The sequence below is a fragment of the Ascaphus truei genome, chromosome 13 (genome assembly GCF_040206685.1).
Source record: "Ascaphus truei isolate aAscTru1 chromosome 13, aAscTru1.hap1, whole genome shotgun sequence".
In the NCBI taxonomy this organism is placed as follows: Eukaryota; Metazoa; Chordata; class Amphibia; order Anura; family Ascaphidae; genus Ascaphus; species Ascaphus truei.
Window position 1 is genome coordinate 37317222 of NC_134495.1, and position 64959 is coordinate 37382180.

At 50.4% G+C, this 64959-nt stretch overlaps 2 gene segments (V, D, J or C); both read right to left on the reverse strand.

Moving 5' to 3' along the window:
- Positions 1–7868: 7868 nt before the first annotated feature.
- LOC142464636 (Ig mu chain C region secreted form-like) lies at positions 7869–13545 on the reverse strand. The segment is given in 4 exon segments: positions 7869–8257; positions 11127–11453; positions 12365–12685; positions 13176–13545. Coding segments are annotated over 4 exon segments (1407 nt in total).
- Positions 13546–29103: 15558 nt separating this feature from the next.
- LOC142464637 (immunoglobulin heavy constant gamma 1-like) lies at positions 29104–59741 on the reverse strand. The segment is given in 10 exon segments: positions 29104–29465; positions 30053–30192; positions 32994–33347; positions 35084–35398; positions 36246–36560; positions 39082–39381; positions 55628–55706; positions 56851–56892; positions 57230–57296; positions 59254–59741. Coding segments are annotated over 10 exon segments (2196 nt in total).
- Positions 59742–64959: the final 5218 nt, after the last annotated feature.

A 64959-nucleotide genomic window follows, 5' to 3' on the forward strand; every position in this document is an offset into this window, starting at 1 on the left:
TCTGAGATCTGACTCCAAAAGACTGTTCATGGTCCCAAGGTTCAGCAAAGTAACTGGCCGCTCCTCTTCTTACCGTGCACCCCAAAACTGGAACAGTCTATCGGAGACTCTCACAGCCACCACCAGTCTAAGTTCTTTCAAAACTAAAGCTCTCACATTTTAATCTGGTCTGTAACTGTTACATACGCCTATAATATATATTATCTTTAACTGTGCATGCAAGGTCTTGTATATAATGTATACCCTGTTCATTTAATGTAACCATGTATTATTTGTCATCTTAACTCTATGCCCAGGACATACTTGAAAACGAGAGGTAACTCTCAATGTATTACTTCCTGGTAACACATTTTATAAATAAATAAATAAATATAGATAGATACACAGATAGATAGATTGATAGATATACAGGTATACACAGATAGATACACACACACACACACACACACACACACACACACACACACACACACACACACACACACACACACACACACACACACACACACACACACACATATATATGTACACACACACACACATATATATACACATAGATAGATAGATACACAGGTAGATATATAGATAGACAGATAGATAGATAGATTGATTGATTGATTGATTGATTGGTATATACACAGAAAGATAGACACACACACACACACACACACACACACACACACACACACACACAGACAGACAGACAGACAGACAGACAGACAGACAGACAGATAGACAGACAGACACACAAATAGATAGATAGACACAGATAGATATATAGATACAGAGATAGATACACAGATAGGTAGGTAGATAATTGATGTAAAGATGAATAGATGCAGATGGATAGATAGCTACAGATTGATAATAGATACACAGATACATATAACCTGTTTTGCATTTATGAACAAAAACTCTTCAAATCCAGAAAATATTAATTTATTACAAGTATTGCACCAATATGTACAGGTTTCAAATTGCAGACATTACTGAGGACCATCTGTGAACCCCTCCCTGCCCTGTGAACCCCTCCCTGCCCTGTGACCCTTCCTGGCCCCTTTGACCTCTCCCTGCACTGTGACCTCTCCCTGCTCTGTGACCCCTCCCTGCACTGTGACCCTTACTGTCCCCTTTGACATTTCCCTGCACTGTGACCATCCTTGCACTGTAACCCCTCCTGGCCCTTTTGACCTCTTCCTGCTCTGTGACCCCTCCCTGCACTGTGACCTCACCCTGCTCTGTGACCCCTCCCTGCACTGTGACTCCTCCTGGCCCTTTTGACCTCTCCCTGAACTGTGACCCTCCTTGTACTGTAACCCCTCCTGGCCCTTTTGACCTCTCCCTACACTGTGACCTCTCCCTGCTCTGTGACCTCTCCCTGCACTGTGACCCCTCCCTGCACTGTGACCTCTCCCTGCACTGTGACCCCTCCCTGCTGTGTGACCTCTCCCTGCACTCTGAATCCATCTGTGCATTGTGACCACTCCCTTCTCTGTGACCCCTCTTTGCACTGTGACCCCTCCTTGCACTGTGACCCCTCCTGGCCCTTTTGACCTCTCCCTGCACTGTGACCACTCCCTGCTCTGTGACTTCTCCCTGCTCTGTGACCCCTCCCTGCACTGTGACCCCTCCTGGCCCTTTTGACCTCTCCCTGCACTGTGACACTCCTTGCACTGTAACCCCTCCTGGCCCTTTTGACCTCTCCCTGCACTGTGATCCCTCCCTGCTATGTGACCCCTCCCTGCTATGTGACCTCTCCTTGCTCTGTGACCCCCTCCCTGCACTGTGACCCCTCCCTGCACTGTGACCTCTCCCTGCACTCTGACCCCTCCCTGCTCTGTGACCTCTCCCTGCTCTGTGACCTCTCCCTGCTCTGTGACCCCTCCCTGCTCTGTGACCCCTCTCTACACTTTGACCCCTCCCTGCTCTGTGATCCTCCCTACTCTTTGACCCCTCCCTGCTCTGTGATCCCCTCTCTTAACTGTGACCTCTCCACTCTGCACCCTCCCTGCTCTGTGACCCCTCTCTACACTTTAACCCCTCCCGGCACTGTGTCCCCTCATTTCACTCTGAATCCATCTGTGCATTGTGACCACCCCTTCTCTGTGACCCCTTGCTGAACTGTGACCTCTCCCTGCTCTGTGACCTCTCCCTGTACTGTAACCCCTCTTTGCTCTGTGACCCCTCCCTGCTCTGTGACCCCTCCCTGCACTGTGACCCCTCCTGGCCCCTTTGACCTCTCCCTGCACTGTAACCCCTCCAGGCCCATTTGACCTCTCCCTGCTCTGTGACCCCTCCCTGCTCTGTGACTCCTCTCTACACTTTGACCCCTCCCTGCTCTGTGATCCTCTCTACTCTTTGACCCCTCCCTGAACTGTGACCCCTTCCGGCACTCTGCTCCCTCCCTGCTCTGTGACCCCTAATGGCACTTTAACCCCTCCCTGCTCTGTGACCCCTAATGGCACTTTAACCCCTCCCGGCACTGTGACGACTCACCTCACTCCAACCCCCTCCATCTACTGTGACCCCTCACTTCACTCTGAATCCATCTGTGTATTGTGACCACCCCTTCTCTGTGACCCCTTGCTGATCTGTGACCTCTCCCTGCTCTGTGTCCTCTCCCTGTACTGTGATCCCTCCAGGCACTGTGACCCCTCCTTGCACTGTGACCCCTCCCTGCAGTGTAACCCTTCCAGGCACTGTGACCCCCTCCCTGCACTGTGACCCCTCCAGGCACTGTGACCCCTCCCTGCAGTGTAACCCTTCCTGGCACGGTGACCCCTCCCGGCACTGTGACCTCTTCCCTGCACTGTGACCCATCCTTGCTCTGTGACCCCTCCCTGCACTGTGACCCCTCCCGGCACTGTGACCCCTCCCGGCACAGTGACCCCTCCCTGCACAGTGACCCCTCCCGGCATTGTGACACCCTCCCGGCACTGTGACCCCTCCTTGCACTGTGACCCCTCCCTGCACTGTGACCCCCTCCCGGCACTGTGACCCCCTCCCGGCACTGTGACCCCCTCCCGGCACTGTGACCCCTCCCTGCACTATGACCCCTCCCTGCTCTGTGACCCCCTCCCGGCACTGTGACCCCCTCCCGGCACTGTGACCCCTCCCTGCACTATGACCCCTCCCTGCACTGTGACCCCATCCCGGCACTGTGACCCCCTCCCGGCACTGTGACCCCCTCCCGGCACTGTGACCCCTCCCTGCACTGTGACCCCTCCCTGCTCTGTGACCCCTCCCTGCACTGTGACCCCCTCCCGGCACTGTGACCCCCTCCCGGCACTGTGACCCCTCCCTGCACTATGACCCCCTCCCGGTACTGTGACCCCCTCCCGGCACTGTGACCCCTCCCTGCTCTGTGACCCCTCTCTGCTCTGCGACCCCTCCCTGCTCTGTGACCCCTCTCTGCTCTGCGATATGTTCCCATTCATCGGTGCACTGAACAGGAGCTTGTTTCTCATGGTCCTCAGGCAGGGTCCTCGGTCAGGACATTGTCACGCGGGAGAGGAGGGAGAGGATCCTCATTTCACCTGTGCAGAGAACAAAGAGAATATGCAGAGATCAGGGGTCACCGGGGCCAGAGCCGTAGCAACGCCCAAGTGATCCCATTGCAGTGTATGGGGTGTATTAGGGGGATTCCATGGTAGTGAATGGAGGGTGTAATAGGGGGGTCCCATTGCAGTGTATGGGGTGTGTAATTAGGAGATCCCATTGCAGTGTATGGAGGGTGTAATAGGGGGATACCATTGTAGTGTATAGGGGGTGTAATATGGGGGTCCCATCGCAGTGTATGGGGTGTAATAGGGAGATCCCATTGTAGTGTTATGGGGTGTAATAGGGGGATCCTATTACAGAGTATGGTGTATAATAGGGGGATCCTATTGCAGTGTATGGAGGGTGTAATAAGGTGTCCCATTGCAGTGTATAGGGTGTGCAATAGGGGGATCCCATTGCAGTGTATGGGGTGTATAATATGGACATCCCATTGCAGTGAATGGGGTGTATAATATGGACATCCCATTGCAGTGTATGGAGTTGTGTTGTAGGGGAATCCCAATGCACTGTATAGGGGATGTAATAAGGGGGTCCCATTGCACTGTATAGGGGATGTAATAAGGGGGTCCCATTGCACTGTATAGGGGATGTAATAAGGGGGTCCCATTGCACTGTATAGGGGATGTAATAAGGGGGTCCCATTGCACTGTATAGGGGATGTAATAAGGGGGTCCCATTGCACTGTATAGGGGATGTAATAAGGGGGTCCCATTGCACTGTATAGGGGATGTAATAAGGGGGTCCCAATGCACTGTATAGGGGATGTAATAAGGGGGTCCCATTGCACTGTATAGGGGATGTAATAAGGGGGTCCCATTGCACTGTATAGGGGATGTAATAAGGGGGTCCCATTGCACTGTATAGGGGATGTAATAAGGGGGTCCCATTGCACTGTATAGGGGATGTAATAAGGGGGTCCCATTGCACTGTATAGGGGATGTAATAAGGGGGTCCCATTGCACTGTATAGGGGATGTAATAAGGAGGTCCCAATGCACTGTATAGGGGATGTAATAAGGGGGTCCCATTGCACTGTATAGGGGGTGCGGGGCCCCACGGACCCTGGCACTGAGCCCGGTGTCACTGCCCTCTTACCTTGAACAAGGTGACAGTGATGCTGTATACCAGGCTCAGTATGAACAGGGACATGAAGGTGGTGGAGATCTCCCATGGGTCAGCCTCTGGTTCCTCGGCATCCCCTCCCACCTCTATGGTCATCACTGGGGTTATGAAAGGGCAGCCTGTGTGAGGAACACGAGATAGCCAAGAGCGGTCAGCTTATCCCAGCCTGGAATATCCTTCTACAAACACCACAACGCCCACTGCCAATGCCCCGTTGCTCTTCGCCACACCACAGGACTCTTAGATTGCAAGCTCTTCAGAACAGATTTCCTTCTCCTAGTGGGTATTTTTATGTCTGGCGCGGTATGTCGTTTAATTATCCTGTTAAACAGAGCGCTTGGCTTTATCTGTATACACAATGGTAATGACACTCTTTGGTGTCATGTGGTAACCCAACCTGTGTAGTGCCATATCCCTTCCAAGTGTATTAATGACAATCTTAGAACGTGTGGAAACACTCGTTAGACTTTAAACCGACAGGGAAGTTAACTGGGATTAACCCAAGACGAGAGGCAGTGATAACGACTTTCTTGTGACCGTGTGCAAGTCACTTTGGGGGTTATTCATTCAACTGCAATAGCGCTGATCAGGGCTCTATCACATGGAAGCTCCCTGTCAAGTCAATGTGCCCCAATGGGCACTATCAGAATTTAATGAATGACCCCTTTATCTCGCTCAGTCACCAAGTTCTGCTGGTCAGGGACTTGTATATTGTAGTGATATAGGGATACATTATTACTATTAATGTTATTAAAGGGGGTCTCCAGCAGGGAACAGGTTTCGGGTCCCGGCTCTGAGATGTTTTTGAAATGACCTAGAAGTGTCTCTGCGTCATTTAACTTTCAGTTCCCCAAAATGCACCCAAAAAAAAGCTATCTTCCGAGACCAAGAAGTGAGCCACCCACTTCCCCACACGCCGCGTGTGCACCTGCCAAAACAGCAGTGCAAATCACATACGTGTGCGTTCCCCGTGTGTCATCCCACTGGGACCACATCACTTTGCTGGTCTCGGGTCTCTTTTTCTTGCCCCGGTTCCACTTTCTCGGACCCTCTCACTAAGGACAGATGTTCTATTACTTTACATGTGATAAATGTTGACTAAAAGTGGGGATAATGATGACGATATTTAGGAAGCACAGTTCCTGGGAGAGAGGTGCAGAAGTCGGACCCATTTCTACCTGTTCTTCTATCATATACACTGGTGCTCCAGTGAAGGGTCTTATTGGGTCACTTTGGTCTGGGCAAATGATTTGAAATGGATGGGAATCAGATACACTGAGTAGAGCAGCACAAAAGGGGGCAGATGGCCTCCGGTTAACTTGTATGTACTCTTTGGCTCTTGAGAAATAATGTAACATTATTATTAATAGAAATTATACAGTTAAAGATCCCAGTTAATCTGCAGGAATCTCATGTCCCAACCCAACTGTGGTCGAATCTTTGGAAAGCTGATAAATTGTTGGGGCAAGTTACATTTTGACCTCAGCTGGACTACGTCTGGTCTGTTGGGGGCTTCCTGCCTCACGGCCTCCTGTTATTTTCCCAGGATCTCCGTTATCCTAAAATAATGTCACTGGTATACCTTAACTCTTTGGGTGCTGGGGGGGTGGGGGGTGGCGGGGGGTTGTAAATTGGGAGGGGGGGGGGGGTTGTAAATGGATTCAAATATCCTTGGGCACCGAAAGGCATAACCCCCAAAATGACTTTGTCAAAATGAAGGGGACACTTGCAGTTAGGAGGTCATGTGAACCCCACATATCCTTCCCATTCACTGCCCTCCTACTACTTTCCCGTGAGGTTACCACGTGTGCGTCTGTAATGCGGCATAATGATGTGTAAACCAGCTGTCTGTGTTAATGTTAAACCCCGGGAGACCATACATGTTTGGGACACTTGGGGCAGATTTCCACGTTGATCTGCGCTATGTGTGTTCTCTAATTAAACCCCATTGCACATTCTGAGTAGAGCGGTGAGGAAACCCTACAGTCAGCTCAGGAACCGTGCTGTAATTGACGTTGCTGTATAGAAGGTCCAGTCTCAGGACAGTGAATGAAGTAAGAGTACCACTGGACACTCCCCAATGCTCACTTTGCCTTGGCTACCACATTAGATTGTGTGCTCTTTGGGTCAGAGATTCAGCACATGTCTAATCTGCATTGAACCGTGCGATGTTCCCGGCACAGCTCTGCTTGGGGTTAATGGTCATTATCCCAGATGAGATTTGGGGATTTTGGCTTTGTGCCATGGAAATAATTTCTGAAGGATCGATCACCAGAGTTAGATCCCGGCAACAAGTTTAGAGACTACATAGTCACATAGTCACATAGTTACATAGTTACATAGTAGGTGAGGTTGAAAATAGACATGCGTCCATCAAGTACAACCTATGCTAAATCTAGCCGAGAGTTACTTTATCCCATATCCGTACTTACAGTATATTGTCTTCTCTATTAAACCCTCTTTCTACACAGTCTGTACGCTGTTTGCAGGCAGCTTGAACCCCAACACTTGTAACTTGGTTACAACGAAGAATTATAAGGCCACCAGACCGGACATCAAATCTCCAGCTCAACCTTTTTTTTCTCTCCGGGATTTATTGCAGTATTAGTGAATTTACCCAACATATGTCCCCCCTTCCCCACCCCGCAATCCCCACAAATTCACAAGAACAGAACAAGGTATGGGGAGGGGGGCAGAGAGGGTAGATTTCAGGAGAGCAATACAGCAGCAAGCAGGGGAGGACAGAGGGGTCAGTGGGGAGGAGGCGAGAAGGGAGACACAAGGTCTTTAAAGGGTTGGTTTCTGGGCAGCTTTTCATTAAAGCTTCGAGTTCAGGTGACTGCTGAGTTCAGGTGACTGCTGACGGTGAAAATGAGGCTAGAAACTGAGGGTTATACTGTATAGTTGCAATTGTGTCTTTTATTTCCAACCCATATTTTAGAGGTATTTAGGCAGCAACCTCTGGGGTGGAATCTGGCAGCACATTTGCGCTCTCATGGTGGCCTCTAGGGGGGAACAATGTACAATAATATTATTCTTGGCCAGTTTACATGTTGGAGGCACAGGGAACCAGTCGAGAGATCCAATGCTGGAATTGTCCCTGGTCAGAAAGGTGGAGAGGGGGAGGGTGGGTTAGCAGGAAGATAACGAGGACGAGCGGGAGGGGAGCAGTTGTGGGTGACGTTCTCAATAACAAGAGAGGGTGGAGTCACACAGGGCAACAGACACATTGACCACGGTTGGTTTACCAGAGGATTTGTCAATGGTTCTTTGGGTGAAGGACATGGGAAAAGCTTCGTGACCAACAACACAGGTGACCGTTTCCCCGTTGTCCCAGTCGATGGCGTTGATAGTCAGCATGCTGAACATGACAAATGTGTCTCCCTTCTGCCTCTTGGGGTCGCTGTTGACAAAGTGCTGGCTGGAGACCTGAGAGTCGTTCTGGGTCCATCCCATGTAGATGTCCATGGGGTAGAACCCAGAGGCCACACACGTGATGCTGACCTTCTCCTTCAGGGCCAACTCCTCGGGCGAGGGGGGGAAGATGGATACACGAGGTTGGAGCAGCTTGCTCTCTGTGTGAGAGAAAGGGATTCTGTTGCAATAACTGGGCACATGGTTATTATTGTACCCGTGTAATAACATAAACAGCTCTTTTATTAGTTGGCTGGAAATGTTCTCACGCAGAAGACATTCTCCTTATCCAAGTATCCACACAGCTTGGACAGGTATTTAGCAGGAAAATTCTTATCAGTACCACCATGAAGATCAGCAACGCAAAACAGGTCCTACATTTTGTGATAAATTGGCAATACAAGTTCAATTTTAACCTGAACTGGACTGGTTCATGAGTTTGGGCCCCCTTGTATGTTTAGCTAACTGGATCTATTCAGAATCACATTTAATACTAAAATCATGTCATTGGTAAACTGTAACCATTGGAGCATGGTGGGGCATCCTGTGGATTAAATGGCCTTCAGGTGCTGAAGGGCACTTGAGGGGTAGCCCTGCTCTTTAAAGGTAGGACCCTAAAAATGAGCTTGTACCATAAATATATTACAACACCAAGGACATTGATACCAGCCTCTCTTCTCCTGTCAGTGTGTCCTTCTCTCTGTCCCTAACGTGGCCCTGAATCCTTCCCCTGTCCCCGCTGCTGTTACCACGACTCCCTGTAAGGGGAGCTCTCAGCTGGCACTTGGGAGAGAATCAGTGACACGTTGTAGCAGTGAATGAAAGTGCTGGGCTGCGCAGGGAAGTGAGGGTAGCGGCCGCGGTCACCGCTGTTGCTGGTTGGTTTTAACATTCGGTGCAATAGAGGAAACCTGGGCAAGGTGTGTTATCACCGTTACTGTGCTGGTCAATGGGTATTAATAATACGCCACCGACACGTAGGGGAGAAAGTGTTATCTTTAACATGCAGAGCAACGTGTATGTGTAACGCAGAGTGGTGTGTACTGTATGTGTAACACGCAGAGCTGTGTGAATCTGTAACACACAGAGCAGTGTGTATGTGTAACACGCAGAGCAGTGTGTATGTGTAACACGCAGAGCGATGTGTATCTGTAACACGCAGAGCGGTGTGTATGTGTAACACGCAGAGCAATGTGTATGTGTAACACGCAGAGCAGTGTGTATGTGTAACACGCAGAGCGATGTGTATCTGTAACACGCAGAGCAGTGTGTATGTGTAACACGCAGAGCGATGTGTATCTGTAACACGCAGAGCGGTGTGTATGTGTAACACACAGAGCAGTGTGTATGTGTAACACGCAGAGCAATGTGTATGTGTAACATGCAGAGCAATGTGTATGTGTACCATGCAGAGCAGTGTGTATGTGTAACGCAGAGTGGTGTGTATGTGTAACGCAGAGCAGTGTGTATGTGTAACACGCAGAGCGATGTGTATCTGTAACACGCATAGCGGTGTGTATGTGTAACATGCAGAGCAGTGTGTATGTGTAACACGCAGAGCGATGTGTATCTGTAACACGCAGAGCGGTGTGTATGTGTAACACACAGAGCAGTGTGTATGTGTAACACGCAGAGCAATGTGTATGTGTAACATGCAGAGCAATGTGTATGTGTACCATGCAGAGCAGTGTGTATGTGTAACGAAGAGTGGTGTGTACTGTATGTGTAACACGCAGAGCTGTGTGAATCTGTAACACGCAGAGCAGTGTGAATGTGTAACACGCAGAGCAATGTGTATGTGTAACATGCAGAGCAGTGTGAATGTGTAACACGCAGAGCAATGTGTATGTGTAACATGCAGAGCAGTGTGTATCTGTAACACACAGCAGTGTGTATCAGTAAAATACACAGAAGTGTGTATCTATAACATGCAGAGCAATGTGTGTCTGTAACAGACAGCAGTGTGTATCTGTAACACGCAGAGCAGTGTGTATATGTAACACGCAGAGCAGTGTTTGTGTAACACACAGAGCAGTGTGTATCTGTAACACGCAGAGCAGTGTGTATCAGTAAAACACAGAGCAGTGTGTATCAGTAAAACACAGAGCAGTGTTTATCTGTAACACGCAGAGCAATGTGTATCTGTAACACGCAGAGCAGTGTATGTCTGTAACACGCAGAGCAGTGTGTGTCTGTAACACGCAGAGCAGCGTGTATCTGTATCTGTAACATGCAGAGCAGTGTGTATCTGTAACACGCAGAGCAGTGTGTATCTGCAGAGCAGTATGTATCTGTAACACGCAGAGCAGTGTGTATCTGTCACATGTAGAGCAGTGTGTGTCTGTAACATGCAGAGCAGTGTGTATCTGCAGAGCAGTATGTATCTGTAACACGCAGAGCAGTGTGTATCTGTCACACGCAGAGCAGTGTGTGTCTGTAACATGCAGAGAAGTGTGTATCTGTAACACACAGAGTACTGTGTTCAGTTCCTTGAGACCATATCCCCGAAAGGGCATACATAAATAGGAGCTGGTGTGCAAAGAAGGGTTACTTAAATGGAGCATGATCTACAGCATAAAACATATAAGGAATGACTAAAAGACCTTCATATGTACAGCTTGAATGAGAGAAGGGAGACAGGGAGTAGGATTGAAACCAAGGTACAGGAGGGAAGCATATTTCACAGAAAGAGAAGTGCTAGAACAAGAGGTCATGCTCTGAACCTGAGGGTGGAACCCTGAGGAAGTACTTCACGGAAAGGGTGGTGGATTCATGGAACAGCCTCCCAGCAGAGGTGCTAGGGGCTAATACAGTAAGGGAGCGCCAAATGCTTAGATAGACCTAGTGCGATCCTAAATACGAAAGAAAGCCAAGAAGCAAGTAGGGTTTGTGGTCTAACTGCAGATAGGAAAATGGGCAGAAGAAATGGCCCAAGTAGTTCTCTGCCGTCCCATTGTATGTTTCTATGTTTCAGTATGTGTCTGTAACACAAAGTAATAACTACTCTATTCACTCTTCTGAGACACCCACCTGTCTCCTTGGAGATGGTTTTGCTGATGGGAGAGGCGAGCCCGGTATATGTGAATTTGCAGGTGAACTTCACTCCGTTGTTCCAGTCATCGATGCAGACGGTGAGGACACTGGACACGCTGTAGGTACCGTTCTGGTTCAGCACAGGGTCCTCCAAGGAGTCCGATGATGTGTTATTGGCTCCTGGATATGCCCACTTGAATTCATAGCCACTGGTCTTGGGGATGTTGGAGGCCAGACAGGTAATACGGGCAGATTTGTGGACAAAAAGATCCTCGACAGTCGGCTGCACCAAGAAGACGTTGATTCCCAAGCAGTTGCTGCTGTCTGGGGGAAGAAGGGTTAAGAAAGATTGACAACATATGTCTATCTGTTGTCAACATGCAGAGCAGTGTGTGCCTGTAACACGCAGAGCAGTGTGTGTCTGTAACACGCAGAGCAGTGTGTGTCTGTAACACGCAGAGCTGTGTGTGTCTGTAACACGCAGAGTAGTGTGTATCTGTAACACGCAGAGCTATTTGTGTCTGTAACACGCAGAGCTGTGTGTGCCTGTAACACGCAGAGCAGTGTGTGTCTGTAACACGCAGAGCAGTGTGTGTCTGTAACACGCAGAGTAGTGTGTATCTGTAACACGCAGAGCTATTTGTGTCTGTAACACGCAGAGCAGTGTGTGCCTGTAACACGCAGAGCAGTGTGTGTCTGTAACACGCAGAGCAGTATGTGTCTGTAACACGCAGAGCAGTGTGTGTCTGTAACACGCAGAGCAGTGTGTGTCTGTAACTCACAGAGCAGTGTGTGTCTGTAACACGCAGAGCAGTGTGTGTCTGTAACACGCAGAGCAGTGTGTGTCTGTAACACGCAGAGCAGTGTGTGTCTGTAACACGCAGAGTAGTGTGTATCTGTAACACGCAGAGCAGTGTGTGTCTGTAACACGCAGAGCAGTATGTGTCTGTAACACGCAGAGCAGTGTGTGTCTGTAACTCACAGAGCAGTGTGTGTCTGTAACTCACAGAGCAGTGTGTGTCTGTAACACGCAGAGCAGTGTGTGTCTGTAACTCACAGAGCAGTGTGTGTCTGTAACTCACAGAGCAGTGTGTGTCTGTAACACGCAGAGCAGTGTGTATCTGTAACACGCAGAGCAATGTGGGAAGGGAAGAGAGTGCTGGAAGTTACAATCATTTCCTAGATGTAAAGCTGGGAACTGGTCTCTGTTGCTCAGAACAGCAGGTTTCTTTTACCTGAGCATCTTCTGATCCTGCCCTCGGCCACTTTGTTCGCTTTTGTGTCCTTTGCATGGCACTTGTAGTAGGCTCCGCTGTTCCACACTGCCTGGCTCACCCTAACCTTGCTGTTCACGGTGTAGGAGATGTCACTGGATTTCCCCAGTGTGGACACCTCTTGCGGGAGAGGTGTTTCCTTCTCGTCGACATACCACTTCACCTGCGCGTCCTGGGAGGTGAGGTTGGAAATCTGGCAAATCAGCTCCACTTGCTGAGACTTGTCATCCTCAGGGCAGGAAGCCTGCAGCAGCGTCACCCCCAGAGAGTGCAAAGTGCAGGCTGAGGGATGGGAGAGGTCAGACACTTAACTCGAGAGAACTTATGGTTCATCCACTGCTGGATCACACAGTTACATCAAAGGTCAGAGGCACCCATAGCCCACCGAGTCAGTCCTTATCCGACACAAGGTGCTAATAATGTGTCGCCCTTTAGTTGTAACAGGGGATAATGTATTTCTCACAATGTAAGAAATATTTATTCCCAGCAAGTTATACATAGTTATAGGCTCCTCTGAGAATCACTGACATGGAAAGGCAGGGTAGAGAAGAACATGCTGCTATACTTTATATTTTGTGGTGCAGAGTTTAGGGTACTTTTTATGGCACAGCCATAGAAGTTCTTAGCGAATGTTACTAAATAAAAGATTTATGGAGCTCAGAAGTCTCTTATTCAACATCACGTTGAGAAGAAGAGACTTTTGATGTAACAACCTCTGTGAAAAGCTCCTCTTTGGTATAGCGGAAGCTGATCTCCTAACTGGTTAACTTACGATTCTCCTTGGGGATGGTCTTCTGGATTGTGGAGTCTGTGACACTGTGCACCACGGTACATTGATAGGTCTTCATCTCCCAGTCTGAAGAGTTGACGGTAACCTGACTGCTGAGGGTATAACTGCTAAAGTTTTGTCTGGCAGCAGGGAAAGTCTTCATCCCAGACGGCACCTCACCCGTGGTTGTGTTCCACATCACCTTTACCGGCTCAGGGAAATAATTGGCCACCAAGCAGCAAAAGGTTACTTTGGGGCTCCCTACGCTTCCGGATGCGATCAGAGGGTAGACATGTGGGGCCACCTTGTCCTCTGCAAGAGAGGATGGAAAGGGTGAGGCACACACATTCCAGACACAAGAGTCCACTGACATTTCCCCTATAACAAACTGGTTACTTTCCCAATGCTAGAGTGTGAGGTACAGGGACAATCACGATAAGACACTGTACACATTCAAGGCATTAAAGGGTTGTTATAACGTGACTGTAAGCTCTGTGGAGAAGGCTTCTCCTTTACAACTCTATCATACTGCAGAGTATATGTTGGCACCTTATACATAGATGATAACAATAATCCTAGAAACTTGGCTTCATAGGGGTACAACTGCATGTATACACAATAAGCACAATATAAAAGGAAACCTGAAGTGATTTACAGTAGATGTTCTCATATTTTTTCACAGTATTCAAGAGGAGGCCATATTCGGTTTATGACGGTGGAATTATCAGAGATTAATTACTAATCCGTCTGGCTTCTGCTTCTCCTAAAACAGCAGAAACCTCTCCCCTTACAATACCAGGAGAGGAATCAAATGGTAAGACCGAATAGATTTTATAGAGGCCAGAAAGATTAGTGGTAAATCTCAATGCACTGCAGCCTGATACCTTGAGTGTCATAAATGGCATTACAAATAAAAGATGGCGGCCTCCAGCCTTGTAACAGATGGTCACTGGAGATATCTGAGCATTGACAAGTCACCAATGATTCAGAGGATGGTTATTGGGTTATTAGAGAGGACAGCAGGTACAGACACCACACTAAGCCCAGAGGCACAAGGCTCTAATATTGACTTAACAAGGTTTTCATTTGATGATGACCTTATGCTAACGAGATCACTAATGGCCGTTATCTTTGCATATGATTAGCTTTATGGATTGGCTTAACCTCATAATGTCCGTCACTGATTTTGATAACATGACGTTAGAGGCCCAGACTTAATGGAGCGATGTTATTATTATAATTATTTGTGTATCTGGGCCAACATGAGAATAGCCGACAGGATAATGGGCTATGCTGGGGACTGTATAATAATATAGAAAATCAGTATAAAGTACAGCACTTTTAATGACGTAGATGTCCTTTTTGTTAACAGATTTATGATCTGTCATAAGAGCTGAATGTAAATAATAAGCACAAATGTACTGTATCATATTAACTGCGGTCACCTAACTGTCCATCACTATATCCAACTCCATATCCCTCACTACAGCTCCCACAACTTCATATCCGTCACTGCAGCTCCCCCAGCTCCAAATCCCTCACTACAGCTCCCCAGCTCCATATCCCTCACTACAGCTCCATATCCCTCACTACAGCTCCCCAGCTCCATATACCTCCACCTCCATATCCCTCACTACAGCTCCCCCAGCTCCATATCCTTCACTACAGCTCCCCCAGCTCCATATCCCTCACTACACCTCCCCAGCTCCATATCCCTCACTACAGCTCCCCCAGCTCCATATCCCTCACTACAGCTCCCCCAGCTCCATATCCCTCACTACAGCTCCCTCAGCTCCATATCCCTCACTACAGCTCCCCCAGCTCCATATACCTCACTACAGCTCCCCCAGCTCCATATCCCGCACTACAACTCCCCAGCTCCATATCCCTCACTACAGTTCCCCCAGCTCCATATCCCTCACTACAGCTCCCCAGCTCAATATCTCTCATTACAGCTCCCCCAGCTCCATATCCCTCACTACAGCTCCCCCAGCTCCATATACCTCACTACAGCTCCCCCAGCTCCATATCCCTCACTACAGCTCCCCCAGCTCCATATCCCTCACTACACCTCCCCCAGCTCCATATCCCTCACCACAGCTCCCCCAGCTCCATATCCCTCACTACAGCTCCCCAAGCTCCATATCCTTCACTACAGCTCCCCCAGCTCAATATCCCTCACTACAGCGCCCCAGCTCCATATCCCTCACTACAGCGCCCCCAGCTATATATCCTTTATTAAAGCTCCCCCAGATCTGTATCCCTCACTACAGCTCCCCCAGCTATATATCCTTTACTAAAACTCCCCCAGCTCCATATCCCTCACTACAACTCCCCCAGCTTCATATCCCTCACTAAAGCTCCTCCAGCTCCATATACCTCACTACAGCTCCCCCAGCTCCATATACCTCACTACAGCTCCCTCAGCTTCATATCCCTCACTACAGCTCCCCAGCTCCATATCCCTCACTACAGCTCCCCCAGCTTCATATCCCTCACTAAAGCTCCTCCAGCTCCATATACCTCACTACAGCTCCCCCAGCTCCATATACCTCACTACAGCTCCCTCAGCTTCATATCCCTCACTACAGCTCCCACCGCTCCATATCCCTCACTACAGCTCCCCCAGCTCCATAACCCTCACTACAGCTCCCACCACTCCATATCCCTCACTACAGCGCCCCCAGCTCCATATACCTCACTACAGCTCCCCAGCTCCATATCCTCTCTACAGCTCCCCCAGCTTCATATCCCTCACTACAGCTCCCCCAGCTTCATATCCCTCACTACAGCTCCCCCAGCTCCATATCCCTCACTAAATCTCCTCCAGCTCAATATCTCTCACTACAGCTCCCCAGCTCCATATCCCTCACTACAGCTCCCCAACCTCCATATCCCTCACTAAATCTCCCCCAGCTCCATATCCCTCACTACAGCTCCCCCAGCTCCATATCCCTCACTACAGCTCCCCCAGCTCCATATTCCTCACTACACCTCCCCCAGCTCCACATCCCTCACTACAGCTCCCCCAGCTCCATATCTCTCACTACATCTCCCCCAGCTCCATATCCCTCACTACAACTCCCCCAGCTCCATATCCCTCACTACACCTCCCAGCTCCATATCCCTCTCCACAGCGCCCTCCGCTCCATATCCCTCATTACAGCTCTCCCAGCTCCATATCCCTCACTACAGCTCCCCCAGCTTCATATCCCTCACTACAGCTTCCCCAGATCCATATACCTCACTACAGCTCCCCCAGCTCTATACCACTCACTACAGCTCCCCCGGCTCCATATTCCTCACTACAACTCCTCCAGCTCCATATCCCTCACTACAGCTCTCCCAGCTCCATATCCCTCACTACAGCTCCCCCAGCTCCAAATCCTTCACTACAGACCCCCAGATCCATATCCCTAACTACAGCGCCCCCAGCTCCTATCCCTCACTACAGCTCCCCCAGCTCCATATCCCTCACTACAGCTCCCCCAGCTCCAAATCCTTCACTACAGACCCCCAGATCCATATCCCTCACTACAGCGCCCCCAGCTCCATATCCCTCACTACAGCTCCCCCAGCTCCATATCCCTCAGTACAGCTTCCCCAGTTCTGTATCCCTCACTACAACTCCCCCAGCTATATATCCGTTACTAAAACTCCCCCAGCTCCATATCCCTCACTACAACTCCCCAGCTCCATATCCCTCACTACAGTTCCCCCAGCTCCATATCCCATTACTACATATCCCCCAGCACCATATCTCTCACTACAGCTCCCCCAGCTCCATATCCCTCACTACAGTTCAACCAAATCCATACCCCATCACTACAGGTCCTCCAAATTCATATCCCATTACTACAACTCCCCCAGCTCCATATCCTCACCATATCTCTCAAGCTCCATATCCCTCACTACAACTCCTCCATCTCTAAATGCCACCACTACAACTCCCCAGCTCTATATCCCTCACTACAGCTCCCCCTGCTCCAAATCCCTCACTACAGCTTCCCCAGCTCCATATCCCTCACTACAGTTCCCCCAGCTCCATATCCCTCACTACAGCGCCCCCAGCTCCATATCCCTCACTACAGCTCCCCAGCTCAATATCTCTCACTACAGCTCCCCCAACTCCATATCCCTCACTACAGCTCCCCCAGCTCCATATACCTCACTACAGCTCCCCCAGCTCCATATCCCTCACTACAGCTCCCCCAGCTCCATATCCCTCACTACACCTCCCCCAGCTCCATATCCCTCACCACAGCTCCCCCAGCTCCATATCCCTCACTACAGCTCCATATCCCTCACTACAGCTTCCCCAGATCCATATACCTCACTACATCTCCCCCAGCTCCATTTCCCTCACTACAGCTCCCCAAGCTCCATATCCCTCACTACAGCTTCCCCAAATCCATATACCTCACTACAGCTCCCCCAGCACCATATCCCTCACTACAGCTCCCCCAGCTCTATACCACTCACAACGGCTCCCCAGCTCCATATCCCTCACTACAGCTTCCCCAGATCCATATACATCACTACAGCTCCCCCAGCTCCATATCCCTCACTACAGCTTCCCCAGATCCATATACCTCACTACAACTCCCCCAGCTCCATATCCTCACCATATCTCTCCAGCTCCATATCCCTCACTACAACTCCTCCATCTCTAAATGCCACCACTACAACTCCCCAGCTCTATATCCCTCACTACAGCTCCCCCTGCTCCAAATCCCTCACTACAGCTTCCCCAGCTCCATATCCCTCACTACAGTTCCCCCAGCTCCATATCCCTCACTACAGCGCCCCCAGCTCCATATCCCTCACTACAGCTCCCCAGCTCAATATCTCTCACTACAGCTCCCCCAACTCCATATCCCTCACTACAGCTCCCCCAGCTCCATATACCTCACTACAGCTCCCCCAGCTCCATATCCCTCACTACAGCTCCCCCAGCTCCATATCCCTCACTACACCTCCCCCAGCTCCATATCCCTCACCACAGCTCCCCCAGCTCCATATCCCTCACTACAGCTCCATATCCCTCACTACAGCTTCCCCAGATCCATATACCTCACTACATCTCCCCCAGCTCCATTTCCCTCACTACAGCTCCCCAAGCTCCATATCCCTCACTACAGCTTCCCCAAATCCATATACCTCACTACAGCTCCCCCAGCACCATATCCCTCACTACAGCTCCCCCAGCTCTATACCACTCACTACGGCTCCCCAGCTCCATATCCCTCACTACAGCTTCCCCAGATCCATATACATCACTACAGCTCCCCCAGCTCCATATCCCTCACTACAGCTTCCCCAGATCCATATACCTCACTACAGCTCCCCCATCTCCATATCCTTCACTACAGCTCCCCTAGCTCCATATCCCTCACTACAGCTCCCACAGCTTCATATCCCTCACTACAGCTCCCCCAGCTCCATATACCTCACTACAGCTCCCCCAGATTCATATCCCTCACTACAGCTCCCCCAGCTCCATATCCCTCACTACAGCTCCCCCATCTCCATATCCCTCACTACAGCTCCCCAGCTCCATATCTGTCACTACAGCTCCCCCAGCTCCATATCCCTCACTACAGCACCCCCAGCTCCATATCCCTCACTACAGCTCCCCCAGCTCCATATAACTCACTACAGCTCCCCCAGCTCCAAATCCTTCACTACAGCCCCCCCAGCTCCATATCCCTCACTACAGCTCCCCCAGCTCCATATCCCTCACTACAGCTCCCCCAGCTCCATATACCTCACTACAGCTCCCCCAGATTCATATCCCTCACTACAGCTCCCCCAGCTCCATATACCTCACTACAGCTCCCCCATCTCCATATCCCTCACTACAGCTCCCCAGCTCCATATCTGTCACTACAGCTCCCCCAGCTCCATATCCCTCACTACAGCACCCCCAGCTCCATATCCCTCACTACAGCTCCCCCAGCTCCATATAACTCACTACAGCTCCCCCAGCTCCATATCCCTCACTACAGCTCCCCCAGATCCATATACCTCACTACAGCTCCCCCAGCTCCATATCCCTCACTACAGCTCCCCCAGATCCATATACCTCACTACAGCTCCCCCAGCTCCATATCCCTCACTACAGCTCTCCCAGCTCCATATCCCTCACTACAGCTCCCCAGCTCAATATCTCTCACTACAGCTCCCCCAGCTCCATATCCCTCACTACAGCTCCCCCAGCTCCATATACCTCACTACAGCTCCCCCAGCTCCATATCCCTCACTACAGCTCCCCCAGCTCCATATCCCTCACTACACCTTCCCCAGCTCCATATCCCTCACCACAGCTCCCCCAGCTCCATATCCCTCACTACAGCTCCATATCCCTCACTACAGCTTCCCCAGATCCATATACCTCACTACAGCTCCCCCAGCTCCATTTCCCTCACTACAGCTCCCCAAGCTACATATCCCTCACTACAGCTTCCCCAAATCCATATACCTCACTACAGCTCCCCCAGCACCATATCCCTCACTACAGCTCCCCCAGCTCTATACCACTCACTACGGCTCCCCAGCTCCATATCCCTCACTACAGCTTCCCCAGATCCATATACATCACTACAGCTCCCCCAGCTCCATATCCCTCACTACAGCTTCCCCAGATCCATATACCTCACTACAGCTCCCCCATCTCCATATCCTTCACTACAGCTCCCCTAGCTCCATATCCCTCACTACAGCTCCCACAGCTTCATATCCCTCACTACAGCTCCCCCAGCTCCATATACCTCACTACAGCTCCCCCAGATTCATATCCCTCACTACAGCTCCCCCAGCTCCATATACCTCACTACAGCTCCCCCATCTCCATATCCCTCACTACAGCTCCCCAGCTCCATATCTGTCACTACAGCTCCCCCAGCTCCATATCCCTCACTACAGCACCCCCAGCTCCATATCCCTCACTACAGCTCCCCCAGCTCCATATAACTCACTACAGCTCCCCCAGCTCCAAATCCTTCACTACAGCCCCCCCCAGCTCCATATCCCTCACTACAGCTCCCCCAGCTCCATATCCCTCACTACAGCTCCCCAGCTCCATATCCTCACTACAGCTCTCCCAGCTCCATATCCCTCACTACAGCTCCCCCAGCTCCATATCCCTCACTACAGCTTCCCCAGATGCATATACCTCACGACAGCTCCCCCAGCTCTATACCACTCACTACAGCTCCCCCGGCTCCATATCCCTCACTACAAATCCCCCAGCTCCATATCCCTAACTACAGCTCTCATCGCTCCATATCCCTCACTACAGCTCCTCCAGCTCCATATCCCTCACTACAGCTCCCCCAGATCCATATACCTCACTACAGCTCCCCCAGCTCCATATCCCTCACTACAGCTCCCCCAGATCCATATACCTCACTACAGCTCCCCCAGCTCCATATCCCTCACTACAGCTCTCCCAGCTCCATATCCCTCACTACAGCTCCCCCAGCTCCATATCCCTCACTACAGCTCTCCCAGCTCCATATCCCTCCCTACAGCTCCCCAGCTCCATATCCCTCACTACAGCTCCCCCAGATCCATATTCCTCACTACAGCTCCCCCAGCTCCATATCCCTCACTACAGCTCCCCCAGATCCATATACCTCACTACAGCTCCCCCAGCTCCATTTCCCTCACTACAGCTCCCCAAGCTACATATCCCTCACTACAGCTTCCCCAAATCCATATACCTCACTACAGCTCTCATCGCTCCATATCCCTCACTACAGCTCCCCCAGATCCATATACCTCACTACAGCTCCCCCAGCTCCATATCCCTCACTACAGCTCCCCCAGATCCATATACCTCACTACAGCTCCCCCAGCTCCATATCCCTCACTACAGCTCTCCCAGCTCCATATCCCTCACTACAGCTCCCCCAGCTCCATATCCCTCACTACAGCTCTCCCAGCTCCATATCCCTCCCTACAGCTCCCCAGCTCCATATCCCTCACTACAGCTCCCCCAGCTCCATATCCCTCACTACAGCTCCCCCAGATCCATATTCCTCACTACAGCTCCCCCAGCTCCATATCCCTCACTACAGCTCCCCCAGATCCATATTCCTCACTACAGCTCCCCCAGCTCCATATCCTTCACTACAGCTCCCCAGCTCCATATCCCTTACTACAGCCCCCCCAGCTCCATATCCCTCACTACAGCACCCCCAGCTGCATATACCTCACTACAGCTCCCCCAGCTACATATCCCTCACTACAGCTCCCCAGCTCCATATCCCTCACTACAGCTCCCCCAGCTCCATATCCCTCACTACAGCTCCCCCTGCTCCATATCCCTCTCTACAGATCCCTCAGCTCCAAATCTCTCACTACAATTTCCCCAGCTCCACATCCCTCACTACAGCTCCCCCAGCTCCATATCCCTCACTACAGCTCCCCCAGCTACATATACCTCACTTCTTCTCCCCCAGCTCCAAATCCTTCACTACAGCTCCCCCCAGCTCCATATCCCTCACTACAGCTCCCCCAGCTCCATATCCCTCACTACAGCTCCCCCAGCTCCATATCCCTCACTACAGCTCCCCCAGCTCCATATCCCTCACTACAGCACTCCCAGCTCCATATCCCTCACTGCAGATACTGCAGCTCCATATGCCATCTCTACATATTCCCCAGCTCCATTCCTCCCTACAGTAACCCATGCTCCTTATAACATTACTAGAGCCCCCCCCCACTTCTCTATACTCCACTATCACTCCCCAGCTCCATATCCCTCACTACAACAACCCCAGCTCCCTATAACATTACAACTGCTCTCTAGTTCCATATCCCTCACTATAGTGATCCTAGCTCCATATCCCTCTCTACAGCTCCCCCAGCTCCATATCCCTCACTATAGCTCCCCAGCTCCATATCCGTCACTACAGCTCACCAGCTCCATATACCATCACTGCTACTCCGCCTGCTCCATATCCCTCTCTACAGCTCCCCTAGCTCCATATCGATCACAAGAAACAGCTCCCTCAGCTCGATATCCTGCACAACAGCTCCCCAGGTCCAAATCTCTCACTATAGCTCCCCCAGTTCCATATCCCTTGCTACAGCTCCCCCAGGTCCATATTCAATGTTTACAGCTCCCCCAGCTCTATATCCAATATTTACAGCTCCCCCAGTTCCATATCCATCGCTACAGCTCCCCTACCTCCATATTCAATGTTTATAGCTCCCCCAGCTCCATATTCCTCACTACAACTTCCCTACTGTAGCTCCATATCCATCACCAGAGCTCCCCCAGTTCCACATCCCTCACTATAGCTCCCCCAGCTCCATATCCCATTACTAGATCTCACCCAGCTCCATATCCCATCATTGCCATCCTCACAGCTCCATATCTCTCATATCTCTCACTACAGCTCCCAAGCTCCCTACCCCATCACTAAAGCTCCCCCAGCTCCATATCCCTCACTATACTGTACGTCCCCCAGCTCAATATCCACTCCTGAAGAAGCGTAGCAATACAAGAAACGTGTTGGGAGGATGCCGTACATCAGGGGTGTGCAAACTGGGTGTTGCGAGATTATCTGGGGGGGACAAGCAGAGGGGGAGTTCAGATAGGGGGGGGGGGGGGGGTGCAGACCGAAACGTTTGCATACACCTGCCATACATGATGCCAAATGGACTGACCGGACCCGAGGAGCGTTGTGCTGGCGTTCAGTGCGGCAAAATCTCTTTGTGTAAACAGCAGGAACCCTCTTATTCTTACTGAATTTTAAGTGATTGTATTGCTCATTTACTGAGAAATTAGATATGAAATCATATATTCAATATTAAAAAAGTCTCTCTTACCTTCTCCTTGTCTATTGAAAACATTCCTTCTTTCATATCTCTTATCAATTCCTCCCACTGATAGCATACTGTATATATCTCATCAAAAGTATACATACAGGAAAGGTGCGTAAAACCCCCATCTTCCTGAAGCTTCTGAGCTTGAGCCAAACAGGAGGTTTGCATCGTGTCTCATAATGTGAACAGGTAATAAAAATCAACTGAAATTAAAATAAACTGGTGAACACAGCACACACAGTCACATTTTCTACATATTATATACAATATATGCACACACGGAATCTTTCCAACTGATCTCCCTCTAAGAACTCTTTGCTGAGCTCCACCAGTCAAGATGTTTTGGAAGAGCAGTGGAGATACCCTTCATGTTGCTGTCTGTTATCATCCTGTATGTTCTGTACATATAGAAGAAGTATATACTCACCTCAAGGATACACCTTTGACCTGGAAAGCAGCCTTAAGGAGCCTCTATGCATCAAGACAAATGTGGTGCAATTCTGGAGCAAAAACACTGTTTCAAATGGAAAAACTCCCATGGCGATTAAATAGTTTCCTTTGATATATTTTGGGGCAATTGCTCCAGATAGCCACGTATGCCTTGATACATACAGTAGGCCCTTTAGTCTACATTCTATAGGAGAGTCGCCTTCCATTTTAAGCACTCCTTGTGGGTCTTCCTGAGACTATTTCTTGTGGATCCACTTCAGAGGCCATAAAATAGTTCCTTCGGAAAGTTTACTGGTCCTGTTGGATCCGTGAGTCAGGGTGGTGGCCATTCGTTAGCAGATGAATGTGTCTCATTTCATGCAGAACATTTAATTCCCTGGGTGAGGACACCTCACTCTCCCTTCTCCGGAGCGTTGGGCCCGTCGCACCTAATTCTTAATCCTGCCAAGAGACGTCTCAGACTGCCAGTAAAAGTGGGCTGCAAGTCAGACTGTCAGACAGTCTATTTTGGGGAATGGGGGTGGGAGGAGAGGGGATGCTGTGCAGCGTCTGCAGTGTGTGGTTCGCGTCATTAATCTGAAGGCCTGTGGGTTCTGTGGTGACCCACATTTCTAATCTGGGTGTTGGTTGAAGGGGCACCTGCAAGTATTAAGTTACTGGAAGATCGAGCTAGATGTGACACCCTCAGAGTACCAGACAGGCTCTATCCTATTGCTTTCTCAACCAGGTTCTGCTCCCAGACTGGTGCAACCATAACATTACCCGCAATTCTTATGTAAGGTGCCAACACTCATTCACATTGCAGTACATTGTTAACATCCAGGCACTTCATGTAGAAAAGATTCAGACTCCATCTTGTATTGCTAGGTTCCATTTTGTTTTTGTAGACTTATAATTTGGCATCTTCAGATAGGATTTGGGAAATGTTGCTGATGCCGTACAACATGATAATTAAAATGGAACCAAAACAAGGAGAAGGAGTGGCTCATTGAGTAAAAACACTGACTTTGTAAATCCTGACCCCGAGTGGAACCTGGTTCAATTCCTGGTGTCAGCTACAGGTGACCTTGAGCAAGTCCCTTTATCTACCTGTGCATCAGGTACCAAAAACATAGATTGTAAGCTCTTCTGGGCAGGGACTCTGTCTGTAAATTTCCATGTGCTGTGTATCATGTACTGTAATTGTGACACACTTTGGGTTCCATTGAGGAAAAAAGTGTTTTTTGAAATAAAATTATTATTATTAATAATAACATCTGTATAAAAAGCAGGATATTCTATTTTCAAGTATGACAATTAAAATGGGTTAGAAGCATGTGATGGAAAACGGGATAGTAACAGATAGGCAATTCGCCAGACTTCTGATAGGTATCTGTTATAGAAGTAAACATGCTTTTCTGTATTAATTGCTTATTAGTAACTATGAGGTATAGTTTGGCAAATAGTGGAAAAAGAAGTCACTGCCTTGTATAGCTTAGCTGGTAGGGAGAGTAAGTGTATAAAGATTATGCCTGGACACAGATCAGAACTGTGCAATACCATCACGCTGTTCCCTGTATTGAACCTGTAATATGCTTTCTGTCTCTGTCCCCGTACTGACCTGTATGTGTGTAATATGCTTCCTGTCTCTGTCCCCGTACTGACCTGTATGTCTGTAATATGCTTCCTGTCTCTGTCCCCGTACTGACCCTGTATGTCTGTAATATGCTTTCTGTCTCTGTCCCCGTACTGACCTGTATGTCTGTAATATGCTTCCTGTTTCTGACCCCGTACTGACCTGTATGTCTGTAATATGCTTCCTGTCTCTGTCCCCGTACTGACCCTGTATGTCTGTAATATGCTTTCTGTCTCTGTCCCCGTACTGACCTGTATGTCTGTAATATGCTTCCTGTCTCTGACCCCGTACTGACCTGTATGTCTGTAATATGCTTCCTGTCTCTGACCCCGTACTGACCTGTATGTCTGTAATATGCTTCCTGTCTCTGACCCCGTACTGACCTGTATGTCTGTAATATGCTTCCTGTCTCTGACCCCGTACTGACCTGTATGTCTGTAATATGCTTTCTGTCTCTGTCCCTGTACTGACCTGTATGTCTGTAATATGCTTCCTGTCTCTGACCCCGTACTGACCTGTATGTCTGTAATATGCTTCCTGTCTCTGACCCCGTACTGACCCTGTATGTCTGTAATATGCTTCCTGTCTCTGACCCCGTACTGACCTGTATGTCTGTAATATGCTTCTTGTCTCTGACACCGTACTGACACTGTATGTCTGTAATATGCTTCCTGTCTCTGTCCCCGTACTGACCCTGTATGTCTGTAATATGCTTCCTGTCTCTGACCCCGTACTGACCCTGTATGTCTGTAATATGCTTCCTGTCTCTGACCCCGTACTGACCCTGTATGTCTGTAATATGCTTCCTGTCTCTGACCCCGTACTGACCCTGTATGTCTGTAATATGCTTCCTGTCTCTGACCCCGTACTGACCTGTATGTCTGTAATATGCTTCTTGTCCCTGACACCGTACTGACACTGTATGTCTGTAATATGCTTCCTGTCTCTGTCCCCGTACTGACCCTGTATGTCTGTAATATGCTTCCTGTCTCTGACCCCGTACTGACCCTGTATGCCTGTAATATGCTTCCTGTCTCTGTCCCCGTACTGACCCTGTATGTCTGTAATATGCTTCCTGTCTCTGTCCCCGTACTGACCCTGTATGTCTGTAATATGCTTTCTGTCTCTGACCCCGTACTGACCTGTATGTCTGTAATATGCTTTCTGTCTCTGACCCCGTATTGACCTGTATGTCTGTAATATGCTTTCTGTCTCTGTCCCCGTACTGACCCTGTATGTCTGTATTATGCTTTCTGTATCTGACCCCGTACTGACCCTGTATGTCTGTAATATGCTTCCTGTCTCTGACCTCTCTTCGCGCGCAGGGAGGAGGGCATCGGCTGGTCAGAGCAGTTGCCGCCATGTCTGGCTCTCCCCCGCTGCAGGCTTTTTTCTTCCTGTCTGTCCCACACCGATGTGTCTGATGCTGTGCCGGAAGTAAGCTGGGCTCAGCTTCCCGTGAGCGTGGCGGGAGAGGGAGGCCGGCACGCATCAGCATCAGACACCTTGGCGTGAGACAGACAGGGAGAGAGAAGCCTGCAGCTGGGGGAGAGACGGGTATGGCGGCAACTGCTCTGACCTGCCGCCGGCCCCCCACACCCACTGCCCCCCCTCCGCATCCACTGCCCCCCCTTCGCATCCACTGCCCCCCCTCCGCATCCACTGCCCCCCCTCCGCATCCACTGCCCCCCTTCCGCATCCACTGCCCCCCTTCCGCATCCACTGCCCCCCTTCCGCATCCACTGCCTTAAATCTTTTTCCCTCACGGCCCCTTACCTGTGGAACTCCCTAACACTCATTATATGCTCTGCACCTTCTCTCTCCACGTTTAAGACAAACCTTAAAACTCACCTCTTAAAAGAAATATCCCAATAGCCTGGACTTGTGGCCACAGTCCCACACCCACAGTCACTGCACTTTCCTACCATCAAGGCCAGACACTGCCATCTAGTGCACTTATTCCCTCACCTGCTATGTCTTTAAGCCATTCCCACATTCCCACATTCCCACATTCCCACGTTCCCACATTCCCACGTTCCCACATTCCCACGTTCCCACATTCCCACATTCCCACATTCCCACATTCCCACATCAATTGTAAACTCTCCGGGGGAGGGATTTCCTTTTGTCTGTCTCACTTGTATTATAATTCGCTGTACTGTACTGTCTCTCTTGTAAAGTGCAGAGTACAGGTGCGTGCACTATATAAATAAAGATATGCATAATGCGGAGGATATATAATAATATTAATAATTAAAAACTTTTTCATATAGCGCTTTTCTCCCAATGGGACACAAAGCGCATCACAATTACAGTACAGAGTGCAGTACTCCGCATATAGGAATATTACAGACACAGACACAGACTGCCCAGATGAGTTTATAATCTATGGTTTTGGTGCCTGAGGCACACAAGATAAAGTGACTTGCCCAAGGTCACAAGGAGCTGACACCAGGAATTGAACCAGGTTTCCCTGATTCACACTAAATGTCACTGTTGACAGAGTCCATGTCTTTACTCACTGAGCCGCTCCTTTACTTACAGAGCCAAGATCTGCAGACCAAGTGCCAGTACTTCACTTTGTACTGGAGGTTGCCCTACGTGTTTGGGTTCACACCACACTGCACCCAAAGGTCCCACTGAACCATCTGCATGTAGCCATGTTGTTGGCTGTCTTAAGCTTGCACTGTCATCTTGACCACACTCTGGCCTCTGACAATATGTTAATAATAAATCAGGGCAAACTATTGGAAAAGGTGGCTTTTATTGAGTAACAGAACAAACACATCAGATACAGTATATACACAGATACAAATAGGGCGACTGTTGTATGTTAAATGTACAGTAATATAAAATGACAGACAGCACCCACAAACAGCAAAAAAATAGAACAAATCAGAAATAAGAGCACGAGGGCAAAATGGTCCTACTAACTATAACACACAATGAGTGGGGATCCCCACACACAGACGTGGAGGGCTTCTATTGACTGGGGAAGGCACGGAGGAGACCTGCAGTTGACTTTGCTCTTCAAGGACTATCTAAGGGAAATACCATGGTCCAGTAGGGACCTGTGGGAATGAGCCTAGTGATGGGTGACCCCGAAGCGCTGCCCCCCTTGTTTCTCCTTTTCTTTTCAGTCCCTTCTTTCCTTTTGTCTCCCTTGTGTTGCCCCCCGGCATTGGTTAGTATTTAGCCCCTGTTTTTTTTCTGTATTTTCTGTGTAGACATTATCTTCTTTTTGCTATTTTTGATTTCATGTCTTCTACTCTTTGTTTGACCTTGTTTCCTCGGCCCAGTCAGTTTGGGGATTCGTGCGCTGTACTGTATGTTCTCATGCATATCAGTTGTTCCAGACGATCCTTTGTGCCATTGGTTTCCCCTGTGTGTTTTCTTTATGTGCGTTTTGCTTTTATTTATTATTTTTGGGATGAAAAGTGGTAAATTTCCGCACTTTTCCACTTTATGATTTTAATTTCTTGGAGTGCTGAGAAAACCCCATTGATTATATACTGTAAGTTAAATGATACAGAACCGAAGTCGTCTTTGCTGCGGGATGGGCTGTCACTTTCTGACCAATTAACCCAATTACAGTGCTATGCATTTTTTAAAAGAAGTGTTTATAGCTGTGCTGATTAGATGAAAACTTTCACCAGACCAAGCAAGTTGTGCCTGTAGGAGGGGAGGGTTGTACATTGGATAAAGCTGCATTTTAACAGGCAGGAGGTCATAATTAATACTGATTAGATGATGCAAGTGTGGCAGTTTGTGTTGAGTGATATGGAGAGATGGTCATGGTATTTCCATGTTTAATTCACTTTTCTGCCGAATGTATCCTAATGCTATGCTTATCTTAGCAAATATCCTAAGACGGTGGTTCCAAACTCCAGTCCTCAAGGACCACTAACAGTGCAGGTTTTAAGGCAATCCTCTCGTTAGCACAGGTGGCCCAATCATTGTGACTGAACCACCTGTGCTCATGCCGGGGTATCCTTCAAACCTGGACTTTTACTGGTCCTTGGGGACTGGGGTTGGGAACCACTGTCCTAAGAGATGACATTCCTGTTATGGGATTTCTGAGGCTGCTTCTGCTACACATACTATACAAGGGTTTATATTACATTCTGTAATATTTAGCACAGAAAGTTTCAGACCTGTAGATGTAACATCTTAACAGTGGCGAACAGAGCTACATTTGGATGTTAAAAGGGAATTCCATGGATGTCGGCAAAGACAAATAATGTATTTGTTAAGGGTGCTCGTTCCGGTGTGTTGATCTTGTATTCCGATGTGGTTTATTTGTGGAAGCCGGTGGCGGGCTCCAGCACCGCCATGAAGTGATTGTCCACGTGGGCATCTAATTGAAGCATTCTTGAAATGCACCACTTCACCTGGGAGGAACAAACAGATGTGTTGAGGGGAGGGGGTTAGGACATTTTGATGCTCTTGAAGTTGTACGACAACACATTATTACCAAAGTCGACGTGTGCACAGCCTGCATAGTTCCACAGTTTGGCTCCATCTATGCAATGCTCTTATTGCTTTAGCACCTGAGATTGTTGGGATTTCTATCAGATAAGGGCATCATTTTTATGATCACAGTCCGGTTCACCCCTTGAACCTAGATAATTGACCCCTTCTGCTCTATATAAATAGGTACACATGGCAAACTCTGTGTATCAAGGCAAGAAAGGTGCATGTCTCATGGAACAAAGCAAAAGACCTTGCTACAGTAAGTCAAGTTCAGGAAACCATCAACAATCGACAAAGATGGTCAGAGCGTATATGGACCATATAAATAATTGTGTCACATTTTAAAGCCAAGAAGCTTAAGCATTTTCACTGAATAATCTCCCCAGACAGATCATTGAGTCTGAGGGAGCAGTGCACAAAAGCCCAGCTCTGTTACCCCAAACTCCACCCTCTGAAATGACCGTCACTGAGATCTTGGATGGTAAGACTCTCGAGTCCCTCTCACCTTCACCAGTGTAATAGTGGCGCTGTAGAACATGCTCAGCAGGAACAGAGCAATGAAGGTCACAGCTGTGGTCCAGAGACTGTCATCGTCATCCTCACTGCTGCAATCCTGGTCCATGTACCAATCATGGACATGGCTATCTGATGTGAGAAAGAACCAGAGGAGACAGAACATGGTCAAGTGCAATTATCATGCAGAAGGGCCAAAGAGGGATTAAATACTATCCTAACTACCTGTTAAAGTGGAGTTAGTTATGTGGTAGAGTTACTAATTTAAGTGACGTGTGGCAATATCTCAGGAATGCCTCCAATACTATAATGGCACATTTGACACGTTAGCTTTGTAGTTATTAATGTAGCGCAGCTGTGTCTGATTTGAGGGATTGGCTTTTTATCTAAGTCCTTTCTATGTTCAAGACTTGTGTATCAGATTCCATATTGGTAACTGGCAGAAACTAAGAAGATTGATCTGAATCAGAAACTTTCTGCAGCTAAATGGTCTCCATTGTGTTACATCATCATCTTGTTGTCTCGGTCAGTCTCCGGCATTGGGTAAATCTACACAATTTTCAAACCTATTTTGGTACAGCACAAAAAGGATGCAAGTTTTATATCTGTGTCCCCTCTCGTATTTTACAGATAATCATGGATGGGTGATGAGGTTTTGAATCCTCACCTCTGAAGAAGAGACTTGTGAGATTTCTGAATCTCTGTGATCTGAGAACTCTCTTATATCTTCATTAAAAGGTATCACAGCCTATAATGCATCTCATCTCATCTACGTATTATACCCATGGGATCAATGGAAGACGTATTAACCCAGCAATGATGTATGGAGTGTATCTTGCTTAAAAACCAAGTTTAAACTCATGTAATCTTGATATTGGCCCAGTAATGGACACAAACATCATCAATGTCACGTCTAAGTGAAAGCTACAGTGTTTTCTGTCCTTTTATGCATTCTACACATTCCTTTACAGGTTCATTGGTTATTGGGTATTTCAGTCTTCCTCCTCTTCCCTGCCATCGTGTTTCATGTCCTTAAAGCTGTAAACAGGAGAAGGAAGGAGAGGACCCCACCCACTATTCATGATCTGTGCTTGGTGGGCCTGGGAATTGCCACCATACCTAATATAGCTCTTCCACTGCATCCTTCACATCCAAGGAGCGTGTTGTTCAGCAGTAACAGGGCAAGGATTCCCCCTTTCTCTCTAGGACTTGGTATTTCTAACTTCATTTAATTCCCATTGGGTTTTACAATAAAGAGGGTGATTTGTTTTTTTGTGTGTGAATTGTCAGTATAATGAAAGTGGAAGACCTATTTTATGAGTATTATTCCTTTGCCGTTGACAAAAGAAACCCACTAACCACTAATTCCCAGAGAAATAAAGGCACATACACTTATTCTCTGCAGAGCACAGAATGACCTATGTATAGAATGACCTAGTGCATGTTACTGTCACCTGGGCAGGTAAAAGAGCACAATGCAGCCAGGATCACAGGAGGGACGCTACTTGTCAGTTTATGTGCCATATTAAAAGAAAGAAGGGAATTGAGCTTAATTTATATCACAATTAACCTATTCCCTCCCAAGTGGGATAGCAATGCAATGCTCTGGGGAGAGGAAGTCACTCATTTGTCATTCTCGTAAATCTGTTCTACTGGATGTATGCAACTAGAGATCCGAGTCCCCCATCCATGAACATGCTCTACACTATCTATCTTTTATATTTGTTTAGGAATAAATCCAGTTCCTAGGCTGGGATGGGAGAAGTGAGGGAGCCAAATATGGCAAATGTGCCAGTGTTTTAACACCAGTGTCAATTCCCAATGTTGGCTTCCCTGAATGGAATTTATTCGTTAAAATTTATTTTATGTGTGAATGCATGAATGATCGGGAGCTGCATGGGAATGAGTTTTGGGTTCAAGTATAACCTAATTATCTGCCTGACATATTATCTAGTTGTCCTCATAGTGACAAACCCCTAGAATGAAGTCCACCGATCTTCCTCTATCCCCCATTATCTCATCCCCATGTAGATATTTCTGGGAGAGCGGCGAGAGCACAAATAACAAAAACACGTGGTTAGTGCTGCAACTTTAGGCATAAAAAGTGTGAGTTTATTTAAGTAAAGAGTTCTTCACTTGGCACCAGGTTACACACATCACAAAGAGAGAGGGAGAAAGTGGTGAACTTTGTCAGATTCTTCACTTGGTTGCGAGAGACACATTGAGGCACCAGGTTACACACATCAAAAAGAGAGAGGTAGAAAGTGGGGATCTTTGTCAGAAAATATCTTCATTTGGATATGGGCGAAGCAATTAGAAACGAAGGAGCTAATTTATCAATAGGACCCAGACTCCAAAACAAGTGGAGTTTCAAGCAATTTGGTGGCAAGTTGTACAGTTGTGGAACATAATCTGAAAAAGTGACACAATGGCATCACAAAGTATGACAAATGGAAAACTCTTAACTGTCTTAGCTGATACAATGAGGCCTTGTGTTGGAGCCGGAAATTTCCTCATTTCTGCTCTGTTTTTATATATGTTATTGATTTGATTATATTTTTAGGGGTTTTTCAACTAAATTGTTCCAGGTTCCATCAATATCAATATGCCACATACAAGCCGCAGTGCGAAACAATGCACATTGTATGTATCAGACATGGATAAATGATCATCGATGTATCTCCTTTTTAATGCTAGTTCATTATCAAACCTAAATGAACACAATATTGTTACAAACTGCATCATACGGGTATCTGCATCACCTGTTGGCCCTATGCATATATACATATATATCCCATCCGCTGAGCGGCCAGGAGGGGAGGAGTGAGTGCGATGAAGGAAAAAGGGAAAATATCTGGAAACAAGTAATCTGACAAAGATCATTGGAGAAAGAGGTTGTGCGAAGCAGTGAAATGGAGACAGTGATTATTTACCACTCTTTTTGATCTCTTTCTTCAATTCCCGAGACAGAGCACTGTGATATACTTTGCAGGAAAAGGTCGAGCCATTGTTCCAATCAGTTTCTACGATGCGGAGATTACTATACATGAAGTACGTGTCTCCGTCCTTCTCCAGCGTGGGATCAGTGTTGCTGTAGGTGGCTTCATTCAGCGCTGTATCCATATTTATCTTTTTATTCCTCTTGAACCACTCAATCTCAATGTATTTGGGTTTGAACCCTTTGATCAGACAGGTGAGGCTCACAAAACCTTGGATCTTATTTTCAGAAGGTGGGTCCTCATTTACAGAAGGTGGAAGTATATAGACAGATGGGGCGCGTCCCGTTCCTAGAATGAGGAGATACAATTATAATGTTACAAAGTTCAGCACCGAAATATCTAAGCAACTTACCAACCCACAAACAGCCACTGTAGAGCTTCTGCTTCCATTAAATCATTATTAGTGGTATTTTGTTCCTAGGTGTTTGTAACAAACAGTTACGATGCACTAAGACACCTCAGGAGGTTTGTGTCCACCTTTAAAATGGGTGGTCGCTGGGTGTGTAACTCTATGTGCGTGTTGAGTGACATTGATAGAAAATATACAGTATTTCTCTTATATTTCATGTCTGGGACAAACCTGGGGACATTTAGAATGACCTGATTATCCTCACTCTCTGGTGCAAAGCGTGTCAGGGAAGCTCACGTACATTCAGGATTTATGAAACATTTGAATTTGCCGCTCTGTTTATTACAGAGTTTATTGCATGTAGAACAGTATATCTCAGAGCAGACCCAAGAGAGGCCCTTTCTAAGTACGTGGCATAGCTAAGGTATAGAATGACCTTTGTGTTTTATACATAAATACATCACTGCCGAGTCTCTGGGGCAGTGAGTCTGGCATGTAAAGGAAGATTCTTATCGGGTATTCTTTTAAACAAATCTCTTAACCCTTTATTAAAGAGGTCCTATAGGCAATTTGAATGTCCAATTAGAATTGTGGTCCTACCATAAGGACCGAAAGAACCCAACAATCACACAGGGATTATTTAACGTTTTCTTTCAAAATATTAGTTACCAAATTGAATTTGCACAAACACTGTTCTTTATGACTCATAGTAAAAACTTATACAAACAGTTCCACTTTTTCCATTAACCCTATACAAATCTTGCTGGGACAAGGATCCAATGTTAGAGATTACACATTTATTCCAAGTAACAATCAATTATTTTATTGTTATTTTGTTTTAATCTACTTTCAGTTGCTTATTGAGCCTGATTTTGAATCACGTTGTATTCTATATAGATCTCTGAGTTAAAGAAAAAGAGGAGGGAGTATTAGTAATTATCAAGTCGTCTCTGACCTGGGATCTGTTACTTTGCTATAATAAATTCAACATAGCAGACCTAGGATGCATAGATAGATAGTGAAACAATACATATTATAGTATAATAATAGTAATACTCTAACTATTAATATGGTGTGTATAATGCCAGTATTTTATTATCCTGTTTCTGCTGTCATCTGCATTAATTAAGGTTACGGATGTTTTCGAGAATATAGTTCTATTTTGTCTATAGGCGGAAGGACATGTAAAGAGGTGACCTATGCATCTCCTGGACTTTTATTTAAATGACCCATTACATATTATAACCACACAATTGTCGGTAATACAAATGATATTAGAACCAACAAATGGATTGATGTGTAATATGTAACACTCGGCTCTTCTCCCACAAAAGATTTGAATAGGGTCTACATAAAGGACATAAGGACATTTTTATATACTTTTGTTATTACTAGTAATAAGGCAGAGTGCTGGTGAAATGGAAATGTGATCGTTTTTATTATTAAAGAAAGTCCCTGAGTGATTATTGGGGATCTTTCTGTCCTAGAGCACCATACAGAGTAGTCTTGCTTCGTAGTGGGAGTTTGGGGAACTTATGCTCTGATTCACAATCTTCCCACCAGGGAGATGGCTTTTTGCGTGTGTGACCTGTTATCTCCCCTGGGATATTTGGCAGCTGTAACCCTACTATTTTCGGATGTAATATAAGCATGCAACATATGTACTGTACAGTACCTGCGCGTTTTGCAATTTTCTCTTCCACTGGGGTGGTGAGGTACCTATTTGTGACACTGCAGGTGATGTCATTATTTTCCCAGGCCTCTGGGGTTATTTGTAGGGTGCTGTTTATGCTGTAAGTGCCGTCCACCTCCTGCATTGATGCAGAATTATTTCCGTTGAATTTTTCTCCATTTGATTTGGACCATTTCACACTCAAGTCCTCTGCTGTACTCAGCCTAGAGATCATACAGGTGAATTTTGATGTCTGGGTGCCGAATAAATCTTTAGGAGAAGGAGGAAGCAGGACTATCTTGGGAATAATTTTGCAGTCTGAAAAGGAAGAAGGTTTTTGATGATTTGATACACATAAAGATTAGGGACAATATATTTGTATTTATTAAAATATCAGCGACTTCCAAACACATCTTTCTCTCCCTGATGTTCACCCAGCCCACACCCCTGGTTACGCTAATTTCTCCAGGTTCGCCTCCCTGAAATCCTCCTCGATATCTATCCTCTTCTTGTTGGCTCCCATTCACCCCAACCTATCTATATACTTACATAGTTACAGAGTTACATAGCAGATAAGGTTGAAAAAGTGTCCATCCAGTGGAATTAGATGGCAGATACATATCCTATATTTGAATGATAGTATATTGATACAGAGGAAGGCAAACAAAAAAAAACCAGTGATACATTATCCAATGCTGTCTCATAAAGGGAAAAAATTCCTTCCTGACGCCAAATATTGCCAATCATATTTCTCCCTGGATAAACATCCTTCCCATGTTTACTTATTTGGTATATCCCTGTATAGCTTTCATTTCTAAAAAGATGTCCAACTTTTTTTTGAAGATACCTATTGTATCTGCCATCACAGTCTCCATGGGTAATGAATTCCACATTTTAACTGCCCTTACTGTAAAGAACCCTTTCCTTTGTTGCTGGTGAAATCTCCTTTTCTCCAACCTTAAGGGATGCCCCCGAGTCCTTTGTACTACCCGTGGAATGAATAGATCTTTTGAAAGCTCCTTGTCTGGACCTTGAATATATTTGTATATAGTTATCATATCTCTCTTACTTATCACACCTTTCCCCTTTCTCCATAGAAAGGTACTGTATATTATGGAACTTATTCTATAATGAGTAACCACCAATGACCTCCACACTTATTTACCTGTGCATTGTCTAAAACTGTCCGTGGTTTGTGACTGAGATGCCGGATGGGTCACACTACACGTGTAGTTAGCTCCTGGATTCCACTTCTCCTTTAGTATTTTGACTTGACTCATAGTGTTGAAGGTCCCTTCTTCTTCCAGTTTCTGGGTTGTGGTGTTTGGTTGAGAAGACATTGCCTTTCCATTCTGCAACCACTGCACTTCAATGCGTTCAGGAAAATGTCCATAGATGAGACAGACCAGTTCATTAAAGCGAGTGTTGTCGTCACAAGAGGACTGGAGGACCCTCACAGTCGGCGTACTTTTCTTACACCCTGAGTACAATAACAAAAGAAGACAAAGGGGTCATGAACTGGAAACAAAGGCAGAAGAGAGAGTTATTCTGTCCCAGGGAAACTTACAAGTCTGTATTGAGACACCCTATGGATTTCATGTCCTGACACGGCTCATGCTTTTATTATTATTATTATTATCGTTTATTTGTAAAGTGACAATATATTCCGCAGCATGGTACAATGGGGCACAGAGTAATGTATATTACAAAACACAGTTATGTACAAGTGAGGACAAACATGCACAAATAGATACAAAGATTGGAGTAATCAAGGCAGGGTTATGATTGGTGAGTTGCATTGTGAGTGAGAAAAGGGCGTATTTTGGTGATATTTTGGCGGTGGAGATGGCAGGACTTCGTGAGGGACCGAATGTGAGGAATGAAGAAGAGAGCAGAGTCAAAGATGACCCCTAGACAATGGGCTTGAGGTGTTGATGAAATTTTAGTATTATTGACTGTGAGGGAGAGTGTTGGTGTAGAGGTGGTAATGGAAGGGGGAAAGAATATAAATTCTGTTTTGCACATGTTTAGTTTCAGGTAGAGGTGAGACAACCAAGAGAAGGTTTCAGAGAGACAGTTGGAGACAAAGGACAGGAGAGAGGGGGAGAGGTTAGGGAAGGAGAGCTAGATTTGGGTGTCGTCGGCATAAAGATGATATTTAAAGCCAGAAGATTGTATTAGTTTACCAAGAGAAGAAGTGTAGAGTAAGAAGAGCAGAGGGTCGAGGACAGAGCCCAGTGGGACTCCAACAGAAAGAGGGAGTGAAGAGGAGGAGACAACAGAGAAGGAAACAATGAAGGAGTGGTTGGAGAGGTAGGATGTGAGCAAGTCGAAGGCTGCGTCACAGAGGCCAATGAAATGGATAATGTTGAGGAGAAGAGGGTGAACAGCAGTTTCGAAGGCAGCAGAGAGATACAGGAGAATTAGTACGGAGAAGTGACCCTTAGACTTAGCTGTTAGTAGGTATTACCCACTTTTATTATTGCTTTCTCAGTGGTGTGTCGAGGATGGAAACCAGATTGCATAGAGTAAAGCAGGGGAGAGAAAGTTAGTCAGGAAGTTGTATACGAGTCGCTCAACTAGCTTGGAGGAAAAGGGGAGAAGAGAGATATGGTGGTAGTAAGAGGGGAAGGATGAGTTAAGTGAGGGTTTCTTTAGAATAGGCGGGTTGAGTGTGTGTTTGAAAGAAGATGGAAATGTCCAGAGGTGAGAGAGAGGTTGAAAAGGTGAGTTATGGTGGGGCTTAGTGTACCGATGTTATGTGAGAGAATCAGATAGGGGGCAGGATGTAGGGTGAGATGATGAGAGGAGTGTGGAGACTTCATCCTTGGTCTCAGGGGAAAATTAGCTGAGAGGGGATTTAGGTGTGCAAGGGAGATAGGAGTTGCGTGTTGAGCTTTACATGAAGAGATGTAATGTATGATTGGCTTAATCTTGTCTGTGAAGAAGGTGGTGAGGTCTTGTGTCATTAGGGTACAAGGGATGTAGATGTAGTTGGGAGGAGGAGGATGTTAAATGGGGAAAATAGGCATCGAGGGTTGGAAAACAAAGTGTGTATGAGTGAAGAGAAGTAGCTTTGCTTGTCAAGTGAGAGTGCAGTGTTATAGGAGGAGAGCATAAGTTTATAGTGGAAGATGTCTGCTTTTGAGCGGAATTTTCTAAAGCAACATTTTGCAGTGTGTGAGCACTTTTGGAGGTAGCGAGTTAAAGGTGTGTGCCATGGGTGTGGCTTGGAGTGTTGGGAACTGACTTGTCTAAGGCTGATGATAGTATGCTGTTGTATAGAGAGTTTGCTAGGTTAGGACAGGAAAGGGTAGAGATGGGAGAGATGAGAGATTGTAGAGATGTTGAAAATTGCAGTGGATCTGGCAGGACTTTATAATAACGTAATATTGAATCCCCTAAATGTTTTCTTTACTTCAATGCTATATCTAGCGTCAACTGCTGCAGTGAGGAGACAGTGTTTATAATGTTAGTTTAAGAATGCATTTTGTCATTAATCTACAATTAACCTGCATCTCAGGTACTATCTATATATATATAATTCACAAGTGTCCGTCCATTGGTCATGCGCCATTAATCCCACTCTCCGTGTGATATACAGTATTTATGGAAATCTTTGCCAGAACGTCCGGGAAAATTGTCAGATTTTTGAATGACCAAAATAGTCACCTTGAAATGTTGGCCAAACCGTTACAGTTCCCCCGTCTCCGACCGCCGGGGCTGCATTTATTTCATCACCCTGCGTCGGAAATCTTATAAAGGATTTCCAAGTTTATAGTTTAAAATAGATAATTAATCCCTAGTATATTCTACATACTGCATGTCAATCATCCAGAACTCGTATGACTTGCCGGTCACTTGGGTTACATCTGGCACATGTGCATGGGCATTGCTAATCAGGGGCTAATTTGTGCTGGTAACAGTGTATTTCTTCTCTGTTTCTATACATTGCCAGGGTGAAAACATAAGAAGACAATACGCCATTGTTAGGTTCCTACCTGGTATTTTTTTGCTGACTTTGGTCGTGGATGGTGTGTGCTCCACATTACACTCAAAGGTCTTAGTACACCAGTCGGACTCAGGGATGGTCAGCTGACTACTGGAGGTGTATAGTTCGCCTTGTCCCTTGACAGCTGGAAAGTTCTTGATCCCACTCGTAATGGCGCCTGAATTCCACTTGATGTTCACCGGTTGAGGATGGAACGCAGTAGCCAAACATCCAATGGTGACATGAGTTTTGGATCCCAGTGATTTACAGTCGGGTATCAGAGGGAAGACAGAGGGAGCCTGCTTTTCAGCTGGGGAGCAAAAGTAGGACACTGTTCGTTAGTATAATTCCTTCTAAGGTCACAATTTTTTTTTTAATGTTTGATTCTTAATGTCTATGGTTCTATCAGGGTCTCCTACACCATCCCCATCACAGGACCAATTAGGAAGGGCATAATATAAAGACCCTCACATTCCCCACTGAGGTTTTAGCTAGTGATGCTTACAAACGAATACTTTAAAATGCTTACATTGCAGTCCGGCAGTGAACAGGTTAATAGATATGACACAATCCTATTTGCACACAGCCCTAACCTCTCTGACCTTGGACACGTACTTCAATCTGACTTTTTGAGACCTGAAAATTGGATTTCCCAAAACAAACTGTTTCTAAAGACTGACAAGACTGTAACAATGGTTTTTTGGACCAAGGCTAAATTTCTAAAGCTTCAAATTAAGGAGCTACAGATCAGAACCAACCATAATACTATCCTAGTCCCTGTTACTAGTTTTAAATACTTGGGCATATGGTTGACTCCCATTTAACATTTGGGATGCACATTGTTGCCCTGACATCCAAAACCTATGCTAAACTAGGGGTACTTTACAGGAACAAATCCTCCCAAAGCCTGCTGGTCAGAAAGCGTATTGCACAGCAGATGCTAATGCCAATTATAGACTATGGGGACATACAGTAGTATATGGCACGGCACCCCAAACCCACCTTAGCAAACTGATACCCTCCACAATTCAATATGTTGTTTTGTTCTCCAATGCAACTACAACACACATCACTGCGTAATGCTCAAAAAACTAGATTGGTCATCACTAGAGTCTAGGCGCAAAGTTCATCTTTCCTGTCTTGTCTTGAAATTCTTTCTGGGCAAGCTACACGTCTATATGAACAAGCTCCTCACCCATACCACATGCAGCACCTATCATCTGAGATCAGACTCCAAAAGACTGTTCATGGTCCCAAGGTTCACACAAAGTATCCGGCCGCTCCTCCTTCTCTTACCGTGCACCCCAAAACTGGAACAGTCTACCGGAGAATCTCACAGCCGCCACCAGTCTAAGTTCTTTCAAAACTAAAGCTGTCTCCCATTTTAATCTGGTCTGTTACTGTTACATACGCCTATAATATATATTATCGCTAACTGTGCATGCAATGTCTTGTATATAACCCTTTTCACTCAATGTAACTATGTTTACTGGTATGTAACCATGTATTTGTCATTAGAACTCTGTGCCCAGGACATACTTGAAAACGAGAGTTAACTTTCAATTACTTCCTGGTAAAACATTTTATAAAGAAATAAAATAAATAAATTCCCCTACCCAGCCTCATGCAGCCTTGCGCTATTCCACTATCCTACCTCATGCAGCCCTGCGCTATTCCACTATCCTACCTCATGCAGCCCTGCTCTATCCCACTACCCAGCCTCATGCAGCCCTGCGCTATCCCACTATCCTACCTCATGCAGCCCTGCGCTATTCCTCTATCCTACCTCATGCAGCCCTGCGCTATTCCTCTATCCTACCTCATGCAGCCCTGCGCTATTCCACTATCCTACCTCATGCAGCCCTGCACTATCCCACTATCTTACCTCATGCAGCCCTACTCTATCCCACTACCCAGTCTCATGCAGCCCTGCGCTATCCCACTATCCTACCTCATGCAGCCCTGCGCTATTCCACTATCCTACCTCATGCAGCCCTGCTCTATCCCACTACCCAGCCTCATGCAGCCCTGCGCTATTCCACTATCCTACCTCATGCAGCCCTGCTCTATCCCACTATCCAGCCTCATGCAGCCCTGCGCTATCCCACTATCCTACCTCATCCAGCCCTGCGCTATTCCACTATCCTACCTTATGCAGCCCTACTCTATCCCACTACCCAGTCTCATGCAGCCCTGCGCTATCCCACTATCCTACCTCATCCAGCCCAGCGCTATTCCACTATCCTACCTCATGCAGCCCTGCGCTATTCCTCTATCCTACCTCATGCAGCCCTGCTCTATTCAGCTATCCTACCTCATGCAGCCCTGCGCTATTCCTCTATCCTACCTCATGCAGCCCTGCGCTATCCCACTATCCTACCTCATCCAGCCCTGCGCTATTCCACTATCCTACCTCATGCAGCCCTGCGCTATTCCACTATCCTACCTTATTTAGCCCTGCGCTATTCCACTATCCTACCTCATTTAGCCCTGTGCTATTCCACTATCCTACCTCATGCAGCCCTGCGCTATTCCACTATCCTACCTCATGCAGCCCTGCGCTATTCCTCTATCCTACCTCATGCAGCCCTGCTCTATCCCACTATCCTACCTCATGCAGCCCTGCTCTATCCTACTATCCTACCTCATCCAGCCCTGCGCTATTCCTCTATCCTACCTCATGCAGCCCTGCTCTATCCCACTATCCTACCTCATGCAGCCCTGCTCTATTCCATTATCCTACCTCATGCAGCCCTGCGCTATCCCACTATCCTACCTCATGCAGCCCTGCTCTATTCCATTATCCTACCTCATGCAGCCCTGCGCTATTCCACTATCCTACCTCATGCAGCCCTGCTCTATCCCACTATCCTACCTCATGCAGCCCTGCGCTATTCCACTATCCTACCTCATGCAGCCCTGCTCTATCCCACTACCCAGCCTCATGCAGCCCTGCGCTATCCCACTATCCTACCTCATGCAGCCCTGCGCTATTCCACTATCCTACCTCATGCAGCCCTGCGCTATTCCTCTATCCTACCTCATGCAGCCCTGCTTTATCCCACTACCCAGTCTCATGCAGCCCTGCGCTATTCCTCTATCCTACCTCATGCAGCCCTGCGCTATTCCACTATCCTACCTCATCCAGCCCTGCGCTATTCCACTATCCTACCTCATGCAGCCCTGCTCTATCCCACTATCCTACCTCATGCAGCCCTGCGCTATTCCACTATCCTACCTCATGCAGCCCTGCGCTATCCCACTATCCTACCTCATTTAGTCCTGCGCTATTCCACTATCCTACCTCATGCAGCCCTGCGCTATTCCTCTATCCTACCTCATGCATCCCTGTGCTATTCCTCTATCCTACCTCATGCAGCCCTGCGCTATTCCTCTATCCTACCTCATGCAGCCCTGCGCTATTCCACTATCCTACCTCATGCAGCCCTGCGCTATTCAGCTATCCTACCTCATGCAGCCCTGCGCTATTCCTCTATCCTACCTCATGCAGCCCTGCGCTATTCAGCTATCCTACCTCATGCAGCCCTGCGCTATTCAGCTATCCTACCTCATGCAGCCCTGCGCTATTCCTCTATCCTACCTCATGCAGCCCTGCGCTATTCCACTATCCTACCTCATGCAGCCCTGCGCTATTCAGCTATCCTACCTCATGCAGCCCTGCGCTATTCCTCTATCCTACCTCATGCAGCCCTGCGCTATTCAGCTATCCTACCTCATGCAGCCCTGCGCTATTCAGCTATCCTACCTCATGCAGCCCTGCGCTATTCCACTATCCTACCTCATGCAGCCCTGCGCTATTCCACTCTCCTACCTCATGCAGCCCTGCGCTATTCAGCTATCCTACCTCATGCAGCCCTGCGCTATTCCACTATCCTACCTCATGCAGCCCTGCTTTATCCCACTACCCAGTCTCATGCAGCCCTGCTCTATTCCTCTATCCTACCTCATGCAGCCCTGCGCTATTCCACTATCCTACCTCATGCAGCCCTGCGCTATTCCACTATCCTACCTCATGCAGCCCTGCTTTATCCCACTACCCAGTCTCATGCAGCCCTGCGCTATTCCTCTATCCTACCTCATGCAGCCTTGCACTATTCCTTTATCCTACCTCATGCAGCCCTGCGTTATTCCTCTATCCTACCTCATGCAGCCCTGCTCTATCCCACTACCCAGCCTCATGCAGCCCTGCTCTATCCCACTACCGAGCCTCATGCAGCCCTGCGCTATTCCTCTATCCTACCTCATGCAGCCCTGCGCTATTCCACTATCTTATCTCATGCAGCCTTGCGCTATTCCTCTATCCTACCTCATGGAGCCCTGCGCTATTCCACTATCCTACCTCATGCAGGCCTGCGCTATTCCACTATCCTACCTCATGCAGCCCTGCGCTATTCCACTATCCTACCTCATGCAGCCCTACTCTATCCCACTACCCAGCCTCATGCAGCCCTGCGCTATTCCTCTATCCTACCTCATGCAGCCATGCGCTATTCCACTATCTTATCTCATGCAGCCTTGCGCTATTCCACTATCCTACCTCATGCAGCCCTGCGCTATCCCACTAGCCTACCTCATGCAGCCCTGCGCTATTCCACTATCCTACCTCATGCAGCCCTGCGCTATTCCTCTATCCTACCTCATGCAGCCCTGCTTTATCCCACTATCCAGTCTCATGCAGCCCTGCGCTATTCCTCTATCCTACCTCATGCAGCCCTGCGCTATTCCACTATCCTACCTCATCCAGCCCTGCTCTATCCCACTATCCTACCTCATGCAGCCCTGCGCTATTCCACTATCCTACCTCATGCAGCCCTGCGCTATCCCACTATCCTACCTCATTTAGTCCTGCGCTATTCCACTATCCTACCTCATGCAGCCCTGCGCTATTCCTCTATCCTACCTCATGCATCCCTGTGCTATTCCTCTATCCTACCTCATGCAGCCCTGCGCTATTCCTCTATCCTACCTCATGCAGCCCTGCGCTATTCCACTATCCTACCTCATGCAGCCCTGCGCTATTCAGCTATCCTACCTCATGCAGCCCTGCGCTATTCCTCTATCCTACCTCATGCAGCCCTGCGCTATTCAGCTATCCTACCTCATGCAGCCCTGCGCTATTCAGCTATCCTACCTCATGCAGCCCTGCGCTATTCCTCTATCCTACCTCATGCAGCCCTGCGCTATTCCACTATCCTACCTCATGCAGCCCTGTGCTATTCAGCTATCCTACCTCATGCAGCCCTGCACTATTCCTCTATCCTACCTCATGCAGCCCTGCGCTATTCAGCTATCCTACCTCATGCAGCCCTGCGCTATTCAGCTATCCTACCTCATGCAGCCCTGCGCTATTCCACTATCCTACCTCATGCAGCCCTGCGCTATTCCACTCTCCTACCTCATGCAGCCCTGCGCTATTCAGCTATCCTACCTCATGCAGCCCTGCGCTATTCCACTATCCTACCTCATGCAGCCCTGCTTTATCCCACTACCCAGTCTCATGCAGCCCTGCGCTATTCCTCTATCCTACCTCATGCAGCCCTGCGCTATTCCACTATCCTACCTCATGCAGCCCTGCGCTATTCCACTATCCTACCTCATGCAGCCCTGCTTTATCCCACTACCCAGTCTCATGCAGCCCTGCGCTATTCCTCTATCCTACCTCATGCAGCCTTGCACTATTCCTTTATCCTACCTCATGCAGCCCTGCGTTATTCCTCTATCCTACCTCATGCAGCCCTGCTCTATCCCACTACCCAGCCTCATGCAGCCCTGCTCTATCCCACTACCGAGCCTCATGCAGCCCTGCGCTATTCCTCTATCCTACCTCATGCAGCCCTGCGCTATTCCACTATCTTATCTCATGCAGCCTTGCGCTATTCCTCTATCCTACCTCATGGAGCCCTGCGCTATTCCACTATCCTACCTCATGCAGGCCTGCGCTATTCCACTATCCTACCTCATGCAGCCCTGCGCTATTCCACTATCCTACCTCATGCAGCCCTACTCTATCCCACTACCCAGCCTCATGCAGCCCTGCGCTATTCCTCTATCCTACCTCATGCAGCCATGCGCTATTCCACTATCTTATCTCATGCAGCCTTGCGCTATTCCACTATCCTACCTCATGCAGCCCTGTGCTATCCCACTATCCTACCTCATGCAGCCCTGTGCTATCCCACTATCCTACCTCATGCAGCCCTGCGCTATCCCACTATCCTACCTCATGCAGCCCTGTTCTATTCCACGATCCTACCTCATGCAGCCCTGCGCTATCCCACTATCCTACCTCATGCAGCCCTGCGCTATTCCTCTATCCTACCTCATGCAGCCCTGCTCTATTCCATTATCCTACCTCATGCAGCCCTGCGCTATTCCACTATCCTACCTCATGCAGCCCTGCTCTATCCCACTATCCTACCTCATGCAGCCCTGCGCTATTCCTCTATCCTACCTCATGCAGCCCTGCGCTATTCCACTATCCTACCTCATGCAGCCCTGCGCTATTCCACTATCCTACCTCATGCAGCCCTGCGCTATTCCACTATCCTACCTCATGCAGCCCTGCGCTATTCCACTATCCTACCTCATGCAGCCATGCGCTATTCCTCTATCCTACCTCATGCAGCCATGCGCTATTCCTCTATCCTACCTCATGCAGCCCTGCTCTATCCCACTATCCTACCTCATGCAGCCCTGCGCTATTCCACTATCCTACCTCATGCAGCCCTGCTCTATCCCACTATCCTACCTCATGCAGCCCTGCGCTATCCCACTATCCTACCTCATGCAGCCCTGCTCTATCCCACTACCCAGCCTCATGCAGCCCTGCGCTACCCCACTATCCTACCTCATGCAGCCCTGCTCTATCCCACTATCCAGCCTCATGCAGCCCTGCGCTATCCCACTATCCTACCTCATGCAGCCCTGCGCTATTCCTCTATCCTACCTCATGCAGCCCTGCGCTATTCCACTATCCTACCTCATGCAGCCCTACTCTATCCCACTATCCTACCTCATGCAGCCCTGCGCTATTACACTATCCTACCTCATGCAGCCCTGCGCTATTACACTATCCTACCTCATGCAGCCCTGCTTTATCCCACTACCCAGTCTCATGCAGCCCTGCGCTATTCCTCTATCCTACCTCATGCAGCCCTGCGCTATTCCACTATCCTGCCTCATGCAACCCTGCGCTATTCCACTATCCTACCTCATGCAGCCCTGCGCTATTCCACTATCCTACCTCATGCAGCCCTACTCTATCCCACTACCCAGCCTCATGCAGCCCTGCGCTATTCCTCTATCCTACCTCATGCAGCCATGCGCTATTCCACTATCTTATCTCATGCAGCCTTGCGCTATTCCACTATCCTACCTCATGCAGCCCTGCGCTATCCCACTATCCTACCTCATGCAGCCCTGCGCTATTCCACTATCCTACCTCATGCAGCCCTGCGCTATTCCTCTATCCTACCTCATGCAGCCCTGCTTTATCCCACTACCCAGTCTCATGCAGCCCTGCGCTATTCCTCTATCCTACCTCATGCAGCCCTGCGCTATTCCACTATCCTACCTCATCCAGCCCTGCTCTATCCCACTATCCTACCTCATGCAGCCCTGCGCTATTCCACTATCCTACCTCATGCAGCCCTGCGCTATCCCACTATCCTACCTCATTTAGTCCTGCGCTATTCCACTATCCTACCTCATGCAGCCCTGCGCTATTCCTCTATCCTACCTCATGCATCCCTGTGCTATTCCTCTATCCTACCTCATGCAGCCCTGCGCTATTCCTCTATCCTACCTCATGCAGCCCTGCGCTATTCCACTATCCTACCTCATGCAGCCCTGCGCTATTCAGCTATCCTACCTCATGCAGCCCTGCGCTATTCCTCTATCCTACCTCATGCAGCCCTGCGCTATTCAGCTATCCTACCTCATGCAGCCCTGCGCTATTCAGCTATCCTACCTCATGCAGCCCTGCGCTATTCCTCTATCCTACCTCATGCAGCCCTGCGCTATTCCACTATCCTACCTCATGCAGCCCTGTGCTATTCAGCTATCCTACCTCATGCAGCCCTGCGCTATTCCTCTATCCTACCTCATGCAGCCCTGCGCTATTCAGCTATCCTACCTCATGCAGCCCTGCGCTATTCAGCTATCCTACCTCATGCAGCCCTGCGCTATTCCACTATCCTACCTCATGCAGCCCTGCGCTATTCCACTCTCCTACCTCATGCAGCCCAGCGCTATTCAGCTATCCTACCTCATGCAGCCCTGCGCTATTCCACTATCCTACCTCATGCAGCCCTGCTTTATCCCACTACCCAGTCTCATGCAGCCCTGCGCTATTCCTCTATCCTACCTCATGCAGCCCTGTGCTATTCCACTATCCTACCTCATGCAGCCCTGCGCTATTCCACTATCCTACCTCATGCAGCCCTGCTTTATCCCACTACCCAGTCTCATGCAGCCCTGCGCTATTCCTCTATCCTACCTCATGCAGCCTTGCACTATTCCTTTATCCTACCTCATGCAGCCCTGCGTTATTCCTCTATCCTACCTCATGCAGCCCTGCTCTATCCCACTACCCAGCCTCATGCAGCCCTGCTCTATCCCACTACCGAGCCTCATGCAGCCCTGCGCTATTCCTCTATCCTACCTCATGCAGCCCTGCGCTATTCCACTATCTTATCTCATGCAGCCTTGCGCTATTCCTCTATCCTACCTCATGGAGCCCTGCGCTATTCCACTATCCTACCTCATGCAGGCCTGCGCTATTCCACTATCCTACCTCATGCAGCCCTGCGCTATTCCACTATCCTACCTCATGCAGCCCTACTCTATCCCACTACCCAGCCTCATGCAGCCCTGCGCTATTCCTCTATCCTACCTCATGCAGCCATGCGCTATTCCACTATCTTATCTCATGCAGCCTTGCGCTATTCCACTATCCTACCTCATGCAGCCCTGTGCTATCCCACTATCCTACCTCATGCAGCCCTGTGCTATCCCACTATCCTACCTCATGCAGCCCTGCGCTATCCCACTATCCTACCTCATGCAGCCCTGTTCTATTCCACGATCCTACCTCATGCAGCCCTGCGCTATCCCACTATCCTACCTCATGCAGCCCTGCGCTATTCCTCTATCCTACCTCATGCAGCCCTGCTCTATTCCATTATCCTACCTCATGCAGCCCTGCGCTATTCCACTATCCTACCTCATGCAGCCCTGCTCTATCCCACTATCCTACCTCATGCAGCCCTGCGCTATTCCTCTATCCTACCTCATGCAGCCCTGCGCTATTCCACTATCCTACCTCATGCAGCCCTGCGCTATTCCACTATCCTACCTCATGCAGCCCTGCGCTATTCCACTATCCTACCTCATGCAGCCCTGCGCTATTCCACTATCCTACCTCATGCAGCCATGCGCTATTCCTCTATCCTACCTCATGCAGCCATGCGCTATTCCTCTATCCTACCTCATGCAGCCCTGCTCTATCCCACTATCCTACCTCATGCAGCCCTGCGCTATTCCACTATCCTACCTCATGCAGCCCTGCTCTATCCCACTATCCTACCTCATGCAGCCCTGCGCTATCCCACTATCCTACCTCATGCAGCCCTGCTCTATCCCACTACCCAGCCTCATGCAGCCCTGCGCTACCCCACTATCCTACCTCATGCAGCCCTGCTCTATCCCACTATCCAGCCTCATGCAGCCCTGCGCTATCCCACTATCCTACCTCATGCAGCCCTGCGCTATTCCTCTATCCTACCTCATGCAGCCCTGCGCTATTCCACTATCCTACCTCATGCAGCCCTACTCTATCCCACTATCCTACCTCATGCAGCCCTGCGCTATTACACTATCCTACCTCATGCAGCCCTGCGCTATTCCACTATCCTACCTCATGCAGCCCTGCTTTATCCCACTACCCAGTCTCATGCAGCCCTGCGCTATTCCTCTATCCTACCTCATGCAGCCCTGCGCTATTCCACTATCCTGCCTCATGCAACCCTGCGCTATTCCACTATCCTACCTCATGCAGCCCTGCTTTATCCCACTACCCAGTCTCATGCAGCCCTGCGCTATTCCTCTATCCTACCTCATGCAGCCTTGCGCTATTCCTCTATCCTACCTCATGCAGCCCTGCGTTATTCCTCTATCCTACCTCATGCAGCCCTGCTCTATCCCACTACCCAGCCTCATGCAGCCCTGCTCTATCCCACTACCGAGCCTCATGCAGCCCTGCGCTATTCCTCTATCCTACCTCATGCAGCCCTGCGCTATTCCACTATCTTATCTCATGCAGCCTTGCGCTATTCCTCTATCCTACCTCATGGAGCCCTGCGCTATTCCACTATCCTACCTCATGCAGCCCTGCGCTATTCCACTATCCTACCTCATGCAGCCCTGCGCTATTCCACTATCCTACCTCATGCAGCCCTACTCTATCCCACTACCCAGCCTCATGCAGCCCTGCGCTATTCCTCTATCCTACCTCATGCAGCCATGCGCTATTCCACTATCCTACCTCATGCAGCCCTGTGCTATCCCACTATCCTACCTCATGCAGCCCTGCGCTATCCCACAATCCTACCTCATGCAGCCCTGTGCTATTCCATTATCCTACCTCATGCAGCCCTGCGCTATTCCTCTATCCTACCTCATGCAGCCCTGCTCTATCCCACGATCCTACCTCATGCAGCCCTGCGCTATCCCACTATCCTACCTCATGCAGCCCTGCGCTATCCCACTATCCTACCTCATGCAGCCCTGCGCTATTCCTCTATCCTACCTCATGCAGCCCTGCTCTATCCCACTACCCAGCCTCATGCAGCCCTGCGCTACCCCACTATCCTACCTCATGCAGCCCTGCTCTATCCCACTATCCAGCCTCATGCAGCCCTGCGCTATCCCACTATCCTACCTCATGCAGCCCTGCGCTATTCCTCTATCCTACCTCATGCAGCCCTGCGCTATTCCACTATCCTACCTCATGCAGCCCTACTCTATCCCACTATCCTACCTCATGCAGCCCTGCGCTATTCCACTATCCTACCTCATGCAGCCCTGCGCTATTCCACTATCCTACCTCATGCAGCCCTGCGCTATTCCACTATCCTACCTCATGCAGCCCTGCGCTATTCCACTCTCCTACCTCATGCAGCCCTGCGCTATCCCACTATCCTACCTTATGCAGCCCTACTCTATCCCACTACCCAGCCTCATGCAGCCCTGCGCTATTCCTCTATCCTACCTCATGCAGCCCTGCGCTATCCCACTATCCTACCTCATGCAGCCCTGCACTATCCCACTATCCTACCTCATGCAGCCCTGCGCTATCCCACTATCCTACCTCATGCAGCCCTGCGCTATCCCACTATCCTACCTCATGCAGCCCTACTCTATCCCACTACCCAGCCTCATGCAGCCCTGCGCTATCCCACTATCCTACCTCATGCAGCCCTGCGCTATCCCACTATCCTACCTCATGCAGCCCTGCGCTATTCCTCTATCCTACCTCATGCAGCCCTGCTCTATTCCATTATCCTACCTCATGCAGCCCTGCGCTATCCCACTACCCAGCCTCATGCAGCCCTGCGCTACCCCACTATCCTACCTCATGCAGCCCTGCGCTATTCCACTATCCTACCTCATGCTGCCCTGCGCTATTCCACTATCCTATCTCATGCAGCCCTGCTCTATCCCACTATCCTACCTCATGCAGCCCTGCGCTATCCCACTACCCAGCCTCATGCAGCCCTGCGCTACCCCACTATCCTACCTCATGCAGCCCTGCGCTATTCCACTATCCTACCTCATGCTGCCCTGCGCTATTCCACTATCCTACCTCATGCTGCCCTGCTCTATCCCACTATCCTACCTCATGCAGCCCTGCGCTATTCCTCTATCCTACCTCATGCAGCCCTGCGCTATTCCACTATCCTACCTCATGCTGCCCTGCGCTATTCCACTATCCTACCTCATGCAGCCCTGCGCTATTCCTCTATCCTACCTCATGCAGCCCTGCGCTATCCCACTATCCTACCTCATGCAGCCCTGCACTATCCCACTATCCTACCTCATGCAGCCCTGCGCTATCCCACTATCCTACCTCATGCAGCCCTGCGCTATCCCACTATCCTACCTCATGCAGCCCTACTCTATCTTACTACCCAGCCTCATGCAGCCCTGCGCTATCCCACTATCCTACCTCATGCAGCCCTGCGCTATCCCACTATCCTACCTCATGCAGCCCTGCGCTATTCCTCTATCCTACCTCATGCAGCCCTGCTCTATACCATTATCCTACCTCATGCAGCCCTGCGCTATCCCACTACCCAGCCTCATGCAGCCCTGCGCTATCCCACTATCCTACCTCATGCAGCCCTGCGCTATTCCACTATCCTACCTCATGCAGCCCTGCGCTACCCCACTATCCTACCTCATGCAGCCCTGCGCTATTCCACTATCCTACCTCATGCTGCCCTGTGCTATTCCACTATCCTACCTCATGCAGCCCTGCTCTATCCCACTATCCTACCTCATGCAGCCCTGCGCTATCCCACTACCCAGCCTCATGCAGCACTGCGCTACCCCACTATCCTACCTCATGCAGCCCTGCGCTATTCCACTATCCTACCTCATGCTGCCCTGCGCTATTCCACTATCCTACCTCATGCAGCCCTGCGCTATTCCTCTATCCTACCTCATGCTGCCCTGCGCTATTCCTCTATCCTACCTCATGCAGCCCTGCGCTATTCCACTATCCTACCTCATGCTGCCCTGCGCTATTCCTCTATCCTACCTCATGCTGCCCTGCGCTATTCCACTATCCTACCTCATGCAGACAGATCTGTTTTGCAACCTAATCCTATGTGATATTCTTTTATTTAACCCCCTCCCTGCTAAAGCACATGAATCCTGCACGTTTCCTCTGTTATTTTCCTAGTGAACCGCACCCATGCAGTTCTGCCACTGCACCCCAACACTGCTATGCAGCACTCCAGGAATTGTGCTGCTGGATACCCTCCACACCCAATACAGCCCTGAAAGTCTCTCTGCTATTCTTGTACCTACCACTTCCATACAGTTCTGCTTCTCCAGTTCTGTCTCGCTGGGCCTCAATAATTCTGTGGTACACCCGGCTATTCCATTACTGAACATCCTACAGACATCCTTGTAACTGTGCCCCAATCCTATCCATCTGTACCTGCAATTATCCTTCTATTGACACCCCAAGTAGTACACAATGCAGTCCTTCTGCACATCACTCTAGACCAGCAGCTCCCTCTGCTATTTACTTACTGATCTCCTCCCTTGTCGTGTTGCCCCTCATCTCAATCTAACTCAATTTGGGATGGAATAGCACACTCATAAACTGGACTATCACAGCCCAATTATTCTCTTCAGTTCTTTTAGTTACCTGCAAAACCCTAAACATGCCGCCTTGTTACTGCCCTGCAACCCTGACCCAGATATGCCTCTAATATTCCAGTGCTGTATGTTATACAGGTAGCACAGCTACTGCCCCCAAATCTGACCCAGAGTTTCCCTGACTACTACACCCCCACAAATCCTTCCCCAAAGGTCTGTCTACTTCTACTGCCCCCCAATCCTTTCCAAAAGCTCCACCTGCTACCATTGCCTTCCAATCCCATCCCAGAGCTTCCCCTCTTTGTACTGCCCCAATCCTGTTAAAAACCTCCTCCTGCTACTTCTGCCCCCCCCCTCATTTATTCCAGGAGCTCACCCTATTACTCCTCCTCCCTAAATCGAATCCCAGAGTTTCCCCCTACTACTACTACTGCCCCCCAATCCAGCCTAGGAACTCCCCTTGTTAATATTGCTGCCCAATTCTGTTTCTGATCTCCTAATGCTAGTACTGCCCCCAATCCTGTCCCAGAGCTCCCCCTACTACCTACTACTGCCCCCCAATCCTGTTCTAGAGCTTCAATTACTACTACTGACCCCCAATCCAAGCCCCCCCAATCCTGTCCCAGAGCTCCACCTTCTACTTCCACAATCAATAATGTCCCAGATCTCCCCCTGCTACTACTGCCTGTATTCCTGTCCCAGATCTCCCCCTGCTACTACTGACTTTATTCCTGTCCCAGAGATTTCATTGCTACTACTGCCCCCCAATCCTGTCCATGAGTTCCCCCTACTACGTCTGGCCCCAATCTAGTCCCAGAGCTTCCACTACATCTCTGCCTCCCAATCCCGGTCCAAGAGTTCCCCCTGCTACTACTTCCCCCCAATCATGTTCCAGAGCTCCCCCTACTTCTTTTGCCCCTCCAAGCCTGTCCTATAATCCCCTCGACTACTAATGCCTCACAATCCTGTCCCAGAGCATCACTTGCTACTACTGTCCCCCAATATTTTGCGAGAGCTACCCCTTCTAATACTGCCCCCCAATCCTGTTCCATAGCTCTCCCTGCTAATATTGTCCCCAATTATTTCCCTGAGCTGCCCCTCCTACTACTGCCCCCAATCCTGTCCCAGAGCTCCCCTACTACTACTGCCCTCAATCCTGTCCCAGAGCTCCCCTACTACTACTGCCCTCAATCCTGTCCCAGAGCTCCCCCTGCTCCTACTGCCCCCCAATCCTGTCCCAGAGCTCCTCCTGCTACTACTACCCCCCCAATACTGTCACTGAGCTCCCTCTGCCACTACTGCCCCCAATCCTGTCCAAGAGTTCCCCCTGTTACTACTGCCTCTGAATCCTGTCTCAGAGCTCCCCCTGTGACTACTGCCCCCAATCCAGTCCCAAAGCTCCCCCTACTTTTGCCCCCCAATCCTGTTCCAAATCCCCTATACTACCACTACTGCCCCCAAATCCTGCCCCCAATCCTGTCATATAGCTGCCCCTGCTACTACTTTCCCAAATCCTATCCCAGAGCTCCCACTGCTACTACTGTCCCCAATCCTGTCCCTGAGCTCCCCGTGCTATTACTGTCCCCAATCCTGTCCCTGAGCGCCCCCTGCTACTACTACCCCAGTCGTGTCCCAGAGCTCCCCCTGCTCCTACTGCCCCCAATCCTGTCCCAGAGCTCCCCCTGCTCCTACTGCCGCCGTTCCTGTCCCTGAGCGCCCCCTGCTAGCACTGCCCCCAGTCATGTCCCAGATCTTTGCCTGCTACTTCTGCCCCCAATCCTGTCCCAGAGCTCCCCCTGCTACCACTGTCCCCAATTCTGTCCCTTAGCTCCTCCTGCTACTACTATCCCCAATCCTGTCTCAGATTTGTGCCTGCTACTACTGCCCCCAATCTTGTCCCAGAGCTTCCCACTGTTACTACTGCCTCTGAATCCTGTCTCAGAGCTCCCCCTGTGACTACTGCCCCCAATCCAGTCCCAAAGCTCCCCCTACTTCTTTTGCCCCCCAATCCTGTTCCAAGTCCCCTATACTACCACTACTGCCCTCAAATCCTGCCCCCAATCCTGTCATATAGCACTCCCTGCTACTACTGTCCCAAATCCTATCCCAGAGCTCCCCCTGATTCTACTGCCCCTATACTGTCCCAGAGCTCCCACTGCTACTACTGCCCCCAATCCTGTCCCTGAGCTCCCCCTGCTATTACTGTTCCCAATCCTGTCGCCCCCATCTTGTCCCATAGCTCCCCCTGCTCCTACCCCCAATCCTGTCCCTGAGCTCCCCCTGCTACCACTGTCCCCAATTCTGTCCCTTAGCTCCTCCTGCTACTACTATCCCCAATCCTGTCCCAGATTTGTGTCTGCTACTACTGCCCCCAATCTTGTCCAAGAGCTCCCTTGCTACTACTACACCCTAATCATATCCCAGAGATCCCTTCTTGCTATTGTAGCCCAATCTTGTCCCATAGCTCCCACTCCTACTTCTGCCCCCCAATTCTGTCCCAGAGCTCCCCCTACTACTACTGATCCGAATCCTGTTCCTGAGCTTTGCCTGCTCCTACTGTCCCCAATCCTGTCCCAGAGCTCCCCCTACTACTACTGTCCTCAATCCTGTCCCAGAGCTTCCCCTGCTACTACTGCCACCAATCCTGTCCCAGAGCTCCCCCTACTACTACTGTCCCCAATCCCCCTACTACTACTGTCCCCAATCCTGTCCCAGAGTTTCCCCTGCTACTACTGCCACCAATCCTGTCCCATAGCTCCCCCTACTGTCCCCCAATCCTCTTCCAGAGTCCCTGACACTACTACTACTACTGCCCCCTAATCCTGTGCCAGAGCTTCTCCTGGTACTTCTGCCCCCAATCCTGTTTCAGAGCTCCCCCTTTTACTACTGTACCCCAAACCTGTCCCAGACCTCCCCCTACTTCTTACTACTCTTCTACTACCTATCTTCTACAAATCTACTACCCATCTACTACCCATCTAGCACCAATCTACTACCCATCTAGCACCCATCTACTATCAATCCACTAACGATCTACTACACAATTACTAGCCAAGCATTGCACATCTACATGTATCACAAAGAAGATTCAAGGCTGTTCCACTGCGATAGTCCGTATCTCAGGAGACGCTATGATTTCCTCTTACCTTCTTTGCTCCATCTCTCTCTCTCCAGGTTCTCCTGCTTTTCTCCTTCCCCTTTATTGTGGTCCTCTTTTAGGCGACTCTGGCATTGTCCCATTGATGAGGAAAAATCTGGATGTTAGTGCCATGTTTCATTCAAAAAAATGTTGGTGGAGGAAGAGGGGTCTTAGGTTATAATAGGATTATACAGTACGATGCCTGGGTTGGGGAATTGAGTCTAACTGGGGTAATCTAGGGGTTAAAAGTGAAATAATTTGAGGTTAGAATAAGATGAGTTAAGATTTGGTTAGGACTGTTAAGAATAGGAGTGTAGATAGATCTGTGTTATTACTGAGGTTAGGTTAGTGTTACAGAAAACATTACATATGTACCACAGATTGAGTTATTAGGGTTACAATTGGTTAAGTTAGAATAAAGTGAAGATGGAAATGAAATAAACATGAGGCATAATTAAGAAATATTGTGAGGTTAAATGCAGTTAAATTGAAGATGATCCTCAGAGATGGGATCAGGAGGAAGTATTGTGGTGAAGCTGCATTTGTATCTTAATGAGAACGTGAGTGAGAAAGTTGTCTGTGGTTAGTGCTGTGGTTGTGGTAAGTGTGTGTGATGGAGGCTGGCTTTGGGTTGGAGTGAGTGTGTGATGGAGGCTGGCTTTGTGTTGGTGTAAGTTTGTGATGGAGCCTGGCTTTGTGTTGGAGTGAGTGTGTGATGGAGTCTGGCTTTGTTTTGGAGTGAATGTGGGATGGAGGCTGGCTTTGTGTTGGAGTGAATGTGGGATGGAGGCTGGTTTTGTGTTGTAGTGAGTGTGTGATGGAGGCTGGCTTTGGGTTGGAGTGATTGTGTGATGGAGGCTGGCTTTGGGTTTGAGTGAGTGTGTAATGGCGACTGGCTTTGGGTTGCAGTGAGTGTGTGATGGAGGCTGGCTTTGGGTTGCAGTAAGTGTGTGATGGAGGCTGGCATTGTGTTGATGTGAGTGTGTGATGGAGGTTGGCGTTGTGTTGGAGTGAGTGTGTGATGGAGTCTGGATTTGTTTTGGAGTGAGTGTGGGATGGAGGCTGGTTTTGTGTTCGAGTGAGTGTGTGATGGAGTCTGGCTTGGTTTTGGAGTGAATTTGGGATGAAGGCTGGCTTTGGGTTGGATGAGTGTGTGATGGAACCTGGCTTTGGGTTGGGAGAGAGTTATGAAGATGTAAAGATTAGAAAAAGTTGCTGTGAAATACTCACAAAATACAGACGTCTCCAGAACAGAAACACAACAGAAATATTCTTCTACCCCAACACTCCTCTGTCCACCACACTCGTCTGTCTTCAACACCTCTCCATCCCCAACAATCTTCTGTCCTCAACACTCCTCTGTCCGCAACACTGCTCTGTGCTCAACACTCCTCTGTCCCCAACACTGCTCTGTGCTCAACACTCCTCTGTCCCCAACACTGCTCTGTGCTCAACACTCCTCTGTCCCCAACACTTCTCTGTCCCCAACACTCCTCTGTCTCTGACACTCCGTTGTCCCCAACATTCCCCTGTCCCCAACACTTTTCTGTCCCCAACACTCCCCTGTCCCCAACACTCCTCTGTCTCCAAACACTCTTCAGTCTCTGACACTCCTTGGTCCATAACACTCCTCTGTCCTCAGTTTGTCACTCAACGGCCCATTCACGAATGAGCATCTGTCATAGCAAGAAAACACACAGGACACAAACAGGTTCAGAAATAGCATTTCCTGTCTTGTTTATTTCACACCTCTGCTTCTCACGCCTTTTTGGTTGTTGCTGGTGGTGGGAATGAAGACCCCAGAGAAAAGAATGTTCCGCTTTGTAGTCTTAGTGAGACATACTGTACATAGTAGGGTGACCAGACAAAAACTGGGAAATTAAAAAATATTTATAAAACAAATTAAATCAAACTGCCCCCCCCCCCTTTGCTTTTTCCCCTCTTCCCACATCCTCCCTCTCCACCCATCGAACCCATTATCCCTCACCCCCATCCTTACTCCTCCCTCCCTCACCCCATCCTCTCTCCTCCCTCTCACTCCTTCTCCCCCATCCTCTCTTCTCCCTCTCCCCCATCCTCTCTCCCCCCTCCATCCTCTCTCACCCCACTCCCACTCCATCCTCCCTCTCCCCCACTCCCTCTCTATCCTCTCTCCCTTCCCTACTCCCTCTACATCCTCTCCCCCCCACTCCCTCTCCATCCTCTCTCCCCATGCTCCGCCTCCATCCTCTCCCCCCACTCCCTCTCCATCCTCTCTCCCCACCCCCACAGCCTCTCCATCCTCACTCCCTCTCCATACTCTCTCCCCCCAACTCCCTCTCAATCCTCTCACCCCCACTCCCTCTCCATCCTCTCCCCCCAACTCTCTCTCCATCCTCTCCCCACTCTCTCTCTCCATACTCTCTCTACCAACTCCCTCTCCATCCTCCATCTCCCCCACTCCCTCTCCATCCTCACTACCTTCCCTACTCCCTCTGCATCCTCTCTCACCACCCCCTCCCTCTCCATCCTCTCCCCCAACTCCCTCTCCATCCTCTCACTCTACCCCCACTCCCTCTCCATCCTTTCTCCCCCTTTTGATTTTTCCCTCTCCCCATCCTCCCTCCATCCCCACCCATCCACTCTCCCCCTCCTTCTCCCCCCATCCTCTCGTCTCCCTCTCCCCCCTCCTCTCTCCTCCAAATCCTTTCTCCCCCTTACTCCCTCCCCATCCCCTCTCCCTCCACTCCCTTCCCATCTTTCCTCTCCCCCACTCCCTCTCCATCCTCTCTACCTTCCCTATTCCCTCTGCATCCTCTCTCACCACCCCCTCCCTCTCCATCCTCTCCCCCAACTCCCTCTCCATCCTTCCCCCCACCCCCTCTCCATCCTCTCACTCTACCCCCACTCCCTCTCCATCCTTTCTCCCCCTTTTGATTTTTCCCTCTCCCCATCCTCCCTCCATCCCCACCCATCCACTCTCCCCCTCCTTCTCCCCCCATCCTCTCGTCTCCCTCTCCCCCCTCCTCTCTCCTCCAAATCCTTTCTCCCCCTCACTCCCTCCCCATCCCCTCTCCCTCCACTCCCTCTCCATATTTCCTCTCCCCCACTCCCTCCCCATCCTCTCTCCCTTTCCTACTCCCGCCGCATCCTCTCACCCCCTACATCTCCAACCTCTCTCACCCTCTCCCTCTCCATCCTCTCCCCCCTACTCCCTCCCCATCCTCTCTCCCCACTCCCACTGCCTCTCCATCTCCACTCCCTCTCCAACCTGCCCCCCCTCACTCCCTCTCCATCCTGTCTCCCCCCAACTCCCTCTACATCATATCCCCCCCACCACTCCCTCCTCTCTCCCCCCACACTCCCTCTACATCCTCTTTTCCCACTCCCTTCTCTATCCTCTCTCCCCCCACTACTTTTCCATCCTCTCTCCCCCCACTCCCTCTCCATCCTCTCCCCCCACTCCCTCTCCTCCCTTATCCTCTCTCCCCACCCACACTCCCTCTTCATCCTCTCTACACCCTCTACTCCCTCTCCATCCTCTATCCACCCCCCACTCCCTCTCCATCCACTCTCCCCCCCACTCCCTGTCCGTCCCCACTCCCTCTCCCTCCACTCTACCCCCCACTCTCTCTCCATCCTCTCTATTCTCACTCCCTCTCCATCCTCTCTCCTTTACAAGGGCAGATATCTCGGTGGGCATCCCTCTGTGGGTTGAATCCTCGGCTGGCCTTGGTTCCTGTGTGTGTGCCAGTCTTGGCACAGTCCGGGCAGTCTTGTCTGATGTGACCAACTTTATTGCATGAGTAGCACCTTTTCTCATGCCGGAATTCTGCAGGCTTAGAACTTCTGTACTCTGCTGCTGCATGTTTGTGCAGCCATTGAGGGGTTTGCTTGGTGCTCTTGGCTGGCACTGTCGATCGTCTGAGAGCACCTTTCTCCTCCATCAGGGCACTGCTGCAGAGAAACTCGTTGGCCATCCTGGCAGCATCTTCATGAGTCTTAGTCTTTTTATCAAAGACCCATGCCCTCACGTCCGAGGGGCACTGCTGCAGTGGCTGCTCCTGACAGATCAAGTCCAGCAGCTTGTGGTATGTTGTAGCTCCACAACCCTCCACCCACTGAGTACACTGGCGTGCCATGCGGGCACTATAGTTGACAAAGGACTCCTGGGTATGGCGTCTCCCTGTCCTGAACTTTCCTCTGTATGCTTCAGGGGTAAGGGCATACCACAACAGCAGTAACGCTAGCATCCCTATCTGCTTGTGGGGTGTCCTGCAATGTGTCCTTCACCACGCCCGACAGCAAGGGTTGTAAACGCAGGACCCAGTCCCAATGAGATAATCGGTACCTTAAGCACTGTGCCTCAAAGTCCGATAGGAAGCCATCAATTGTGTCCGTGCCACAGACAAACTGGCTGAAACTGGGGTGCTTAACGAGGGGCACAGGCTTCTCTCCGTTCACCAGGTGAGCATGAGGGGACGCTTGTCCATGAACCTTTGCCAGCATTTCGAATCCGCTCATCCGCTGTAGCATTTGCTCCCCATGAGGCAAGAAGTGCGGTCAGTCCAGAATTAGGGGTCTCCGCAGGTACAGGAACAATTGTAACTATAGGCGCAATAATGTTCCCCGCAACCTCCAAACCCAGTCTTTCACCAATATCCCGGTGAGCACCTCCCTCCTTATCTGGTTCATCTTCCTCCAGGGGCGGCATTAACTCGCCCACCCTGTGCTGGAGGGACTCCACTGCGTCTGCAGTCACAGGAGAAGTGCTTGCAAGGACACCAAGGTTTGTCTCATACTGTTCCACATCCACTTCAAGCTGTGTCTTTGCCCGACCAGCCGTCGGTAACCCATACTCCTCACACCGGGCAACGAGCCTGGCACGAGTGCAGGAACGGAATCTCCCCGCTCGTTGGTCCATGACCCACCTGCAGGCAATAGGAGAGGGAACAAAGAGTGTGGCGGCGAAGGGGTTAACCAGGCTTATAATAAAGGTCAATCCCACTTGGTTAGCCCTGACCCGTGTGTTAGGGTCTTAGAGTGTCAGCTCTGGGACCCAGATGTCAAAAATGTATTACTGCAACTGTATACTGATTTTGCGACATTAAAGAATGATGTGATTTTTGCCTTTACTGGGATGCTGGAATCGGGAGATTTCTAGGCTCTAAGTTTCAGCGTGGGTTTGGCGAAGATAGTCTTTGCAGAATGTGGTTATGTAGAGGGGTTCCGGAGTTAGGGGATACCCCAAAAGTTGTATCCGGAGATTGAGTGATATCTTCGGATACAGCTAAGCGCATTACTCCGCCAACCTCGGACCCTGGAAACGTTCTTATGACTCCCCGCCAGAGTCCCTGCTGCAGCATCTTTCAGACAAGGTAAATGGGTATGAAGGGGTTAAATGATATCTGCAGATATACACAGAGTCCTTAGTATAGCAGGGGCTCACACAATATATATATATATATCTACTATATATTTCTGAAATGTCTGTATGTTTGTCTGCATGCCCTGTGTCCCTAGAGCCAATCGCATTGCACCTTTGGCCTGTCACTCCACCTCAACACTGTCCCACCCCTCACCACACTGTCCCACCCCTCACTGACTCTCATTGGCCTTCGGCCAACACCACTGCCACACTGTCCCACCCCTCACCCCACTGTCCCACCCCTCACTGACAATCCTCACTGCTCTGGGGCGACCTCTCAACCCACAAAACCCTCACCGCCTGCTACCACAGATCAGGTACAGAATCTCTATATCAACATTCACCTCCACACACCGCACGAACAAGCAGCTCAACACTGCCTCTTACAAACACCCCCCTCCACCACCACCCCCCCCAACCTCATGCACCCCCCTCCACCACCACCCCCCTCAACCTCATGCACCCCCCTCCACCACCACCCCCCCAACCTCATGCACCCCCCTCCACCACCACCCCCCTCAACCTCATGCACCCCCCTCCACCACCACCCCCCTCAACCTCATGCACCCCCCTCCACCACCACCACCCCCAACCTCATGCACCCCCCTCCACCACCACCCCCCTCAACCTCATGCACCCCCCTCCACCACCACCCCCCCAACCTCATGCACCCCCCTCCACCACCACCCCCCTCAACCTCATGCACCCCCCTCCACCACCACCCCCCTCAACCTCATGCACCCCCCTCCACCACCACCACCACCCCCAACCTCATGCACCCCCCTCCACCACCACCCCCCCCAACCTCATGCACACTACGAACGCACGCCACAGCTCTCCCGCTACTGCAGCCCATCACCAACCCCCCTCACCCAAACATACAACGCACAATGCTCCATCACCCCCCCCCCTCACACGAACAGCAAACGCACGCTGCTGAACATACAACGCACGATGCTCCATCACACCCCCCCCTCACCCGAACATCCCCGGAGCACACCCAAAACTACCCCACCCCCCTCACCCATACATCCACAGCACGATGCTCCTCCGGAGCACCTCAACCCCCCCCCCTCACCCCAACACAAAACTCACGCTGCCGACCATCCAACGCACGATGCCACCTCACGATGCTGCTCCGGAACCCCTCAACCCCCCCCACCATCCAACGCACGATGCTGAACATCCACCTCACGATGCTGCTCCGGAGCCCCTCACCCCCCCCCCCCCACACTCACACGAACATCACCTCACGATGCTGCTCCGGAGCCCCTCACCCCCCCCCCACACTCACACGAACATCCACCTCACGATGCTGCTCCGGAGCCCCTCACCCCCCCCCCCCCACACTCACACGAACATCCACCGCACGATGCTGCTCCGGAGCCCCCCCCCCACATCACGTGCGCCGCCCTGCACCGGCTTATGGCGCCAGTAACAGCCTCGCGCCTCAGGCCCACCCGCGCAGCCTCGCGCCTCAGGCCCACACAGGCCCACACAGGGCGCTTCCTGCCGCCGCCTGCACGCGCCTCACTCAGCCGGACGGCACATCGGGGTACCAAGCGGGCGCCACGGGGGGGGGAGGAGGGAGCGCGAGTCACGGGAACGGGGAACGGGGGGGGGGGAGGGGGGAGCGCGAGTCACGGGGAACGGAGGGGGGGGGTTGGGCGAGCCAAGAGTCACAGGGAACGGGGGGGGGGGGGGGGGAATCACGGGGAGGGAGGGGGCCGAGTCACGGAGAATTGGGGGGGGGCACCAGCCAAAACAGCAGGGGGACGGACGCACGGAGGGGGGGGGGCATGCACATACATTAATTATGACAATACATATGCCCACTGCTCTCCACCCTGTCCACACTCCCCTTCCCCCCCCACATCCCTTCCCCCCCCCACTCCCCTTCCCCCCCCACTCCCCCTTCCCCCCCCACTCCCCTTCCCCCCCCCACTCCCCTTCCCCCCCACTCCCCTTCCCCCCACTCCCCTTCCCCCCCCACTCCCCTTCCCCCCCACTCCCCTCCCCCCCCCGCTCCCCTTCCCCCCCCCGCTCCCCTTCTCCCCCCGCTCCCTTTCTCCCCCCGCTCCCCTTCCCCCCCCGCTCCCCTACCCCCCGCTCCCCTACCCCCCCCCGCTCCCCTTTCCCCCCTGCTCCCCTTTCTCCCCCCCGCTCCCCTTTCTCCCCCCCTCCCCTTTCTCCCCCCCTCCCCTTTCTCCCCCCCCTCCCTCCCCCCCTCCCCCCCTCCCCTTTCTCCCGCTCCCCTTTCTCCCCCCGCTCCCCTTTCTCCCCCCCCCCGCTCCCTTTCTCCCCCCGCTCCCCTTTCTCCCCCCCCGCTCCCCTTTCTCCCCCCCGCTCCCCTTTCCCCCCCGCTCCCCTTTCCCCCCCGCTCCCCTTTCCCCGCCCCGCTCCCCTTTCCCCCCCGCTCCCCTTTCCCCCCCCCGCTCCCCTTCCCCCCCCGCTCCCCTTCCCCTCCCCGCTCCCCTTCCCCTCCCCGCTCCCCTTTCCCCCCCCCCGCTCCCCTTTCCCCCCCCCCGCTCCCTTTCCCCCCGCTCCCCTTTCCCCCCGCTCCCCTTTCCCCCCCCCCCGCTCCCTTTCCCCCCCCTCCCCTGTCTCAACCCCCTCACCTTTCTCCCCCCCTCCTTTTCTCCCCCCCCTCCCCTTTCTCCCCCCCCTCCCCTTTCTCCCCCCCTCCCCTTTCTCCCCCCCTCCCCTTTCTCCCCCCCTCCCCTTTCTCCCCCCCTCCCCTTTCTCCCCCCTCCCCTTTCTCCCCCCCTCCCCTTTCTCCCCCCTCCCCTTTCTCCCCCCCCTCCTCTTTCTCCCCCCCTCCCCTTTCTCCCCCCCCTCCCCTTCTCCCCCCCTCCCCTTTCTCCCCCCTCCCCTTTCTCCCCCCTCCCCTTTCTCCCCCTCCCCTTTCTCCCCCCTCCCCTTTCTCACCCCCTCCCCTTTCTCACCCCCGCTCCCCTTTCTCACCCCCCGCTCCCCTTTCTCACCCCCCGCTCCCCTTTCTCACCCCCCGCTCCCCTTCCCCCCCTCCCCTTCCCCCCCTCTTACCCCCTCCCCTTATCCCCCCTCTTACCCCTTCCCCCCTCTTACCCCCTCCCCCCTCTCTTACCCCCTCCCCCTCTCTTACCCCCTCCCCCCTCTCTTACCCCCTCCCCCCTGCCCTCCCCCTCTTCCCCCCTTCCCCCCTCCTCCTCCCCTTCCCTCCTCCCCTTCCCCTCCTTCCCCCCTCTTCCTCCCCTCCCCCTCCTTCCCCCCTCTTCCTCCCCTCCCCCTCCTTCCCCCCCTCTTCCTCCCCTCCCCCCTCCTCCTCCCCCCTTTCCCCTCCTCCCCTTCCCCCCCCCTCCTCCCCTTCCCCCCCCTCCTCCCCTTCCCCCCCCCTCCTCCCTTCCCCCCCCTCCTCCCCTTCCCCCCCCCTCCTCCCCTTCCCCCCTCCTCCTCCCCTTCCCCCTCCTCCTTCCCTTCCCCCCCTCCTCCTCCCCCCTTCCCCCCTTCTCCTCCTCCCCTTTCCCTCCCCCTCCTCCCCTTTCCCTCCCCCTCCCCCCTCCTCCCCTTTCCCTCCCCCCTCCCCCCTCCTCCCCTTTCCCTCCCCCCTCCCCCCTCCTCCCCTTTCCCTCCCCCTCCTCCCCCCTTTCCCTCCCCCTCCTCCCCTTTCCCTCCCCCCCGCTCCCCTTTCTCCCCCCCCTCTCTTACCCCCTCCCCCCTCTCTTACCCCTCCCCCCTGCCCTCCCCCTCTTACCCCCTGCCCCCCTCCTCCTCCCCTACCCCTCCTTCCCTCTCCCCTCCTTCCCCTCCTTTCCCCCTCCTCCCCCCCCTTCCCCCCCTCCTCCTCCTCCCTTCCCCCCCTCCTCCCCTTCCCCCCTCCTCCTCCCCTTCCCCCCTCCTCCTTCCCTTCCCCCCTCCTCCTCCCCCCTTCCCCCCTTCTCCTCCTCCCCTTT